This window comes from Ricinus communis, chromosome 1 (assembly GCF_019578655.1).
Source record: "Ricinus communis isolate WT05 ecotype wild-type chromosome 1, ASM1957865v1, whole genome shotgun sequence".
NCBI lineage: Eukaryota > Viridiplantae > Streptophyta > Magnoliopsida > Malpighiales > Euphorbiaceae > Ricinus > Ricinus communis.
The window spans coordinates 34,507,443-34,579,531 of NC_063256.1; the positions used below are offsets into that span (position 1 = coordinate 34,507,443).

At 31.5% G+C, this 72,089-nt stretch overlaps 4 protein-coding genes, 1 non-coding gene and 1 pseudogene across 10 annotated transcripts; 2 read left to right on the plus strand and 4 right to left on the minus strand.

Annotated features, from left to right (window-relative positions):
- Positions 1 to 3,115: 3,115 nt before the first annotated feature.
- On the plus strand, positions 3,116 to 14,682 carry LOC8268802 (stomatal closure-related actin-binding protein 1). Of its 6 annotated transcripts, none has more exons than XM_048375870.1 (14): positions 3,116 to 3,368; positions 3,459 to 3,533; positions 4,037 to 4,337; positions 4,750 to 4,878; positions 7,359 to 7,451; positions 8,198 to 8,338; positions 8,682 to 8,750; positions 10,258 to 10,341; positions 11,132 to 11,312; positions 12,765 to 12,881; positions 13,007 to 13,065; positions 13,784 to 13,918; positions 14,153 to 14,302; positions 14,413 to 14,682. In XM_048375870.1, exons 3-14 carry the CDS (start codon positions 4,056 to 4,058, stop codon positions 14,455 to 14,457), a joined length of 1,485 nt encoding a protein of 494 aa, XP_048231827.1. In that variant the 5' UTR covers positions 3,116 to 3,368; positions 3,459 to 3,533; positions 4,037 to 4,055; the 3' UTR covers positions 14,458 to 14,682. The 6 variants fall into 6 exon arrangements, with proteins under 6 accessions (XP_048231827.1, XP_015577323.2, XP_015577322.2 ...); XM_015721837.3 differs by having other exon boundaries at positions 3,474 to 3,533; XM_015721836.3 differs by having other exon boundaries at positions 3,116 to 3,541.
- Positions 14,683 to 26,980: 12,298 nt separating this feature from the next.
- Positions 26,981 to 28,930, minus strand: LOC8268801 (cytochrome P450 71B34). Its single transcript, XM_015721804.3, has 2 exons — positions 27,997 to 28,930; positions 26,981 to 27,717 (listed from the first exon to the last, which is right to left on the minus strand). The coding sequence occupies exons 1-2, from the start codon at positions 28,897 to 28,899 to the stop codon at positions 27,094 to 27,096; spliced, it is 1,527 nt and encodes a 508-aa protein (XP_015577290.2). The 5' UTR covers positions 28,900 to 28,930; the 3' UTR covers positions 26,981 to 27,093.
- A 14,598-nt stretch (positions 28,931 to 43,528) lies between these two features.
- LOC125368792 lies at positions 43,529 to 46,027 on the minus strand (annotated as a pseudogene).
- A 126-nt stretch (positions 46,028 to 46,153) lies between these two features.
- On the minus strand, positions 46,154 to 48,421 carry LOC8268800 (cytochrome P450 71B10-like). The gene is made up of 2 exons (XM_048370339.1): positions 47,479 to 48,421; positions 46,154 to 46,876 (listed from the first exon to the last, which is right to left on the minus strand). Exons 1-2 carry the CDS (start codon positions 48,418 to 48,420, stop codon positions 46,253 to 46,255), a joined length of 1,566 nt encoding a protein of 521 aa, XP_048226296.1. The 5' UTR covers position 48,421; the 3' UTR covers positions 46,154 to 46,252.
- Positions 48,422 to 57,884: 9,463 nt separating this feature from the next.
- Positions 57,885 to 57,992, plus strand: LOC125369073. The gene has a single exon (XR_007214566.1). It is a non-coding gene; the product is annotated as a small nucleolar RNA R71 (small nucleolar RNA).
- Positions 57,993 to 66,005: 8,013 nt separating this feature from the next.
- On the minus strand, positions 66,006 to 71,071 carry LOC107261584 (cytochrome P450 71B34). Its single transcript, XM_048373562.1, has 4 exons — positions 70,949 to 71,071; positions 68,101 to 68,339; positions 67,756 to 67,761; positions 66,006 to 66,384 (listed from the first exon to the last, which is right to left on the minus strand). The coding sequence occupies exons 1-4, from the start codon at positions 71,069 to 71,071 to the stop codon at positions 66,006 to 66,008; spliced, it is 747 nt and encodes a 248-aa protein (XP_048229519.1).
- Positions 71,072 to 72,089: the final 1,018 nt, after the last annotated feature.

The window sequence follows — 72,089 nt, forward strand, 5'->3', positions numbered from 1 at the left end:
TAAATTGCATGCTTCTTCTAAATTCAAATTCTTTATTTCGATATGTGTTTAATAATTTTGCTAGACCATGATTATTATTATATTTGTTGAATGTGATTTGGGATGAGGCTTTAGTAGAACATGCCACATGATGGGTTGCATCAGGACCGCGTGCGCACCGGTAATAATCAAAGATATGTAACAAGGTTATTATGGATTTGTTTGCCCTGATCGAGCATTGCTATTTGGGCTGAGTTCAGTTGATTGCCGGAGTTAAGGTCCCTGATCGAGCAACGCTCTCTGAGCGCTGGCTTAGTTTGGAATTCAAGTGTTCAGGCTGGAGGTAAGGACCCTGATCGAGCTTGCTCTCTGGGCGCCAGACCTGTTGGATTAAGAGAGCCGAAAGGCTACTAGAATTTGGAGTTAGGGTTCTACTGAGCCACTCGTTCCGTAAAAGTAAAAATATATTTTTATTTATTTATTTATTATGGTATGATGACATTATGATTTTTGTTTATGTTCAGGGTTTGATATATTGATTCGAATAACTAATATTTTCTATGAAGATTGCAATAGTCTCTAGATTATTTGATTTTAACTCACTCTCGAGACTGACAGTCTCATTTTCACTGTTTTTTAGATTCGTGACTGTTAGTCTTCTCGCGACTCTTATCTAGTAACCTGATTCCTTCATCATCGGATGGTGTATTTGATTTGGTATGTTAATCTGTAAAATCTTAGATTCTCCGCAGTAGTAATAGTAGATGTATCCGTTATAATGCTTTGTAGTTTCAGGTCTAGCCTAATTCTTCTGGTAGACCGAATTAATTGTAAATTTAATGGTTACGAAATTGTGGAATCAATAGTATTAAATGAGATGAGATTTGTTTAAGTCAGTGAGTGTCAGGCTTATTACGGGATTTGGTGGCTTTACGCCACCTATTCTCTAGTGCCGGTCATGGGCCCACAGATGGGGTCGTGACAGTTTTTTTTATCCCGAGTGGCAATATTAAAGCGTTCATACATTTTATAATAGGGTTAATTACATTCTTAATGTTAAAATTTATCAAGAAATGATAATTGAGTAGTTAATAATTAAGTGTAGCAATCCGTAAAAAAGTAACAAAATGGTGTCTTTAGCAGACGATTTTTAGATTTTTCTTAAATTCTTACAGATATAGATAAAAAAGCAAAAATTGTTGAACACATCAAAAACTAAAATAGATTCACTAGTGATATAATTTTAGGGTAAATTTTTATCTTATATAACTCTCTTTCTCTAATTTCTATTAATCCTCAATTTAGTAGTCTTGATTCTTAATCTCCAGTTCATGAATCTTAATATTTATTACGCTATAAAACTATAATAACTTAGTAAAAATACGTTTGTATAAGATGGACAAATTTATCATTTTATTGTTTTTATAATACATCTTTACCACATATTTCTTATTTTTCATCTCATTTAACATAAATAAAAAAAATCACGTCGGTATTTATGATGTATGACATGCTAAAGACACTATTTTGTTATTTTTATTTATAAGTTGTCATACTAAATTGTTAGTTTTAAAAATTCAAACACTTAATTGTTATTTTTTGACAAGTTTAGACACTAAAAATATGATTATCCCTTTTTATTATTTTTATCACTAATTATGCAATAGGTATTTATGTGTTTTTCTCAAACATATTATAAATTTAGAATTTGATAAAAATACTATTTATTGGAGAATAATGATACAATCTACTTTCATTTATTTCAATCTTTGCTCACTTGAGGCAAAATATAATATTTTTATAAAATTATTTTTTAATTTTAAAATATTAAAAGATGGTTTAGTAAAAATATTATATGATACATCGAGCGGGTAAGAATTATGACAAATAAATATGAAATGTTTAATATTTTTTTTATTGGAGGGCTTTCAAGCATAAATGTCAATAATGAACACTTGATGGATAGTAGAAAATGGGAAGAGAGAAAGGGATTGGTTGTATTTCCAATCAAAGGAAGTTGCCTTGGTTCCTCTTATTTGTCCACCTTTGCTACTACTTTGCTTGCTATTTACTAACTATTCCATGATGCTCCTAAGGAAAAAGACTAATGTGGACAGCTTTTGGTCAACTAACAGAAAGGAAAGGGGCATTCTCGTCAATACACACTCTAAGAATAACAACACAGCAACATCATCCCCACCGGCCACACGCCCACCCCACCACCCTTTCTTCATTTTCTTGTTGGGTTAAAATGGCCATTCTTCCATCCCAAGAGAACCATTTTTTGGTGGCCCCTTATTAGAAGTTTTCAATATTTTTAAAAGCTTTCCAAAAACATAATTACTTACTTTGAAATAATTCTTTAGGCATGCTCTCATTTGAATGTTAGTTTATTATATTTAATAAATTAATTGAGATTTTTATTCGAAATATTATCGAACATGCCGAATTACGTGTTGATATACTTATATATCAATAAATCTCACAATATAAATTATTAATTTGTCAATGTCTAACTCTACATTCGGTAAATTAATAAATGAAAAATTAAATTCAACACAATTAATGAGATTTTTTTAGTTATGACTTAACTTAAAATATTTATTAATTATTTGTTTGACTAAACTGAGTTAAAAACTATCTAATGAAAAAATTAATATTTTATTATATTGGACTAAACTGGATTAAATAAAAAAGTTTATAGCGATCTAATATAAAAAGAGTTTAGTTTTATATATATATATATATATATTATATTATATTTTAATAAATAGATTTAAATTTAAACTATTTATTTAATCGAGCTTGAATATAGAAATATTTATTAAAGCTTAAATAATATGATTAGAATCCGAACTTGTGAAAGAGTCTAACTCGAACTCATTTTATTTTTAAGTAGAAAAATATATTATTTAATGAGAAGCAGAAAATTGTGATTGGACCACAAGAATCATGAGACATATATAGTACTATTATGACTTGGTAGCTTAGCAATATAGAATCCAATCCAAGACGCATCGTTTTATTAAACAAAAAAATAAAAAAATAAAAGAAAAAACTCAAGTCATAAGGGCGGCTTTTGCCGTTGTTGCCCTTCTCTTTTTTATTATATTTCCTTTGGCCCTTTCTCTTTTGAAAAAGCAAGCTTAGCCTACTTTTGCATACTCTCTTTTTCTCTCGTCATCATCACCTGCTGCTGCTGCTGCTGCTGCTTCTTCTTCTTCTTCCAATTAAATTGCTAAGAAAAACATTATCATTCTGTCTCTCTGTCATCAATCTAGCAAGATTTCCCAATTCCCAGCTAACCCTTCCATCTGATCCCCGAGATTCTTGACATCCTCATTACTTTTTGCTTATTTTTTATTTTGGCTTCTTTCTTTTCCTTCTATGTAAGTTCTAGTTTCCCTTTTTGTCTCCATTATTAAAATTTCCTTCCGTTTTCTCTTTCTAACCAACCAAACAATAATTCAGTGTTAAAGATTTCATTTTTGTAGTTCTCTGTTTCTTAACTTTGGCTTTGCACTGTTGGGTTTTTGGACTTCTTTGCTTTTTATGTAAGTATGTGAGTTTTCTCTGATTGTATGTAATTACCCTCTTTTTTATTTTTTTTCCTTTTTCCATTCTGAGTTTTGATTTATGGGTTTCTAGAGATAATTTTCTGTTGTTGTGGTCAGTATCGTCACTGTTCTTTGATGGATGATTTGTTTCAAATTGATGGGTTTTTACTGGAAGCAAGTTCTGATTTTACCTCTTGTTTTTGCCTTGTTTAAAAATCTGTCTTTCTTTTTTTAATTGCAATTGGTTGTGAATTTATACAATTTGAATTCTCCGAGCTGATTGATATTCTAAATTTAAGTTCTTTTCTTTAGTTGCAATTTTCAAGTAATCAAAAAAGAAAGTTACTTTACTTTCCTTTATCTTTCTCTAATTGAGGTAATTTTCGGTAGGTAAAACACTGACCCACATTTTGCTTTTTATAGTTGATAAGTCTTGTTACAATGATTATGGTGTTAACTTCTTGTTTTGTTAATCTTACTCTTTTTTGGTTGTCAAACAGGATTAGTTAATTTGGAACAATGACACGGGCAACCCGGGATTTTGGAGATACTATGCGGAAAGATGCAGTCCCAGCTGTATCAGCTGATGTAATTTTTGCTTCAAGTCGTTTTCCTAATTACAGACTTGGAGCAAACAATCAAATTTTGGATGCAAAGGATGATCCAAAAGTAATGTCCATGAAGGAGGTTGTGGCACGCGAGACCGCAATGCTTTTAGAACAGCAGAAACGCCTCTCTGTTCGTGACCTTGCAAGCAAATTTGAGAAAGGTTTGGCTGCTGCTGCTAAGTTATCTGAAGAGGTGAAGTTTGTTTCAAATAGTATTATACTTTTTTGGATGCTTGAGTTTTAAGTGCTTTGTTGAATTTGGTTTTTGTTGTCTGAGATGTTGATTGATCTGTGAGAATTTAGCTGATCTAGGAACATAAATGTCAATTGATCTTTGGTTTGTGTTTTTCATTGGATAATATAAGATTTATCAATCTATGCGAATTGGTAGTTTTCAATTCAGCTGAGTGTAATGTGGTACTATATGCTTATTTTTGCCTAGTGATTATCTGCTGTCTTTTTTCCCCCCTTGTGCTCATCTCATTTTATTGGTACTTTTTCGCTTCTTTCCTCCTCCCTCAAGCTGAGGAGCGTTGGGAACATTAATTTCTCAGGAAATTGGAGACTTGAAAACTAAATATAAGCTAATCATCTGTGGGTGACAGGCTCGATTACGAGAAGCAGCTTCATTGGAGAAACATGTTCTTCTGAAGAAGCTTAGAGATGCATTAGAATCCTTAAAAGGACGTGTGGTGGGAAAAAATAAGGATGATGTGGAGGAAGCTATTGCTATGGTTAGTATTAGACTCTCTCTTAGTATTAAATAATCCTCTCTCTCTTATCAAGTTTCTTCCTTCATTCCAGAAATCTTAAGTTACATGTTACCTTTCAACTTACTTTCTTGCTACTGCCATATAACTAGTGGCATAAATTTGTAAATGATGGAATCTCAATGCAGTTTAGGCAACTCAGTAATGGACTGTGTGATTTTGACTAACCTATGGGAAATGTTGGAGTGACTATTATTACAAAGTTTGCAAGTTTGAGTGCTGTGCTATCAAATTGTACATATAGAAAAATCATACATGAATGATGCACATAGAAAGGTCTTTACTTTCTGATTTCAATCTTTTCAATTAATGGCACAGTGATCCAACTACCTTGTGATTTTGGAAACGACATGTAGCAGTTTGCCATCCATGTCAAAGGATTGTATACTTGCTTTGAGTAACTCCAACTCATCAATGCTTTCATCGATCTTTTATTTGACATGATGATTTTGTTACATCGTTTTATTACAATTATTTATGGTTATACTTACAACTTCTACTCATTGCCACTCCAACTGATTTTTAATGTTCTTACAAATTTACAAATGAGATGTTGCACAACTAAGATTAATGTCATGGGGTTAGACTTTTCATGCAGTGGCATTTTTTATCGGCAACCCAGTCTCACGCAATTCTGAGGTTAAGCTGTTACTATTGTGATACTATTGATTTTAGCCTCTCCATGGGCCTCATCAGGGGAGCGAAAACAACCCCCAAACCAGTTTAGCTCCTAGATAGCATTGCCCTCCATTGTGTTAAGTCCTAGACAAACGACAAGCACCCGAACTTAATTGGGTAGGCATGCCTGACTCAAGATAGGAGAGCACCTATGCTGCATTCTAAACCCTTTGGATTGCTCTGCATCCTAGGCCAAGTGCTACCAATAGCATTTTGCACTAGCCAACTTGTCATACGGCGACATTCTTCCCTATTCAATTCATGCACGTCCTCCTGCATGGAGTATTTCTATGCTCAGACTCGGCCCCTCAAGATCCTTGTGCAAGTTCCTTGCCCACTGCCTAGTTTTTGGCATGCAGAGCTTGGCGAACATCTGCTTAGCTTCCTGCCCACTTGTTGTCAGTTTTAGGCTGTTTAAAGGACCCATTCATGACACCCCTGCTATTAGGTGTAAGCTAACCCGTTGCTTGTCCATTTCCTTGGATCGCCAGTGTGGTAAAGAGTGCTTTGCAAACTCACAGTGGGTACATGATCCACTCTAATGCTGTGGAGTTAGAATTTTCATGTTGTGGCATTGCCTGTGCGACATTCCTATTTCCTGCATTTTCAAGGTTAAGCTGTTGTCCTTTCTGTGATGCTACTGGTTTTCACTCGTCCATGGCCTCATTAGGGGAGCGGGGACAGCCCCCAAACCAGTTTTGCGCGTATATAGCATCACCCTACATTGGAATCAAGTCCTAGATCAGCAACATGCTATCCAAACTTAATGAGTTTGGCATGGCCGACTCAAGATAGGCGAGCATCTTAATGCCTATTAAACCCTTTGGACTGCCTTGTATTCTTTGCTAACATGCTAACTGCTACCAGTACAGTATTGTGTTGTGGTTGGAATCTCTTGGTTTAGGACCATATTGAACTATATTACCTAGTGCTGCAATGGAATTTTTTTTTTCTTTCAAATTCACAAAATGTGAACTCAATATTAGAGAGAAATTTAATAGTGCTTAACTAAATATGCAACTCTGAACTAAGCATGCAACACTCCAGTAGATCCAATAAATCATGTTTTGAAACAACTTATATAAAAAAAAACAGCTGTACAAGACCAAAACAATAACTTATTCTGCATAAAATATTCGAAGCACCTCTTGTAATTGAGTAAATCAAGTGCTTTAACATCAAAGAAAGAAAATGAAGAAAGATAGGAGATTGAATGTCCAGCAGCTTTGTGGTTGGTGAGAATTAAGGTTGTCAGCTTGAAAATAACCTTTTGGGTCTTTATATCAGTAAGTTGTTACTGCCATTACATAGCCCATTGATTCATATTGCATTTTCATTTTATGCTGGACCTTTTTCTGAGACTTAAAATTCTGTGATGTAATTGCTGATATAAGACGTACCAGCCCTTCAATATCCTATGCTTGGAACTGCTGCTTTATTGCAATCACGTTTATTCTAGTGCCTTTTGTTTCATCATCTCCTATCCCTTGGATGCATTATTCAAGTATTCTTATTATTGCAATTTTTAACTGTAAGTGCTGAATCCCTAAAATATCCAGTGGAATTAAATGGTTAAGAAATATCTGTTTTTTTTTTTTTGAGAAAGTAACATTAGTGCTAACTGTTATTTGTCCTTTCCAATTTCCTTTCTCCCTAGATTGCTTCTTCTAGCATTTGCATAGGTTCTTGGTTCATATGGTATTGTCTCTGACATTTTCCATTTTTGGCAACTATTATATGTGACATATTATGGTCACTTTTTCCAGGTGGAAGCTTTAGCAGTTCAGCTGACTCAAAGGGAAGGAGAGTTGATTCAAGAAAAAGCAGAAGTGAAGAGGCTAGCTAATTTTCTTAAGCAGGTGATGTATCCCCTCGGTAGAAGCTAGGGACGTGTCTTACTTCTTGATTTTTACATGCTAATTATTTTTGTTTCAATTTAAATTGTGCATTAACTTTTCTTTCAGTTGTCAACTACTGCTTTAAGGAGATTTGACCCTGAGATATATTTTGTGGGACCAGCTAAATTATTAATAGGGGCAAAGTGTTAACTTTATTGTGCATGTTTCTTGATTTCTGCGCTCTCTTTGTTAAGTGTTTTTATGTGGGTTTTCAATAAAATTGACAGTAATTGATGTTTCCAGGTCTTACTATAGTTAATATGGAAATTAATTAATGAAGATCTGCTCTAGTTTGAAATTAAAAGGCAAGGATACAATTGCTTTGTCTGCTTTCTGAATTCTTGAATCATATTTTCATTAAATTTTTTAATGTTACATTATCTATTACTCTAGAAAACTTGTTAAATCATAATATTTAAGAACCTAAGAACCAGCTTTAAGTCCTCAAATATTCTAATTTTGGTTTCCTTATGTCGGGAGGTTTCTTTTTTCTTTTTCCACTGAGAGCTCAAGAACGGATGGCGAGAACATTGAACTTTTAATATAACTTCCAAGAAGCTTCAAGTCTCTCTCTCTCCCCCTGGTCCATTTATCAAATTATTTTCATGTTTTCTTCCTTACTCTCACTGCAGTAGCTGTTTCTCTCTCTGAAAGATAAGTAAAGAACGGTTTATTAAATCAATACTGAGTGATTAAGCCATTTTTAGGCATCAGAAGATGCCAAGAAACTTGTCGACGAGGAAAGAGCCTTTGCTCGTGCTGAAATTGAGAGTGCTAGAGCAGCAGTTCAGAGAGTGGAAGAAGCCCTTCAGGAACATGAACGTATGTCTCGGGCCTCAGGAAAGCAGGTTTGTTTTATTGTTATTTAGTCTAGGAGTGCCAATTGTCAATATTCCATTGTTTGTTTCCCAATTATTCTTCCATCCTGTGAGTTATTGTTTTAAAATTGTAATAACTACATGAGTCTTGTTTTATGAGGGTCATATTTTCTAATTCATTACTTATTGCAAATTCTTTTATTACCATTAAGTTGGTAAATTTTTTTTTGGTTCTGGAATGTATATAACATAGATGCACATCCCTTGTTCTCATTTGGGGTCTCGTGTATTATGCATCCTTTTGCAAGATGCTTATCACATATTTTTCTTCTTTTACTTCTTTTATTTACATATATTTTGTATGGGATATTAGGACCTGGAAGAATTAATGAAGGAGGTTCAAGAGGCTAGAAGGATCAAAATGCTGCATCAGCCAAGCAAGGTGTATATATGATCTTTGGTTTTACAGCTATTTCTTGCAAAAGTTTGCTAATATTCTATCTCATTTAACTATGGTAAAATCATTGTAGCGTAATTGACTCCTGCTCAGTGGTAAAAGAGGGTATTTCTGGGATTAACTTTACATTCACCTAGGCATCTATTTGATATTAAGAGTTCAATGTCATGAAACTAGGCCCCAGCTACCTTCTGTGACTTAATGTGCCCTTGACTGCTACAACTGTGTTCTTAGGGTTTTTTTTAAATATTTCTTTATCATCCTCTGTTTGTTGTTGCAATTCAGTAAGTTATACTAATAATGCTTATTTAGTTTGGTAGCTTCATGTAGTTGTCCATTCAGCATCATATAATTAATCAAGTTTATGTGGTTCAAAACTATTTATTTGCTAGAAAGTCGTCACAATTACATGCTTGTGTTCAGATATTTATTATACTTGCAATTCTTGGGGAAGGTTAATTTTTGATCTTACTCTTAATCAGTTGGTTTTACTTGTAGCTTTGGATGCTTGTACTAATACCTTAGTGATTTGGTTTTAATCATAAGATGGTGATGTCCATGTTAATAATGCAAGTACAATTGTGTGGAAGGACTTTACCAGGAATATCACAATTTATTTAGGTTTTAAAGTTGGCTTTCTTCATCCCTTTAACTTGAGAGTTTGGGAGCATTGGGAAAGACTAGTGGTTCTTGGTTGAGGTCATTCTATTAACAATTATAGATGTGGAAGAATTAATTTAAGGACATTAGTGAAGAAGTAGAAGCACTTATATGTATGTAAATGTTTTAAGTTATGCTTAGCGGTGATTAATATTTTTATTTATCAGTCTTGCACATGGCTTTTGTGAAGCTAATCTGGTTTGATGTTAGCTTGTCTCCTTGTGATATCCTATAGGGTTTATATTCAACTAGTTTCAATCTTATCTGCTTTGGCCTTATTAAATTGTTACCTTCTTTGCATGCAATTGTTATTACTTACAAATTGAAAATGTAAACAAAAAATTCACACGCACTTTAATAAAAATGTGCTTCACATCCCGTTTGCCATGAGACTTGGCCCCAGCTAACTTCTGTGATTCAATGTGGGCTTGACTACTACAACTGTGTTCTTAAATTTCGCTTGTGTGGAATTTTTGTTTGTTTTCCCTCTTTTCTTTGTTGTTGCAACTCAATAGTTTATGTTTATAACGCTTATTCAGTTTGATTTCTTCATGTGTTGTCCATTCAGCAGCATATGTCAATATCTGAGTTCTTACGAGGCGGATTGAGTTCTGTGGTTTAAACTATTTATTTGCTAGAAAGTAATCCCAATTATATGTATGTATTTGGGTTGAGATATTCATCATTCTACATGTAATTCTTGGGAAAGATTAATTTCAAGGACACTAGTGTCTGAAACCTCCCTTGTGGGGATTGTTAGCTTTCTGAATTTCCAAATTAACTTGAGACGAGTCCATTTGTTGATCATGCGTGGCTTGAACATAACTTGTAGGTTATGGACATGGAGCATGAGCTACGAGCATTGAGGATTCAACTAGCCGAGAAGTCTAAACGTTCTCTTCTACTTCAGAAAGAGGTTGGGTTTCTTATTGATGCTTTGTATCGGTTGTCTGCTACAGGCAGTAGTATTTCATTATTTTATGAGACTGTGTTTGGTAAAATATCCACTTACTACCCTTTTCTTAATGAACAAGATAATATTTAGATATAAACTCTTCAGTCTTTTTCAACTATAATTCTGCTTCTAGTAATGTGTATTCCAGAGAAATGCTATATGGATTTATTTCATAAGAATTAAGAAGTATAATAGAATGAAGAGAGTTCTTATAAACACCATTTACCGGCGTTCTCTTTACTGTGCTAACTACTCTTTCTGCTTCATCAATGGAGTAACTTTGTTTAGTTTGCAGTACTGTGAATTTTGACTTCTTGTGATTAATATGTCACTTAAAAGTCCTTGGATTGCCAAAATGGAATGCTAATGAAATCATTGGCCTGGGCGAGTTTCCTCTTCCCCTAGTTCCTAGGACTGCATTTCTTGCTTAGCACTGAAGTGCTGGCCTGCAGAAAAATATATGCGGTGCACAGCTGTGATTCTGTTGGAAGAAAAAGTGTGGAGACAGAATAGAGTCCTTAAAGGATGTCATGTTTACTTTCTTTTACTGGACCAAGGAGAAGACAAACTTGAGAACATGCTTTTAGCAAACGCATAACATTTTCACAAGTCTTTGAGACATTTCTCAGTTTTCTTCTAGATACTGATATTTTTTTGTTCTGTTTTATGTGAATATCATTTACGTATGTTAATGAAGTGATTTCTATCACCAGCTTCTTTAACTTTCTGCTTACCTTTTCACCTTTTCCAGCTGGCAAGGAGCAGGAGAGGAGAGCAGAACATATCCCAGTCATATGAGTTAAATGGTTCAGAAACTTTAGGTTCATATTTGCAGATCAATCCATGCTGTGACAATGTGCCAGTACTTTCTAAATGTTCCATTCAGTGGTATCGTGTGTCATCTGAAGGTGGAAAAAGGGAACTTATATCAGGTATCTACATTGGATTACTCTGCTTTACTTGATTCAGAAAATAGAACAGGGTACACTGCTTCATGGATGATTATGCTCTTAGAAAATATTGATGTCACGGTACTAGTGCTTAATCTTTTTACTTCTGTTTCTGTTTCTGCCTTTTGACTTTATTTAACCATGATGTTTCACTCTCTTGTTAGTAACTTTGTTGTTCCATCCACCAAAGAGTTCTATGAAAGCTGTTAAGAATATCCCACTGTTGATAAAATACAAAAATGTAAAAGGGCTTATAAGTGGTAAGGTCTAATCACCCAAGCAGCCAGCTCTAGTCATTTTTGGTTAATAGTTGAACCAAGCCCAATAAAACCTAATTCTTATTAACCTCAATTCTTGTTAATGGTCTTCACACACTACCCATTTTATTAGTCATCTCCCACTTTCATTATGCAAGCAAGCACTAGGATAGCATGCTGCTTTAAGTCCTGATGTGCAACTGCTGTTTGAAGCCTTTAGGCCTCTACAGGGACAGTTCCCTTCCTTTAAACATTTTCTTTTTTGTCCTGATACCCAGGCCTCTTCTTTCTCTCTGACCCACCTTCTTTTCTCTTCTTTTCATTAATAAATTCTTCTTGCACTCTTGTTTTGTGTTGTAAGTGAAGCGAACAGATGAAGTTTCAGCAATCTCAGTTATTTTTCTAGATAATGATATTGTAGTAAATTATTTTTGATAAAAAGGTAGGTCGTGGGAACTGAGTCTATATCAGAAAATTCTTGTTCGTTTATGCATTCATATGCTAGATTCTCCTTTTACGAAGGAATTGTTGATGATATATATGAGTGGGATGTAGAATACAGAGATTCGGTATCTATCTGATTTGGCTGAATCAATTCTGAGCTTGTTTTGTTTGACAACACAAATTGAGTTGAACATAACTTGGTTGTTTTATGGTAAAACAAGGCTGGGATAGTAAATAGGATGAATTTGTCAAAATAATTGTATTAAGTCCAAGAAATTCGCATGATGAGAAACAAATTCTACAGCTATCCCTTAAGCTCTTTGGGTCTTGGGTTCTCTAGGACTAAAGAACTGAGATTTTCTCAAATTTGACTATTTGTCTTCCTTTGCAAAGGTTTATAAGGTCAAAAGGATTTTTAATCACAATTGTACTACAAACAGGAATCCTAAACACTTTAGGAATACTATATTGCTTATATTCACCGTGGGATTTATAAAGTGGGCAGAGCATTTTTATGTTGCTTATATTGTTTTGTGATTTCTGCAAATGCAGATATAAGGCACACATAGTAGGGAAAGAGTTTTGGAGAAGAATCTTCACAAAACCATAGCTTAAATCAGAGTGCTGATACAGATGAAATAACTGCTAAAAATGTGATTGAGCTTCTGATGGTGAGATATTGTATGTTGTATTGTGACATTCAGCTAATTTCAGTCATTCAACTTCCTTACAGGAGCTACAAAATCGGTTTATGCTCCTGAACCTTTCGATGTTGGACGAGTCGTGCAAGTTGAAATTATTGCTGATGGCCAGCAAATCACATTGACTACTTCTGGTGCAATTGATCCTGGTCTGTTATTGTCCCGATTCTCTAATTTGGTTCTTCAGATATGATTTAAGCAAACATTTTTCCTTTGCTGTTTGCCTAAATCTTTTTGCGATGAAAATAAAGAACCGATGTAATGTTGTTATCAGCTGCTGGCCTGGGGAGCTACGTGGAGGCACTTGTGCGGAAACACGATGTTGAATTTAATGTAAGTTGTCTTTGTACTATTTAAACTTTTTCATTGATTGAGAATTACTTACATTTCTGGACATTGCATATAGAGCATCATTGAGAATTACCGCACTCTCTATCGTGTTGGGTGGGGCAAAAGTAAAAAAAAAAAAAGAGGAAAATATGATGGAAACTATTATCTTTAAAATCTAAAATTCTCTGTTTTCCTCTTCTCTTTTCGATATGATAGGAGAGCACTACACGGTCTGAACCTACGATCTCATTCCAACACTCCATTCCCCCTTTAAGACTTGAGCAAGACCCAGTTTGGCTAGCACTGAAATTACCAATTCCTTGAACAAATTTCTTAATATTTGTTTTTACATTCTTATCTGTCTATTGGTGGTGTATTTATGGTGCTTAAAGCATTTCTACTTTACCTAGAATGTACATGCAAGATCATGTTCCTTGTGGATTCACTTCTTAAATCTTGTATGAAAAGAATCAACTCTAGTACATTGGACTTAGAGACAACAAAGGGCATGAAGGGATGCTCAACAATCATGGAACTACTTAGATTGGTGAAAATAGTTTTATCTGGTGTAATCTTTGGATGTCATTAGTCTGGTGTTTGTATTATCAACTATTAGTTCATGGATTCACATTTGAGTGGAAAATGCCACAATCTTTTAGTGTTTTCTCTAGATGTATCTTTTGTACTTCATGTTCACTATAGTTTCATTTTCATTTTCTAGGTAGTTGTTACCCAGATGAATGGTGTCGATCACAAATCAGAATCTATACATGTACTCCATGTGGGCAAAATGAGGATGAAGCTTCGGAAAGGGAAGACAACAGTTGCCAAAGAATACTACTCTACTTTAATGCAGGTAATGTAATTTAATTTGTAATATAATCATCATTACAGAGGACAAATTAATATTAGAAATTTCGATTCCTCGTTTAAGCTGCGCCTTCATTTTTTCTTTTAAAATCCATTTTGACTTGCTTCCACTCTCTCTGTCACAAACATACATGTACATGCGTATGTACATGTGCAACACAATTTGTCATTTATATAAAAACAATGATCACCCCTTTTTAATGCTTTCCTCATGTTCTAGCTATGTGGAGTTAGAGGCGGCGGGAATGCTGCCGCACAGGCTATCTATTGGCAAGTGAATAAAGGGCTTTCCTTTGTATTAGCATTTGAATCAGAGAGGGAAAGGAATGCAGCCATTATGCTTGTGAGGAGGTTTGCCTTTGATTGCAATGTAAGTATTTCTTCCATTTCAGTTAATTTTAGTATATACAGATTCTTGGTATGATGTTTCTTTTCTTTTAATCTTCATTTTCTTGCATCATAAAATCTTCTATATATCAGATTATGCTTACTGGCCCTGACGACCGATCTCACCTAGGGACATAATCAACTCTCATGGTATTCCATTCACTAATTGTAATTATTATGTTGAGTTTCCTTTCACCCATGTATTATAGGTTTGTAATAGTAGGACTTGGCAAATTGTATTGTGTTATGGGCTCCCATCAATTATTTTCTTCTTTGTTTATTGTCCTGCCCCAACACCAAGGCATCATTTTTATTAGCCTTTTTTGTCTGAGTGTAATATATAAATGGAGAGATTTGATTGCAGCTGTATGTGATATCTGTTAAAAACATTACAGCAGGTGTGGCTGCATGATTTATCTATCACCACTAACACATGATTGATTTTGCTACAAGTCTGTTTGACTGCTTAATCCCTGTGAAATAGAAACTTGCACCACATGATACATTTGTGAATATCACAACTAACATTACAGCAGGTATGTACAGTGATCGGTTAGGTTAAAAATTAGGAAATCTCCAAGTAATTGAAACTTCTTGAATTCAACTAAACCAAAGAAGGGGTATTGATATCTGACCGGAACTGGGGCTCCACTCCAGTCATTAGGTCATCTGAGGTGACATACAGAGAAGTAGAAGGGAAGATCAGTTCTGATTTTTCTACTCCGATGGTTAAGTTAGTTTTGGCTCTTCCATAAAAGAAGAGAATCTGAGAGAGTATGGATTATGAGAAAAGTTAAATCTTGTTCGAAGATATCTTTGTTTATAAATTGTTTTATTCAGCAACTAGGATACTTCTACTGTGCACTGCTGACTTTGGCATAATTAGTTATATTTCCTTTCTTAGAATGTTCTTCACTAATTCCAATGCCACGTATTGAACTAGTAAAGTCTGTTCCTCCTTTCCTTCCATCTCTCGTCTAATTTTGATAGGTCATTTTTATTTATAAAAATTAAAAAGCTTAATTTTTTTAATTATTTTTTTATTAACATATTTTAATAGACTTTTTAATGCAATACAATAATTGAAACATTGATAGATTTATTATTCTATTTATATTTTTTAAAATTTAAATAAAAAGAATTTATATTAATTTTCTTTTAAAAAAACTTATATAGTAATTTGCAATTTTAAAATTCACAAAAATTAATTATAAATGTATAACTAATAAAAGGTATTCTAATAGCCTATATTTCTAATGGACTAAAATGAAAAGAAATGATCTATAAAAGTTGGATGGAGAAATTATATATATTTATTTTTATTCTTTAAGATTCTTTTCAAGTTTAAAATCTCTCTTCTCTAAATGCTTATGCGAATTTTTATTATCGAAGGAATTGGAAATGTGAAATGAAACTTTTCTCATTAAGAAGAAAGTCAATACAACAAAGTCAGGGAGGGTGACATCAACTCATAACTAATTACTCTAATGAATCAAAAACACTTAGGCTAAGCTGCTTAACAAATTAACTAACTGAAGAATAATAAATAATGCGTGTATTAGCCCTTTCAAGCTGTACTATACACATTGTGTGTACCCAACTTGGTAACAGAAAAACGAAATTGCCTAGGAGACAGACGACTTTGTAAGACAATTAGCTAGCTGATGATGTATATGAATAGGCAGTCAGCGAACAACACCAACAATTACTTTTTGTCGCATCATATGACAATCTATCTCAATGTGCTTTGTGTGCTCGTTGTGGGCGACGGTTTCGGACGTGTACTCAAGTGTTTTTAGCGACTATGGCATTATAAGACTTTTCAACCTAATCGAGAATACGTTAACTAGTTACTGAGACTAGCGTAGAGATGAGAGTCGCTATTCGGATAATTCCTGAGACATTTTTACTAATGAGTGACGTTTCTCAGATTCCATAAGGAAGCTTACGCCATAGAGTCTAGAGATGGATCAGGAAGCCCACTTCCTTATTTGTGTATATTAATCTTTAAATTATTGTTTAACAAAATATTTCCTATAAATGTAAGTATTTTACACACAGGCATTGCCAAAACAACACATAATACATGTAAGTTTAGTCCATTTTATTCAAACCCGGCCTATCACGACCCCACCCGAGGGCCCGTGATCGGCACTAGGGAATGGGTAGGCGTAAGGCCACCGAATCCCGTAGTAAGCCTGACACTCACAACTCAAACAAATCTCATATCAACTTTTACTATTATTAACGCCATAATTTACAGTAACATTAAATTTTATACAATTAAATCGGTCTGTCAGAAGAACTAGGCGAGACCCGAAACTCAGAAAATTTACAACTGATACATCTACTATTACTACTGTGGAGCATCTAAGATTTACCAATTTACATACCAAATCAAATACATCACTCGATGATGAAAGAGTCGGGTTACTGAAAAAGAGTCGTGGAAAGACTAACAGTCACGCATCTGAAAAAAAATAAATTGTGACTATCAGTCTTGAGAGTGAGTAAAATCAAATAATCTAGAGACTATTGTAGTCTTCACAGAAAATATTAATTATTCGAATCAATATATCAAACCATGCACGTAAATACAACTCATATTATGATTATACCAAATAAATAAATAAATAAATAAATAAAATATATTTTTACTTTTACGGGACGAGTGGCTCAGTAGAACCCTAACCCCAAATTCTAGTAGCCTTTTGGCTCTCTTAATCCAATAAGACTGGCGCCCAGAGAGCAATGCTCGACCAGAGACCTTACCTCCAGTTTGGTCACTTAAGTATCCAAATATGTTGGCGCCCAGAAAGCAATGCTCGACCAGGGACCTTTACTCCGGCATCTCATTCCAATAGGACTAGCGCCCAGAGAGCGAAGCTCGACCAGGGTCCTTAACTCCAGTCCGGTCACTTAATATTCACTATCTGCCTAAGCCTTTCAGCCCTCTTATTCTAATAAGACTGGCGCCCAGAGAGCAATGCTCGACCAGGGACCTAACCTCCAGTCTGGTCACCTAAGTATCCAAATAAGCCGGCGCCCAGAGAGCAATGCTTGACCATGGACCTTTACTCCGGCATCTCATTCCAATAGGACTAGCACCCAGAGAGCGAAGCTCGACCAGGGTCCTTTACTCCAGCATCTCACTTAAATCAGCCCAGAGAGCCATGCTCGACCAGGGCAAAACTCATAATAATCTTATTACCGCAATTTACTCAAATCAGCCCAGATAGCCATGCTCGACCAGGGTGAATTCATAAAAATCTTATTACCCGTCCATGATCATTACTGGTGCGCACACGGTCCTCATGTAACCCATCAGGTGGCATGTTCTACGAAGGCCACATTTCCCAAATCGCCATCAACACATTTAATAAATATCATTGTCTAATGAAATCATCCAACACATATCGAAGTAAAGTTTAAATATTTAGGGTAAAGCAACGTGCAAATTCGTGAGGGAAAATAATAACGTTTGTATTATTATAACGTTACTAATAATAATATTTATATTATTTCAATAATTAATAATCAAGTGAAATCATTTATTTTACGATACTAATAATCATATTAAGCACAAATTCTAAAATAGTATATTAAAATCAGACTTAGCAATAGTGCAATGATTAAATGACTTTAACTTACAGAATTGGGCGACCTCCTAGCTCTACTCCGGTGCCTCGGTTGGAGCGAGCCGAACAGACAGATCATCTAATCACAGAAAAATAATTTATCAATTATGCTGAAACAATCGATCATTAATCCTAGGTCTAGATTCCTAGGACTGACTGTCTAAGAATCTTGACTCGGGTAAATTCTACCAAAAATTCGGCAGAACCTCCCCTACAATATGGACATTTACCCCCCATAAAATGGGTCCAGGACCTGCCAGAAAAACACTTCAAAATACCCAATAATTTAAACAGCGGGAGTCGGGTCCCCAAACTTCACTATTTTCCCGAATCCACTACACAACACAAAACACGAGGCAGACAACTGACAGACAATTATTTTTGACTCACAAATATCATCAAATACTCAATATAATCCAATAGACACACAATTAAACCAAGAATTTCCAAAATTACAAGCCAGAGAAAATTATCGAGACACTCGGTTGCTCGGTCGACTCGCCTCCAAACTCGCCTCCAGCCGCCGGAGTCTGATCGACGATCCGAACTCACCATCGGACTCGAAACGACGCGCTGACAACGATCCCTGCTTCCGATTTTCTAATCTGACACCCGATCGTCCAGAGATTTACGGACGATCTCGGCCGTCGATTTGCAAACGGAGTCCGATCGCCACGAAACCGGTGCCATTGCGAAGCTTGAGCTGAGGAGAGTCGGGATACGTCCTCCGATCGTCCATCCTCCGCCAGAGCTTGCCGGAAAAGCTGTAAAACACGGCTGCCACCACTTCGCCGGAACTCCCTTCTCCGGCCACCAAAATTGACGCCGCTACCGCCAAAAGGAAGCTCTCTCCAAGAGGAGCCGATCGCACCGAGATTGGCCGCCGAAAACTACCGAACGGCGGGCCGCCACGCTTGGCGATTCGCGCCTCTTTCGATCTGCGCTCCGGCCAAACGACGCACTCGGCTCCTCCTTCTTCTTCACGCGGGACGCCCCCTCTCTCTCTCTCTCTCTCTCTCTTCTTCCCCGATTTTCTTTCCTTTCAATATCGACATTAAGCCCCCAAACTTTTCCTTATTACAATTTGGTCCCTTAACCTTCTTAATTACTTACAATTTCATCCTGCATAATTTCAATTTAACCCATAAACTTTCCTTTATCCTTTCAATTAAGCCCTTAACTAATTAATTTAGGCCAAATTAGAATTATTGAAAATACACAATTACATAAATATCCCTGACCGACATATTTATTTACAAAAATACCAAACTCACAAATTTTCATTAAAACCCCATATTAATAAAATTATACTTTTAATCCTTATTCCAAAATAAATTTCCAATTTAGTCCTAACACACAATTAAATTAAATAACCAATTTGCTAGATATTTTTCAACTTAAAATTAAATACCACTAGCTAATTAAAATACCAATTTCTCCAAATTTTTTTTATAAAAACATCCTTTACAATTTCTACCAAAATTTTTCAATATATATAATTTTATTTATACATATACATATACATTGGGAAAAAATTAGAATAACCAAAAATATAATCTACCCTTCAAATAATTTACTTAATTAATTCTTAAAATTTCAAATTAATTGGGTATAGAAAAATAATTCATTCAATTGACTAATATTAAAATTTCCATTAAATCATTTCAAATTAAACTAAATAAAAATAAAGCTAAAATTAAGTTAAATAAAAACTCATTATTAAATATATAAAAATTTTGGGTATTACACAGCCCATATTTAAGTTATTAATCTAATTTACTAAACCAATTATGTACAAGACCCATCTATTCTAGCCTAATTACATGTTGTGCTCTTTGTATTCCAACCTTTAAGCCTATTAGACAATCTGTTATGAGAAGACCCATTTATTGCCATCTTAAGCCTAACTAAGTTTCAAATCCTAACTAAATATGCCAAAGCCCGCTAGTCTAGCAGAATTTTATGGTTTAGACCCAGTTAAAGTGGATTAGCCTATTAGACTATCAAATTCATGTTGTTTGAGTTTTTAGCTTTAGGTCTACGTGGCCCATTTTTATTAATTAGTCACTTAACTATGTTGGGTTCACACACAATATATAAAAAAAATAAAGAAAACACAGCTGAAAGAAAAAAAATCCTAACTATTACAACTCTTTTACAACTACGATTGCAAAACAGGAAAGATAGAGGCCCAAAATATATTGAGATACGCCAAAAATGAAAAAACTAAAGTGTCCAGCTTGGTCAGCCGATCGGCTATGCATGAAGAGCTGATTGGCTCAGTATAGAGCCAACTGGCTCTATATTGAGCCGATCGATTCTAGAGTCCAAAGGCATATTCCTGTTAATTTTTCTTTGTTAATCAGTTCAATCTCACACTCCAAAGCCGATTTTCACATGTATATTATAAATTAATTAGAATGAGATAAAATAGATAAGAATAACAAAATAAAAGTTACAGAAACAAAAAAAACCTAAATTACTAAAAATCCTAAAATCTTATAATTTGACATAAGATTATCAAAGCAAAGAATCATATTTTATTTAAGCTTAATTACTAAATCATATTAACAAAAGACCTAAATATTAATCCTATAACATGTTTTTAATCAAATCTAAAATCCTAATTAGCAAAAGAATCAGATCTAAAAATAATCTAGTTTTTAATATCAGATTCAAAACCTTATTGTTATATATATTAATGAAAAACTAATCTAATCATATTTATCAAAGATAAAAACTCTAATCATACTTTTAAGAATAAATAATATAAAAATAACAAATAAAAGACAAAAAAAGAAATGAAAGAACCGGTTTTTATAATGGATGCATATGTATAGTGGAAGAAATAAAAGATAAATAAAAGACAAAAAAAAAAAAGAATGAAAGAACCAGTTTTTATGATGGATGCAGATGTATAGTGGAAGAGATCTTCAGGTTGTCACCATGTATGTTAGATCTGCGAGTCTCGGGTGAAGAGGAGGTAGGTGAATAAAAAACTGGGTAGGAATCCAGAGCTGGATCTGACTTTGGAAAATCTTCTACTGATTAAAAAAAAAAGTTTCCAAAAGTGCTCTTTCTAGAGTGGCTTATTTCCTAAAATTGCTCTTTCTTAAGTGGCTTGAGTCTTTGAATACTAATTACGAACGTCAGTGCAATTCTTTATGTTTTCTTTTGATTTTCTCTCTTTTGTTTCTTTCTCAATGTTTCTTTACTCTTGGTCTTACTTACGATCGAATTTCAATTCTTACCTCCCTCTTGAAACCCGAAACACCTCTTACTATTTATAAAAGTAGGATTTCGAAGGAAACCCTAGAGAAAGGGATAATTCTAGAAATTATCGATAAATATCCCATTTATTTATTCAAAATTTAAGTAATTATCGATTAAATAATGATTATTATCAATGAAACTTTTTAGAGTCTATATTTGAATGTAAAATCGGTCGAAAAACGACGGTGGGAAGTCAAAATCTAATCGGTTCTATAAAGAACTGATTGGCTTTATCATAGAGCTGATTAACTCTATAGAGAAAGTTTCAAAATTTGCAATTTAATCCCTGATTTTGTCAAAATTGCCATTTTGACCTTCAAACTTAATTTTTTTCTGACAATTAGGCTTAAATTGATTTCGAAAAGCTAATTCCAGTTGGATTAACCTCGATCCTAGTCTTAGATTCGCCTTTCCTTTGCTTTCTAAGACCCGAGGAAGTAGTACCTATCATCATAGAATTTTCCATTTTTTCGTCGATATCTGGATCTGGAAAAAGGGTGTTAATAGCTGCACCCCCCCCCCCCATTTGTTGAAATTTATGAGTATGCATATGTGTTAAATAAATTGGGATAAATTTTAGAGAAGGATATGGCAAAAGGATATTTGAGCTGTATAAGCCACGCTTCATAAGGTCGAACTTTGATTGATGATCCGATATGGGGCCACATCCACTTGGGTTGAGTACTTCATCTACTTAGGATTTTGCCTACTCAGGACTGCTCCATTGGAGAATTGTCAATTTCACTCCACTAGGGGTTTGAGGACTCCGCTTGCTTAGGACTTCGCTCCACTCGAAAATTGTCAATTTCACTCTATTAAGGGCTTGAGGACTTCACTTGCTTGAATTTGAGGACTTCACCTGCTTGAATTTGAGGACTTCGCCTGCTTTTTGGGAGTCACGTTTGTTTGAATTAGGAAGCATGAAAATGGAACTGGGGGCTATGCCCGTTGAATTAGTGATTGCTGAGATTTCCCTCTTGTTATTTTCCATTTTAGGAAACAATTTGCTGCTTCAGGTCAATTTGGTAATTTTCCACTTTTGGGTACTTAGGTTGAAGTTTCCTGCCTCGAGGCACAATTTGATTTGTTTTGATGCTTTCTGAAAGATATACTGGTGTTTAGAAACTATGTCCATTGACCTGGAAACCACGCCTGATGATCTGGGAATTATGCTCGTCTGATTTGGGAGCCACACCCGATGATTTGGGAACCACGTCTGTCTGTTTTGGGAACCACGCTCGTCTAATTCTGAAAATCACGTCCGTTGATTTAGGAACCATGTCCGTCTAATTCTAGGAACCATGCTAGTTGATTTACACTTATAGAGACTTTCCTCTAGCTTGTGGATAAAATTATGTTGTAATTTCTGCTTCAGATTGTGATTTGGCATGTACTTTATTCTCTTGGATAACTTCCGCTTCAAGAAGTGAATTGATGATCTTCTACTGATTGTATTCTATACTTGGATGATGATTATTCCGCTTTGGGATATAAATTGATGATCTTCAACTTCTAAAAGTAAGCTTGATAATCTCTGCTTTGAGAAGTACACTTGTTTTTTAAAACTCGAACTGGTTCTCTACTTCTAGGACTAGACTTGTGATCTTCCATTTTGGGATGTATGATGATATTCCGCTTCGGGAAGTAAACTGATTGTAGATCGAACTTCTCTTTATTTTCTTGTTACATGTTAGTGATACATATACAGATCTTATCAAGCAAAAGCAACGAAGGTATGTGATATACATGTTATGTTTGACATGTAGTGCATTTCTAAAAATAATCCTTTAGTTTGGAAAGAGGCATTCCGATACTCATCGATAAAAGATTGATGCTTTGACAAGTAGGTTGTCTACTACTCGGTCATATGGCATGGAGCCAAATGGTTGATAAAAAATAATGAAAACGATGATGCATACAAAAATCTGGAAGGCATGGTGACAATAGAAAGTGTAGATCTAGAGATAACTCAAGCATGCGATGACTAAATTATTTTGCCTTGGGGCTGTACTGATACTTGTGTAATGACAATTGGCTTCGCAACAATCTCGTGCAAATAACAACCAATTTTTTTTTTCTTTTATTACTTTTACGCCTTAATTTTTGCCTAAGCCACCCTTTTAGATTCTCAACTTAGTAGGCGTCTTAACTTTTGTCTAAGCTGCCATTTTGGGTTCAACTTAGCAGACTCTATTTTTGCCTAAACCGTCCTTTCAGGTTTTTAACTTAGCGTTTTCTTTTCTTTACACTTTTCTCTATTTTCTCTCTTTTTTTCTATTTTCTCTTCTTGCAAATTTGGTTGCTTGAGAAGTGTGAACTGAAGTACTCGCAGTCCCTTTTGTCAATGCTTGCAGATGATTCTACTGATTTTTAAGACGTCCCTTGAGACAAGACCTCTTTAAATGTATACTAAAATGCTCTGAAACTGCCAACTCATTGTGAATGATGTCAAGACTGATGGAGACTTGAGTGCTACCAGTTCTTGGATTTTTCTTACAGGAGACTTAAAGAAATTGATCTTGCTTTTATTCATATCTCATAGATTTCACTTCTTATTCCGTTTTATCCTTCTAGCAGTGCACAAACAATGAAAATTGATGTGCAAGTTTGAAAAAAATTCTAATCAAATTTTGTTCATTTAATAAGGGCACAAACGGGTACATTTTCCAATTTCACATAATACTACTCTTGTTATCAACTAGTCCTTTCAGATTTTTTAGTCGAATATTCTTCTTTTACTTTTTATTTCCTTAACTTTTGCCTGGCTAGCCTATACAAGTCCCCTAGTTAGCAGGATTTTTCTTTCTATTTTTTTCTATTTTTTAAAAGATAGTATGTGAAACAGTACAAATTGACTTGTGAACTTATTAGTTCTGAGGTTTAAACTCCTTTCAGCGTTTTCAAGCATGATTTTTCTTATTTGATATGGACATTTCTAGCTCGGTCTAAATTTCTTTTTGGAGTCAGATGTTATCGGTCTTGCATATTTCAGGATTAGAGCACTAATCTTTAATCTCTTCTAATCTTCGAGGGTCCCTACTTCAAAGTTATTATATGATGAGGGATGAATTTGGTCTTTTTTCTTTTCATTTTAAGTTTACCTAGATATGCACTTTTATTTTATTGCTTGATTATTTAACATAAGTTAAGATCTTTGTTAGTCTTTCTTTCTTCTTAGTTAATATTGTTTTATACCTTAAAATGGAAAGGAAAAGCTAATTAAATTATTTTATTCATTAAAAAATAAGGACTTCGAAGCTGATAGAAAAAACTAAAAGTACATTATTCAACATCACTTAGAGAGTTAATTTCTAAGTTATGAAATATTAGAAAGTTGTAAAGACATTTTTATTACTTTTAGATGTAATGCCTTTGAATTATGACAGTATGCCAATTACATTATATGCTGTTATTATTATGATTTTTAATTTTGTAACCAACTTTGGTTATATCTTATATATACAACTGCATAGTTTTTATCTCTTTTTAGTATTATTTAGAATAATACTATGAATACTGCGTGTAACACAAATATCGTTGATGAATAACTTGCAAAATTATTAAGATTTTTATAATATTAACATTATTTTAGGAGAGCATAACTAATTTTAGAAGTAACATTTTAAATATCGAAATTTTGGTAACGCTAATCTAAAGAGCATTGCCTATTTTAATATGCTTATTAAAGAGTATCAGTAACTTTAGGTACCCTCATTTTATTAAGTATCGCTAAATATGGATACAAATTGTAGTTAACGTCGCCAATATAATGATAAAAATTTTATATTTAATTTAGGAACATTTGTTCCAATTTAATTAGGAATGCAATTACTAATTAGTGTTAGTAAAATTTTACAAGAAAATTATACTTTTGCTATAGTGATAGAGCTATATAAACATTATTAGAGGATATAGATAACAATGAGTTATTTTCTCATGATAAGTGTAACATATGTTTTTATGTATATCTTGTAGATAAGGCAACCCTATTGCCTTTGTATATATGCATGTACTCTTATAAAACAATATAACAATGCATTCTATTCTAAACTCTTTTAAACATTAACAACGTAGTCAATAAAAGCAACATAACATCATTTTTACTGATACAAAATATTTGTGTAACGGTATTATTCGCGACGGTAAATTTAGCAACACAACTCCTGACTTGCATCAGTAAATATTATAATGACGCTTTAAAACGTCATTAAGTAAATTTTTCATCATCAATATATAATTTATTATTGGCTTATTGGTATAAGAATCCAAGCCTTATATCATTTTGATTATTATGTCCAATCTCTTAATTTTTGTAAATTTATTTAAAAACACAAATATTTTGACAATTTCCATCAATTTATTATGTCAGTCAAATTGGTTAATGTATTTCATATAATGTGATATGAAGCCTCATTGGTATTAGTATTTAAATGGGCGGGCACACACAATACCTCATCTACCATTAAATTAAAGCTAACCAAGTTGGGTTAGTTTTCTTAATCTAGATTAAATTGATCTTGATATGCAGATAGATATTGAATGGGTAAACTTTGATATTATTAATATTTGGCATTTGTGGTTTAAATTATTACTTTACTATTGTTAAATATAATAACTTTAGTTGTCCAAGTGACAAATAAAGTAGTACATACATCCCTTGCATTTTAAACACAAAACAAACATGTGTTTCATGTCATATTACATAAAACGCATCGTTTCGATTTATGTCAGCCTTGTAATTGACAAAAATTGTGAAAATATTTCCATTTTTCCATAAATCTGTCAAAGTTAGAGGAATTGGACATAATAGTTAAAATACCACAAGTTTGGATTTTTTTAAATCAATAAGGCTTTATAATTTTAGCTTATGTGAATTTATACTATTGATATTTTCTTTTATGTTAGGGTTAAATACTATTTACCTCATGTGATTTGTCTTAATATATGAATTGGTCCATACATTTTTTCTATTATATTAAAACCTTTTGAGTTTTAATAAAATTAAGTACTACCCCTTTTCGTGTTAGCCGAATGATTAAACTGGTAATTTAAGATTACAATACGAGCTTTAAACGTATTATCAGATATCAAATTCGTCCAAAATTAATTTCATTATCAAATTAGAGTAAAATCTTATTTTTAGCACAAATTAGTTCTATTTTCTAATTAAAATAATAAATATAATATTTTTTTACTCTATTTTTTTTATTTTTAATACAATCTAATTCAAACAAATTTAAACATTTTAAACTACTTATATTTACAATGATATTATCAAATTACTATATAATTTAATTTTACTTATTAATATAAAATAAACATTTATAGTTAAAAAGTATCATTCTATTGTTGACAAATAACATTCAATTTATTATTTTAATTAGATACTAAAATTAATTTCTGCTAAAAATAAAATTTTATTCTAATTTGATAATAAAATTAATTTTGAACGAGTTTGATATTTAATATTAAATCCAAGGATCAAATTGTAATCTTATATTACTAGTTTAGTCCTTTGACTAATACAAAAAGAGTAGCAGATACTTTTATTAAAACTTAAATTTTTTTTAATATAATAAAAAAATACAGAGATTGAGTTATATATTAGACCAAACCAAATGAATAAATAGTATTTACCCTTTTATATTAACTGTCCTAGCTAATTAAGGTGTGTATCTTATTTTTAACTAAACTCTCTTTTGTCTCTTTTATCTCTTTTATAGATTATTTTTCTTTAAATATTTAACATATATATTTATAAATGCATTTAGTAACAACATTTTTATAAATAAGATAAATCATTTATTGGTACAGTTTATCTACACTATTAGTGTATAAAGCAAAACTAATAGCTAGTATACAATTAATCTCTTGACACATGTTGATATGCAGTTGGCATAAGCAACAAAGGTTCTTTCTTATAAATAGCAAGACCGGGTGCTTCTTCCATGTTGATATCTTCCATCTTCATGTTACAAGGCAATCTCCAATTAAAACAAAACAAAAGATTTGCAAGTGCAAGTTCTACAATAGCTATTCCCATACTGATGCCAGGACAACCCCTTCTTCCACCACCAAATGGTAATAGTTCATAATGCATCCCTCTATAATCAACAGAACTGTCTATAAATCTCTCAGGATAAAATTCTTCAGGGTTTCTCCATTTTGTTGGATCTCTTCCTATTGCCCACACATTAACTTGAATTCGAGTTTTGGGATGAACATCATAGCCATTGATGGAAAATTGTGTCATAGTTTCTCTTGGAACTACTAGGGGGCCAGGTGGGTGTAATCTCAAAGTTTCTTTCAAAATCAGCTTTAAGTATTCGAACTTTTCAATCTTACTTTCACATACTTTTCTTTTATCTCCAATGCAATTTCTTATCTCTGTTTGTGCTTTCTCTATTACTCTTGGATTTCTAATTAGTTCTGACATAGCCCATACTAAGGTAGTTGCGGTACTGTGCACTCCAGCTAGAAAGATATTCTGATAAAAAACAAATATTTTACCATAATAAACTCAAAACTAAAAATTATGTGGATTATACTAAACATTGAGTATAGTTTTCCTGAAAAGTAGGAGTCCTATGCTACAATGACTTGAGTGGCGTCAGGTTGGTTTATAATCCAGTATAACATGACTTGAGTTCCATTCCATGGGAGTAAATTGTTTCTATAATGACATTTTTCTTAAAAAGAAAATGGATATATGTAAAACGAGTTATATTATAAATAAATAAGTAAATTGAAGAACCACTTGGCTTACCATGAGAATAGCCTTAATATTATCTTTAGAAAATTGAAAACCTCCAGACCGTTCACGGTGCGATTTCTCCAGTTCAAGCAAAACATCAATGATATCTTCTTCTTGTTGAGTCTCATCTCTTGTTCCTTTTTGGATGTGATCATCAATGACCTTCTGGTAGAAAGTATCAAATTCTTGAAAGCTTCTTTCAAGTCTTGCATGGAGACCAGTTATTCTATCAACAATCCAACCTACATAAGGAAAATAATCAGCTGCATAGAAACTCCCCAACAAAGCAACAGCTTCACGAATCACTTCCTGAAATCTTTCATGTCCAAATCCTCTTTCCTGAAAACTTTTGCCAAAAGCTACTCTACATATTATATTAGCAGTAAGGGTCATAGCTTTTTCACTGAGATCTACAGGAGAAGAAGAAGATTTTAAAACGGAATCAATTAGCAAAGACACCTCTTCTTCCCTAGCGAATTTGAAAGATTGCACTCTTTTAATACTAAAGAGTTCAAGAACACAAAGCTTTCTCATATCCCTCCAGTAATCTCCATACGGTGTAAAAGCTATATCAAGATAGCTGTAAGATAGCTTTCCAGCACCAGTTAAAAGAGGTCTGCTACAACTGCTGAGATCATGAGTTTTTAGGAGTTCTTTTGCTGCTTCTGAAGAAGAAATAATGACAGTCGGAACACGACCGAGTTTTACAAGCATGACAGGACCATATTTCTTAGAGTATTGCCATAAAGGTTGATGAGGCAATACTCCAAGTTGGTGAAGATTGCCTATGATTGGGAGGCAAGGAGGGCCTGGGGGATGATTCTTGGTATGTGTCTTAACTTGTAGTTTCTTTTTCAAGAAGAAAAGGCATAGAGGGAAGAGTAAAAGAAGAGAAAGTAGCCAAAGAGAAGCCATGGATTTGATGTTTTTCTTTCTGGTTTTAGTGTTAAAGTTTCATTTTAATTTATAGTAGCTATTAGCCGAGACTTCAAATTATACAAATAATTCAGTGGCATATTTGAGTGTGCCATGCTTTTAATATTATTTGATATTAATGGATACTTGTTTGTTGCGCGGATGGTTTCTATAATTATAATTATAAAATAATTTCAATTTTTAAAAAATTGGAGCTATTAAATTATAGGAGATTCTTAGTTAGGCTTGATTTATACACCATAACTAATACGAGAATGACACGTATAAGTGTTTTATATTTTGGTATTGAATGATTAACACATATTTTATCATGTAAAATAAATAAAAATGAGTCAATTATCTATCGATTTAGTGTATAAGTGGGAATATACACTAAGTCTAAATAAAAAATTTCTTAAAATATTTTATATATATATAATTTAATTAATATATATACATATAATAAATTTTTTAAAAATATATAATTCAGTGTCATAATTAAATATAATATTAGAAGATTACTTCCTTATAAGATTGCAATATCTTAGAATTCTTTCTCTTTTTTCTCCTATATTATCCATTAATAAATTAACTACATTTATATTACTAATAAAAATATAGCTAATATTGCTATTCTTTATAATTATAATAATTATGAAAAGTAATTTATTAATTAATGTATTAATTATATTTTATAAATTAATAATAAAATGAACATTAGCATTATATTTGCACGTCAAAATTATATCTGCATGTCAAAATTATTAAAATATATCAGAAATTTATTTAAAACCCAACATTTTTTTATAACAGATTACCACTCATCTATCAGTTAGACTCAGTAATTTGCAAATGCTTTATATCCGAAAAGCTAGAAAAACATTTCTTGTCCACTTCAATAATCTTAAAGATTAGTAAAACATTTCTTGTCCACTTCAACAAATCTTAAGAAGGTTTTGGTCAATTGATTTTTAGATTTTGTATTTGGTTTCTTTATGCATTTTTGGCTTCATGTGCACTTTTTCTCTTTTTATTAATGTTATTTTGGAGGGAAGGAAATGATGGGGATGCTATTAACACACCACCATCAGCTCCACAATCATAGCATGATTACAGCTCAATCACAATTAAAGGGCTAATTCTTGCTTGATTAAAGGGATTATGGTCTAAGTTTTTATATATTCTTTTTTTTTAGTATAAAATATGTACAAACCTTTCTTTGTTGCTCATGTTTAATAAAAAATACAAGTTTATATAATAGCAAATTTCTTCTTGGTACCAGAGCTGTTGTATTCTTTCCCACACAACACTAGCAACTTCATCACCCTCAAATTAGAACAAGACAATTACCCACTATGGTGAGAGTAAGTTCTGGCCCTTACGGAAAGTCAAGACTTGATCGGACACCTTAGCATTGGAATTGTGTGCGTGGACTGGATCATGGACGCGAGTCAGGAAGGCTCTTTTTTCTTAATCTGCCACGACCACATATGAGAGTACATTATAAAACTGCTGAACCAAAAATAGGCTCAACAACAACGGGTGACTATACATCGGCAACTGACAAAATCATAGCATGGAGAAAGTCAGATCGACTTTTTCGTGGATGGCTTATTAGCACTCTTTCTGAAGTACTTGGTGTTGTCATAGGCCAAGAATCATCCAAATGCTCTTAAAAAAACTTATGCTCAAGACTCCCATGAAAGAGAATTTACTCTTTGTCAACGACTGAAATACCTTTGCAAAGATGACAACGTCACCATTGGTGAATATATTCGCAAATTCAAAAGCATTTGTGACAACCTAGTAGCAATAGAAAGTCTGGTAACTGACAAAGTTAAGTTTTTTTCTCTTCTCATAAGCCTAGGATCAAAGTACGAGTCCTTTACCACAACCATATTAAAACCACACCCTTCTTTCCCTGCCAATAATCAACTCATCAACTTGCATTTATTGGACAAAAACAAAAATATGGTTTTTTATAATTTCAAGTTTTAAAACAGTTTTAATTCTAACATTGGCGACTTACAAGTAAATAATCAAATAACCAACAATTTTGGTGAATAAACAAATCACACTAACAACAAGCAAGACTCTAAGAATCGCAGACCACCTCCATCAGGACAACATCGAATGATATCCACAGAAAGAGAGATGTATCGAAATGAAACTTGTCAAATTTGAGGAGTTATAGGACATGTTGCAAAAATATATTAGCATTTGTCTAAGCATATACAAACTCAAGATGACGTTCCAAAGGCGTTAGCTGCATTCACTCTTGACAACATAACCCTTGACACCGAATGGGCATCTGACACAAGAGCCTCTCAACACATGACATGTAATGCTGGTATGTTAAAAAATATATATCCATATTTTAGTAATGATTCCGTGCTCATTGGAAAGGGCTCCTACTAGAAATTAGGTCCACTGGTGATGCTAGCATTAGAAGTCATAATCAAGTTCTACCCTTAAAGATGTTTTGCATGTACCAAATCTAGATAGAAATTTATTATTTGTTAGTCAGCTTACAGACTATTATCCTGTGAATTGTGAATTTTCTAATATGGATTTCTGTATCAAGTAAAGGGAGACATATCACAAGGTGAAGGCATGACAACGCAATGGTGATCTCTATGTTATTTCCAGTCCACATGAGTTATATTTCTCTCATAGGTTCAAATTCGGCATAGCTGAGTTGTGGCATTAGCGGCTGGGTATCCCAAACATCTACTCTTAGGTTGTGACAACAAAAGGGGTTGATTAATGTTCAAGGAAATTAGCTACAATCATGGCGTGGCATACGCTGCAACTGCGATTACATGCTTAACTTATCTTCTCAAAGATCTTGGTGTTCGCCTCCAGTTCTATTATGTGACAATATCCATGCTCTACATATGACTATCAATCCCATCTTCCATGCCTGAAGCAAGCATATCGAGCTTAATTATCACTTTGTGCATGAATGAGTCTCACTCGGTTTTCTTATCACCCGACATATCTCTACTTCTTCTCAAGTATCAGATATTTTCACTAAGCCAATGTCTAAAGCTACACTTGCTCTTCATCGTCTTAAACCTTGCCTCCAGCCTTGGCACAATTTGCAGGATGATATTAACACATCACCAGGTCCACTATCAGAGCAAGAAGAAAATTTTTTGGAATGATAAGGATGCACAAAATCCTCATATTAATTCTTCAGATATGTTCTTGGGTGACTTGATTGACTTAAGTACAGCTTAATCACAATCAAAGGGATAATTCTTACTTGATTAAAGGGATATGTTCATATATATATATATATATATATGTATATTGTACAAACATTTCTTTGTTGCTCGCGTTTAATAAAAGATATAAGTTTAGTTTATTTTTAATTTCTTCTAACCCTGCGAAAGTGCCAGCCTAGATGCTAAAAGCACATGCAAAAGCCGTCACCCATAGCAATTTATGGTGAATTGATAATAGATCATACGTTGCTAAACTAATCCTTGAAAAATGCTTTAGTTATCAATAATTATGTTCTTTGCCAAGATCGTGATGGACTTTACGACGGATAACATATTATTTTCCTAATGGAATGACATCATGATATTTAAAGATGGATGGCAGTTCTTGGTAATGGCAGCGACAAGATCAGTTTGCTAATTCAATTAACATATACTCATTGCTTACCATCTTAGCAATGAATTACCAATCCAAAGCTAAGTATAGCGAGCATCTTTCCCTCGTAAAGCATTCGCTTCTTTATCGACAGATAATGGTGTGATGTGTTTTAGTGACGACCTGTATAACAGATTTTCACAAATTGAGAGAAGAAAGGGGAATTTTCCCTTTTGGATTCATCAATATCAAAAATTATCTCTTACCTCCTATGTACATTGTTTCTCATATACACAGTAAATTAACACAAAAAATATCTTACTAGTTTTATACGTGTCTAGCTTCTATTGGTATCAATATATATTCTATTAGCCCCCCTCAAGTTAGAGCATACGGATTCTGGATGCCCAACATAGAAATTGAGGATTGGAACAGAGTTGTAGAAAGAGGCTGTGTAAAGGAATCAGTTAGTTGCTTTGATGAAGAAACATGCATAAGATTGATGACACCATGTTGAATCTTCTCTCAGATGAGGTGGTAATCAATTTTTATATGTTTGGTCCTCTCACGATATACTGGATTCTCAACAATTCTGATGGCAGACAAATTGTCACAATACAGATTTGCTGGAGAAAAGGGAAGCTACAAATCCTGAAGGAGAAAGTGAAGCCATTGTATCTCACATGTCATTACAGCTATAGCTCTATATTCTGCTTCACTTGAAGAACGTGAGACTGTTTGTTATTTTTTTTAATTTCTATGAGATCAATGCTGAACCCAGAAAAACACAGAACCCAGTGATAGACTTTATGGAATCAGGGCATGAAGCCCAATCAGAATCACTGAAAGCTTTAAGCTTGAGATCACCTTATGGTGGGAAAAATAAACCCTGTCCTGGAGTCCCTTTCAAGTATTTGAGAAGTCTATGAGTTACTGTCAAATGAACATCTATAGGGGCTTGAAGGCATTGAGATAATTGTTGCACTGCATATGCTATATTAGGCCTAGTATGGGTTAGATACAACAGCTTGCCAAATAAACTTATGTATGCTGTAATGTCTTGTAGAACCCGCCCCCGCCCCCGCCCCCCCATCCCCCACCCACGTTCTAGACAATTTCTCAGTAGATGCTATTGGTGTCAATACTGGCTTTGCTCCCAGAAAACCAGTCTCTTTCAGAATTCTAAAGTGTATTTTCTCTGGCATAGATTAATACCAGTTTTGGACTTGGCAACCTCAAATCCAAGAAATTTTTTTAGTTCTCCAAGATCCTTAATTTAGAAAGTATCATGAAAGAACCTTTTTATCTTTATAATTTCTGTCATGTTTGAACTTGCTAAGACAATATCATCGACATAAATAGATAAAGCAATAAAGTTTGATCCAGTATCTTTAGTAAAGAGAGAGGAGTCTGAAGCAGCATGTTTAAATTCTTGAGTATGCAATGCATCAGTCAACTTTTCATTCCATTTCTTGCTTGCTTATTTCAATTCATACAAGCTCTTCTTTAGTTTGCAAACCGTATTATTCTGTGTAGGTTGAAAACCAGGAGGCAAATCCATGTATATCTCCTCTTGTAAGTCACCATGCAAAAATGCATTAGTGATATCAAGCTGACAAAGATTCCAGTCCTTTGCAGCAACCACAACCATAAGAGTTCTGATTGTGGTGATCTTTGCTAGAGGACTAAATGTATCAAGAAAGTCAATTTCAGATCTTTGAGTATATCTTTTAGCCACTAGTCTTGCTTTGTATCTTTCTAGAGTTCCATATGCTTTAAGCTTTGTTTTATGCACCCATTTACAATCAATAGTCTGCTTATCCTTGGGTAAAGAAACTAATTCCTAGATATTATTTTCCTCTAAAGCGGCTATTTCTTCAGCCGTTGCTTGTTTTCAACAAGTATGTGAAATTGCCCGATTATAATGTTTTGGTTCAGGTATTATTGCTATATTACATATATAGGACTGATACTGGGTGAAATTTTTTTCATAAGATAGAACTTGAGAAATACTATGTGGTATGGTTCTAGGTTTTGGCAAAGAAACTTTAAAATCTTAAAATTTTGATGGTAAATGAATAGTTGTAGTAGGTCTGTAAGAGGGTTGAAAAAAAGTACCTGAATCAATTGGAAGAGACTGTATTTCAAAATGAATGAAGTGGATCAACTGTGTGAATTTGCCCTTTTAAAATCTTCAAGTGAACTTTCATTTTGATAAACAGGAATAATAACATCATTGGATGGTATTGTAGTAAAATTTTCTTTAAAGGGAAACTTGTTTTCTGTAAATGTTAAATCTCTAGAAATAAAAATACTTTTATCCTCTAAATTGTATAATCTGTAACCTTTAATGTTTTTAGGAAAACCAATAAAAACACACTTAATTACTTTAGGATGCATTTTTATTTTAGGATAAAGTAAAACAGAAGCAAATGCTAAACAATCAAAGACTTTGAGCTGATCATAAGAAGGTTTGACTTTAAAAAGGATCTCAAAAGGAGTTGACTGGTTTAAAACTGGTGTTAGAGTCCTATTAATTAAAAAAAAAAAAAGCATGCAGGATACAATTAATCCAAAAACAAAGAGGGAGATTGGCTTGAATCCTTAAACTCCGTGCGACAAAGAGAATATGTTATGTTTTCTCTCAACAATACTATTTTGTTGAGGCGTATAAGTCAAAGAACTTTGATGAACAATCCCTTTTGATTTGTAAAAATCGGTCATTTCAAGTTCTTTGCCATTATTGGCTCTAAAGCATTTAATCTTGAAAATTGAGTTTCAACAATATGGTAAAAATCAATGATCAAATTTCTAGTTTCTGACTTAAGCTTCATAGGATAAATTCATAGGAATCTGCTCTTGTCATCAACTATGGTTAAAAAATATGAATGACCATATATACTTTTGACAAGAAAGGATCCCTAAATGTCTAAATGTACAAGATCAAAGACTGAAGTAGAAAAAGAATTATTGACAGGAAAAACATGCCTTTTTTGTTTAGCCAAATGACAAACTTCACATTTAAAGTAATTATCATTAATCACAAGTATTATGAAATTTATCCAGAAATTTCATTACTTATTTAGAAGGGTGGCCTAGTCTGTTATGCCACAGAGTAAAAGCAACAACATTACAACTAACAGGAAAGGAATTTAAAAACTTCTCAATATCTTCTTATTGTAAAAGCTGATATAATCCATTCATTTGTCTAGCTATACCAGTCATCTTCTAAAGTTTCATGTTCTGAATATAACAAAAATTGGAAGAAAAATTGAGAGAATAAAGGTTATTTTTGGTTAACTGTGAAGTGGAGATGAGATTAAAGGCAAAATTTGGTATATAGAAAATCCTATGAAGAATCAAAGAAGGTGATAATTCAACATGCCTATATGTGTAACCTGAACTAATTCATTATTAGGCAACTTCACATATTTATCAAAAACTTTGTAATGCCTTTTGAAAAAGCTGAGAGAATTAGTAATGTGATCAGTAGCTCTTGAATCTACAATCTGTTTACTATTATGGAATTGCTTATAAAAACACAAAACAATACCTTTTTTAGTAATAGGATCGAAGACAGAAGATAAACCATTGATATGAGAAGTGGCTGCATTCTGAGAATCAATTGCCTTTTCTTGAATCATGGATATCAGACTATTATATTGATCCATTGTAAAAGTAATAGGACCATCATCACCAGATTTGTTAAAAGAGTTATGATTTTCATAATTCATTTGATAGATCATCTGTTCAGTAGTTGAAAAATTCTGACTGTCAGAAGGAAAAGATGTAACCTGGTTTATAGAACTCTGAAAATTCTTACTTGCTCCCTTGTATCCAGGTGTGAATCCATTCTTTCTATAACATTTATCAACAGGATGATCATATATTCCATAGAAAGTACAGGTAGGTCTCTTGGCCCCATTATTTGAAAAATTTCCAGAATTGCCAAAAAATCTCTTTTGACCATTAACAGGGTTAAACTACTGGTTTCCTATCTTTGGCCTAGAACCACTCATCATATTTTGAAAACCATTACTACCATTCATATTCTTCATATGTTGATTATGTCCAAGGTTAAATCCAGTTGTTCTATTTACAGCATTCATATTGAATTTCCCAGCAAGCAGTATATTTGAATCACTTGAAACTATAGCAGCACTTAAAGATCTTTCATGTTGAATCACAATAGCAAAGATTTCATTCATATAAGGTATTGATTTCATCATAAGAATCTGAGACTTTTGGATATAAAAGTTCTCATTTAACTTTTTAAGAAACTTTAGAATAAAATCTTATTTCCTATACTTATTAGCAGAACATTCACAAACATGTAGATGCCTTAAATTACATATCTCATTCCATAAGATCTTCAAATTGGGTATGATAAGCAGTAACAGAAATATTATCTTGTTGCAGAGAGAAGAATTCCTGTTGAAGATCAGAAATCCTTATAAGATCCTCTTGTAAAAAGCACTCATAAAGGTCTGCTCAAAGATCGTATGCATAGTCTAACCACATTATACTTTGCCCAATTTCTGTATTAAGAGACCTCTGTAACCAAGAAAGCACAAGATTGTTGCATTTCAACCAAGCATTGTAAGAAGGATCTTCTTCCCTGGGGACTTTAATTGAACCATCAACAAATCAAAATTTGTTCTTTGAAATCAAAGATATCTTCATAGAACATGGCCAGCTATGATAGTTGTTGCCAGTTAACTGGGAGGAGGTTGACAAGAGAGATGGATTTTCATTTGGGTGAATATAGTATTCACTATCCTGATCATCGATCTTGAAGATTTGTGTAGAATCAAATTCTTCAGTAACCATTGAAGAAATTGATAGGAAATCACAGATGTGATTGAAGAAGAAGAGAACAACACCGACTATAGCTACAAGGAAAAAAAAAACAATGGGAACAGTCTGTGATGGAGAACACCAGCTGCTCTAACACCCTGTGCTCATGTATCCGGACCACAACCCACTCAAAAAACAACAAAAATCTCACACAGCACAATCTTCCCCAAAAAAAAAATGTGAAACAAACTTATTACTTCTGTTTGCACTAACAATACCCAAAAATAAATTTCCGTCAGCTCAAGTAGCAAATCCTTCAGCACCAGACAAACACCGTCCTGCTCACCAACTGTTCAACTAAATTCCGAATAGAAACCTTGAAAGTTGAAAGAACCATAGGCAAGAAAGGAGGGACTAAAAAGCCACCATAAACGCCAACTCCAAGTCACACATCAATCTCCTTGAGACAAGAAACAAACGGCAGCCACACCGAGGCACCACTTTAAGCACCACCGATGAAGCCAACTATGTCCACCATCTTTGCTTATTTTCCAAAACAAATCGAAATGAAAAAGGACCAAAGAATCAGTCATCGCCGTCGCCCATATGACCTCAGTTCACTACCATCTTTACTTGTTGTCACTGTCGCCATCGCACATCCAACCTCTAGTTTGGGTAGAGAGCGAAATAAGGAAAAGAAAAGGGAGAAACAAAGGAAAAGGAGAACAAAGGAGAAATAAATCATAATTTCAATTGAATAGAAAGAAAGGAAGGAAAAAATAATGCTCTGATGCCATGACAGATTCTCACAAATTGAGAGAAAAAAGGGGAATTTTCCTTTTTGGATTCATCAATATTAAAAATTGTCTCTTACCTCCTATGTATACTATTTCTCATATGCACAAAAAGTTAACAAAAAGAATATCTTACTAGTTTTACACGTGTCTAGTTCCTATTGGTATTAATATATATTCTATTAAGCGTCTGTTGCTAAATTTAGTGAGAGACGAGCATTCCTTTGCTAAATTATATAATGGGCTTTTTGCTAGTAATTATTATTTTAGAAAATTAAAGTGGTCCATTGCACATCTATTGATAATTTTTTTTTTCTAAATATCTTTTTTTTAGTTATAAAATAATTGTGTTATAAAACAAGAATATTATAACATAAAACTCTCTTAACATACTAACATATTATAGAAAAATTAGATAATATTATAAAAATAGTTTACAACTAATAATATAGTACATGTAAATACATAAATAAAATAAAGTAAAACATCTAATCTTAATATGTCTGTTGTGTCATTCAGATGGAAATATAACGACGGAGGATGAACTGTGTCCACCATCTTTGCTTATTTTCCAAAACAAATCGAAATGAAAAAGGACCAAAGAATCAGTCATCGCCGTCGCCCATATGACCTCAGTTCACTACCATCTTTACTTGTTGTCACTGTCGCCATCGCACATACAACCTCTAGTTTGGATAGAGAGCGAAATAAGGAAAAGAAAAGGGAGAAACAAAGGAAAAGGAGAACAAAGGAGAAATAAATCATAATTTCAATTGAATAGAAAGAAAGGAAGGAAAAAATAATGCTCTGATGCCATGACAGATTCTCACAAATTGAGAGAAAAAAGGGGAATTTTCTCTTTTGGATTCATCAATATTAAAAATTGTCTCTTACCTCCTATGTATATTGTTTCTCATATACACAAAAAATTAACAAAAAGAATATCTTACTAGTTTTACACGTGTCTAGCTCCTATTGATATTAAAATATGTTCTATAAAGCGCCTGTTGCTAAATTTAGTGAAAGACGAGCACTCCTTTGCTAAATTATATAATGGGCTTTTTGCTAGTAATTATTATTTTAGAAAATTAAAGTGGTCCATTGCACATCTATTGATAAATTTTTTTTCTAAATACCTTTTTTTTTAGTTATAAAATAATTTTGTGTTATAGAACAAGAATATTATAACATAAAACTCACTTAACATACTAACATATTATAGAAAAATTAGATAATATTATAAAAATAGTTTACAACTAATAATATAGTACATGTAAATACATAAATAAAATAAAGTAAAACATCTAATCTTAATTTGTCTGTTGTGTCATTCAGATGGAAATATAACGACGGAGGATGAACTGAAGCTAAAAACTGGATGCCACATGCCATCTCTGAGTTATTAGCCCTCGCTTCTCTTCCTTCCTGCATCTGCCATTACATTGTTGCCCTCTACTACTATATCATTTCCTGCATCTCTTATAAAATAGTAGCCCGTATAAGCATTATGTTCATAATGCGAGATGTGGCAGTGGATGAAGAGACTTTTAAAATGCTGATGCTTCGGCACCCCGGCCGCATACTCAATGCTTCATCTTTTTGCCTGCAGCCTCTAAGACTAAATACTTCATATCCGATTCATGCGGCCCCATGGACCCCTCTTGCTGCCTTCTCACAAATGAATTTACAAAAATTATATTCATAAGTAGAACAATTGGTGCATCTTAGTTTACATTATTAATGTACAAAGAATAGCCTGTTAGTTAAAATTAACTAGCCATCTATCACATATTTACTTTTTAGACACAAGTTTGTATGTAGCTGGCACAAGCAATAGAGGTTCTTTCTTACAGATAGTAAGATTAGGTGCTTCTTCCATCACTATTAAACAAATTGCATTTAGCGACGGATGTTGCCATCGCTAAACAAAGGGGTGGCATTAGTAAAATGAAAAAGCCACGAACATATGTTACAAAAGTAATGATGTCGTGGGCTGGCTATTGCTAGATTTAGCCACGATACCACCGTCAGTTAAAATAAAAAATGACGATGCTAAAAGCGTAGTTAGAGTGGCACATAATTTCAAATTAGCGACGCATAAACTTGTCACAATGCCATCGGTAGATTTAGCAACGGAAATGTGCCTCCCGTAGAAGTTTTCCAGTTTTTTTTTTAAAAAAAATAAATAACGTTGCTAGTTCATCGCTAAATATAGAATCTTACTTTTTTTTACCGTTCCTAAATTTAGGAAATCATTTTAAAAAATTTAAAATTTTTTATAATTAATAATGAATATAATACTAATTATATTTTACTGATTTATTAATTAAAATTGAGGAATATGCATAATAAAATTAATTTTTAAATTAGTTACATAAAATATAATAAAACTAATCAACTAAAAATAAAATGGTATAGGACAATAATATTAAGCTTTAAAATATATAAAAACATAATAAAACTAATAATTTACAATAAATAATGTTCTAGGAAAATGAAAAATAGTTGGCTAATCGAAGGCAGTCTAAGAGTCGTCCTGATCAGCTATAATCGGATTCGACGTAAAGGTAGGAGAAGCACCGAGTGGTGGAACGATCCCAATATCAAACATTCGTATTATGTCTTCCTCGTTGGCTCATGCTCAACTATACGAGTTTTATGTATCTTAATTAAGTTGAATCACTCAATAATTATTTTTCCAAAACGACCCTGAACTCAATTCTGAAATTTGAATGACCAAATAATGATATGCTTTAATTTCTATATGCATGTTCATTTTCATATTATCTTTTCTTCTCAAGTAGGAGCACAATTTTTAAAAGTCTTAAAAGGGTGGTTGTTATTCTGTTTATTAGTGCACAGTCCAAGGGCAAACAGTTTTTGTTTGTTCTTGTCTTCTTCCTGTTCCAATTTGTCAAGAATAACTTTTCTTTCAGCATCTAATAATCAGATTATTACTTGTTAATTCCTCCTAAAAAGAATATTATTTTCGAAATTTACATACACAGAGATAGGAAAATGGTGAGGATATTAGGCTTTTATATCTTCTTCTCTCTTAAATTATATTTTTTCTAGAGCGATTCCATCAAAAACTTTTGACTAAAATAATTATTTTATTTCTTAAATCTTTTTTTTCGATTAGAATCTCGTAAGATTCTTCCTTATACGTCAAATTATATGACACTTGCACCTAAAAAATAACAATATTTTAATAATATTTTAGTCGGAATACCTAATATTATTTTATATTTATTTATGTAATTCAAGTAGAGTTTATGTCTTTTCTTAGAAAAAAGGAAATGAATTATCTATAATTAAATTTCAGGACTATTAGTCTTACATAATAATATATTAAGCAATTATACTTTTTAGGTTTATTTTTATTATAAATGATTAAGCAGTAGAATTTAATCTTGTCGGCTAGAATGGTTACCATGAATATTTTTAATTTTTTTTGAAGAAAAAATAATGCCTGCAATAAAATAGAAGGACTAATCATTTATTTCTTTTATCGCTCCAAACATGTCAAGATTAGCATTGATGGTATGTAAATATAACTCGTTGATCAAACAACTATTCAGAATTCCTAGAGCTCCTTGTCAGGCTTGTTGGAAAACCGTTGTCGGACTTGATTAATCGTTCTTTGTTGTTCAAAATGAATGGTTTCATTTTTCTAATTTTCTAATTGTTCCAAAGTCTTATAAGTTGAATTAATCAAATTCAACTTTTCTCGTTCTATCTCAGAGTATCCATTCATTCGAAACTTATCTACTTCTATTTCCACTTTCCGTAAGCGTGCCCGGGCTTTTTCCAACTGTTCAATAGCCCCCTCACGTAGTTCTTCTGAATTTCGAATAGTATCCAAAATTCTTTGTTTTCGATTATTTAATAAATCCATTAATGAAATTAGATTATCTTTCCATTCATTGCAAAACTTCCATGATCCCTTCCCGAACCAAACATGAGTCTTTCAATTCATTTGGCTCTCACGCTCAATTACTTATATATGGGGAAATTCCCATAGCTTTTTTGACTGAAATGAGCCTATCCTCTATTCTCTATTCATATCATAATAAATATTCCAAAATCAAAATATCGAAAAATATCAAAACAAATCACTAACCCAAGACTGGAATATTTATATTCGGAGGACTCTTCTGACCAAACAAGTAATTGTCAGTAAAGTTGTTTTTCTTTTTTCTCAAATCCAAAGAATTTACTTTAATGCATAGGTTATCAACTCAACATTGGATAAGAATGAGTGAAATACTCATTTTTCAAAAAAAGGGTTTAAATCTTTTTTTCGACATGCGTGTTTTATACCGAAAATAATTTCTAACTATTCATTTTGAACTTATTTTTGTATTAACATATGTATTAACATAGTAGTAAAAAGAATACCTTACTGCATTTAGACTTTAAACAGTTTAGCTTTAACCATATTAATGGTCATGCGTTATTGGTTGATAGAGAATCAAAGCATATTTACTTTACCCATGAATCACAAACTGCTATGGTTCTTAAAGATGATTTCTTAATATATTCAGAAGTAATTCACGACATCCTGCACCTTGTCTTTCCTAGATAAAACAAAAAAGGTGCAGCTGGTTCAATCCAGCCTATTCTTGAAATAAACAACTCGCACACACCCTATTTCAAAAAAAAAATCAATACACCTTAGATTTATTGGATTTGTTGCTAAAATATCAGTATTAAATCCGAAACTCCCGGCGGATGGCCAGTGACTCAAGAAAACGAAAGAATCGGTTACATTTTTCATAGGATCTCCTTTTTTCTTGTCGACTATAGATAGACTAATTATCTAATTATATATATTTTTTATTCTATTCCACATTTTATTTCTATATATTTATATATTATATATATATATTCATTTATTAATTTATTTCTATTATTTTTAATTTTTATATTTATAGTATATTATAGATTATAGAATTTCTATTATTTCTATTTATCTGATTTTATTTGAAATATTTAATAAGTACTGTTCTTAGTAAAATTCAGTTTAGAATTTGGTACCAGGTCTCATCCTCAAATGAGTCCTTCCCGTGCCAATAAAATTAAATAAGTAATTGTAGGAATGAGATCTTGATATAATTCAAAAAGCAACAAGCAAGCCTAAGACAATAAAAGAATAAGTATTTTTTTATAAGATTAAACAAAAGGATTCGCAAATAAAAGTGTTAATGCCATAACTAGTCCATAAATTGTTAAAGCTTCCATAAAAGTCAGACTAAGCAATAAAGTACCTCGTATTTTTTCCTCTGCCTCAGGTTGTCTTGCGATACCCTCTACAGCTTGGCCCGTGGAAATACCTTGACCAACCGCAGATCCAATAGAAGGAAGCCCAATTGCCAAACCCGCAACAATATTAGAAGTGGCAGAAATCAATGGATTCATGATAAGTTCCTCGCACAAAAATAAAATTAAAGCAATGGTTAATGATACAATCAATCAATAAATTAGGACTTAATTATTCATTCCATCAATAAGATTTTCATCGAGTTCGAAGTAACTAAGAACTCCGAATTGAAGTAATAATATTATTGAATCATCAGAACCACTTCGATATCTATTTTTGAGTTCCTATCCACAAAGTTTTTTTGAATTCATACAACTTTGTTGTTTTTCCATTTCCTTCTTTGTTCCAAATCATTCTTTGAATTCAAACTTTCATTCTTTTTCTTTATTTAATCTCTTCATTCAATATTCAATTCACAGTTACAAACAAAAAGAAAGAAAGAACTTTTCTTGGAATCTCTATCTAAATCTCCAATAGTAAGGCAGATTAGATATATCTTTTAACTCGTAGATAACTAGTTAATACTTAATATTCCATATACACATCCTTCTTATATAATGTAAACCAACTATTCATATCTTAAATTCAATCGGATTCTAAAATTATTTTTTGAAACATTCACAAAAAGAAAATTGGCTTATAGCCAATATATATATTATATACACCTTGTTTGATTCCACTCTCCCAACAACACATTTCGTTTTTTGTTAATCTCAGTTTTCGTAAATTCTTCTCTTCCTTATTATTATCCCACATGGATACAATCAATCTAAACGGAAGACTTCATGAGTCTGAATCATTGCATAGAAGTTTTTGGTTGATCTAAATTCATGTAATTTCTTATTTATTAATAGTTTCTTTTGGTCAATCGTTAAATTTTAAATTAATAAATTAAATAAAATCGACTGAAATGGAAATCGCTCTATAGAACCTCATTTTTTAATCACATATTGTAAACAAATAAAGAATTCTTATTCAAACTATGACTACTAAGAAGAGAATATTCATTGGAAGAAAATAGAAATGGTCAAAATGAATTCTAGGAAAAAGATCCTTTAGATCTCTTTCCTTTTTTTTTTTTTACAATGAATTTAATATCGTAATCTTTTTTTCCTTTAGTTTTTTACTATTCCTTTAGATTGTATAGACCTTTTTATTTTTGTCAATTTATGTGTATATTTATATTCACTAAGAGTAAGTAGATTATCTTGAACAAGGCATAGATTGCCTTACATTAAAGCTAAAAAAAGACTATTTTGAAGATTAGTCAATGATGCCCTTTCATGGATTCACCTATATAAGCAGCAGCTAAAGTTGCAAAAATAAGAGCTTGAATACCACTTATAAATAATCCAAGGAACATGACACGTATAGGAACCACTAAAGGTACTAAAGAAACAAGAACAACAACCACTAATTCATCCATTTCCGAAAAGTCAAAACTAAGCGATAAAGGTTTTGTGAAATCTTCTAAAATGTTAATGGGTAAAAGGATTGGAGTTGGTTGAATGTATCTACAAAATAACCTAATCCTTTTTTGCTAAGGCCCGTATAAAAATATGCTATTGACATAAGTAAAACTAAAGCAACGGTAGTATTTATATCATTCGCAGCTGCAACTAACTCCCCATGAGGTAATTCTATGATCTTCCAAGATAAAAGCACCCCCGCCCAATTAGAAACAAAAATAAATAGAAACATAGTTCTAATAAAGGGGACCCATGGACCGTATTCCTCTCCAATATGAGTTTTGCTCACATCTCGAATGAATTCAAGAACATATTCGAAGAAACTCTGACCGCCAGTCGGAATGTTTTGTGGGTTCCGAGCAGCTACAATGGCGGAACCTAATAAGATAGCAATTACAACCCAAGAAGTAATAAGTACTTAGGCATGGACTTGGAAACCTCCTATTTTCCAATAGAAATGCTAGCCTACTTCCATACCGGATACATCATATAACCCTTTTAGTGTGTTGATGGAAAATGATAGAACATGAACATTCATATTGCCCTTTGGAAAAAGAAAACTTTAAAAGGAATTATTTTGATTCAACCATCTTTTAATATCAAATTAATATTATTTAGTATTAAATAATAATATTAAAATAAAAATATTAATAATATTAAACAAAATTAATAAAAAAACTATGTTGTATAACTTCATTCGAAAAACTTTCTTGGAATCACTACGGAAATTATTACAAAATAAAAAAAAATTGGAACATTATTTCTATTTTGATAGTTTATTTTAGTTTATTTGTTTAGTATTTGTATATTTGTATCGTTTTTTACATTCTTAAAATGAAAACGACTCTCTATTTTTCTTTAATATACCTTTTCCTTTTTACTTTTCTTTTTTACTTTTTTCTAACTTATTAGATTTATTAGTTGATTCAGTCACATAATATACTAAATTTTCGTAACAAAATACACTATATTTTTATTTATAACTTATTAGTTACTAAATTTTAATTTTAATAACACCGGCGAATCTTTTTGCGCCCTAAACTAGTTGAAAAATTTGTTGTTATTATTAAATTTAAAGTGAGGTAAGAATTTAGTTACAAATAAGAAATTTGATCCTTTTTAATATAAATGTCCATATGATTTACCTTGCACTCCTAACTAATTAAGATATGTGTAGTTTTTTAACTAAACTCTTTTATCTATTTTTCTCTTTTATATATTCTTTTAATATTTAAAATGCATTTTTGTACATATATTTAGTAACAACATTTTCACAAATAAGATAAATCATCATTGGTATAATTTAGTCTACATTATTAATGTACAAAGCAAAACTTAATAGCAATAATTAACTTGCTACTATATAATTAATTTCTTAACACGGGTTCGTATGCAATTGGCAGAAGCAACAAAGGTTCTTTCTTATGAATAGACATACCGGCTGCTTCTTCCATGTTGATATCTTCCACCTTCATATTACAAGGCAAATCCCAATCAAAACAGAATAAAAGGTTCGCAAGTGCTAATTCTACAATGGCCATTCCCATGGTGATGCCAGGACAGCCCCTCCTTCCACTGCCAAAAGGTAATAATTCATAATTCATCCCTTTGTAATTAATAGGACTATCTATAAATCTCTCAGGATAAAAGTTTTCAGGATCTTTCCATATCCTTGGATCTCTTCCTATCGCCGATACATTGACTTGAATTCGAGTTTTGGGATAAATATCATAGCCATTGATACTGAATTGCGATGTAGTTTCTCTTGGAGCGAGCAGTGGGCCTGGTGGGTGTAATCTCAAGGCTTCTTTAAGGACCATTTTTAAATATTCAAGCTTTTCAATTTTATTTTCAGATACTCTTCTTTCACACCCAATGCAATTTCTTACTTCTTCTTGTGCTTTCTTCATCACTCTAGGATTTTTAATAAGTTCTGCCATAGTCCATTCCAAGACTGATGCTCCAGTTTCTACTCCAGCTAGAAAGATATTCTAATACAAAATAGAAAGATATTATTATACAAAATAGAACTTTTCTACGAAGGTAAATTCAAATCTAAGAATTATTATATGGAGTCTGGACTTCTATCTAGCATGAATCTCTATGTAATCATTATCTTTGCCAATAATATATAATTGAAAAATAATATATAAATAATATTTTAATAATTAATTAAATTTCCATAAAAATATAAAAAGAAATGATTTAAGTGATTATTTAATTTCACGAATAATAGTTATATAACTATATATTCATACAATGAATTCATTGTGTGTAGTTTTATCTTATATAATAATATTATCTCCTGCAAAAGGATTCCTACAATATAAATCCATTGTTAATTATGAGCTGAAAGACTTCTTTTATATGCAGTTAGTGGGGCTAAGTTGTGTTAACTCTTGTAGAAGAATTCCAGTAAAACATGGTTTAACTTCAGTTCCATGGGAGTAAACTATTTTTATAATGACATCTTTGTCTTTGGATTATGTAACTCATGCTTCGCTAAGCCTCTAAGAACGGAAAAAGAAAAAGCTAAATTATAAAAAATAAAATAAGAAAAAATGGAAAGAACCCGAAGAATCACTTGGCTTACCATGAGAATACCCTTAATATTATCTTTGGAAAATTGGAAAGCTCCAGACTGTTCACGGTGAGATGTCTCCAATTGAAGCAAAACATCAATTATATCTTGTTCTTGTTGAGTCTCATCTCTTCTTCCTTTTTGAATGTGATCATCAATGATCTTCTGATAGAAAGTATCAAATTCTTCAAAATTTCTTTCAAGTCTTGCATGGAGGCCAGTTATTCTATCAAGAATCCAACCTACACCTGGAAAATAATCAGCTGCAAAGAAACTTCCCATCAGAGCAATTCCTTCATAAATAACTTCCTGAAATCTTTCATGTCCAAGTCCTCCTTGATGGAAATTTTTGCCGAAAGCTGCTCTACATGTTATATTTGCAGTAAGGGTCATAATTTTCTCCTTCATATCTACTGGAGAAGAAGAAGATTTAGAAATGGAATCAATTAGCAAAGACACCTCTTCTTCTCTAATGAATTCAAAAGATTGCACTCTTTTAGCACTAAAGAGTTCAAGAACACAAAGCTTTCTCATATCTCTCCAGTAATCTCCATAAGGTGCAAAAGCTATATCAAGATGGTTGTAAGATAGCTTTCCAGTACTAGTCAAATAAGGTCTGCTACAACTGTTGAGATCATGAGTTTTGAGGAGTTCTTTTGCTGCTTCTGCAGAAGAGATGATAACAGTAGGAACACTACCAAATTTTACAAGCATGACAGGACCATATTTTTTAGAGTATTGCCATAAAGATTGATGAGGCAGTACTCCAAGTTGGTGAAAGTTGCCTATAAATGGAAGACTAGGAGGGCCTGGGGGATGATTCTTTGTATGTGTCTTAGCTCGTTTCTTTTTCAAGGAGAAGAAGAATAGAGGGAAGAGTAAAAGAAGAGAAAATAGCCAAAGAGAAGCCATGAATTTGATGTTTTCTTTCTGGCTTTGGTTTTGAAATTTCATTCATTTAATTTATAGGAGCCACTAGCCGACACTTCAAAGTTTGGGGCAATATTTGTTGCTGTAGGAGTATACGAGACACCGCGACAAATAATTCAGTGGCAAAGTGTATACAAGTGTATCATGCTTTAGCATTAGATGAAATTAGTCAGAAATGGTGAATTTACAGTGATTTTGTGACACCCATATCTAAAAGACCATAATAATAATAATAATAATAATAATAATAACAATAATAATAATAATAATAATAAGAATGATAATGATAATAATAATAATAATAATAATAATAATAGTAATAATAATAATAATAAGAATAAAGAAATTTTATTTTTAATTGGATGATTTATAAGAGATTATTAATGAAATCTTATTTTTAAAGAGGATTTGAAATTAGAAAAAAATATAAAATTAAAAGAATTTATCAAACTATATTTAATTCATTTAATTAAAAAAAATTGCTCACTACTCACCTCAATTATTCTCCACTAGTTTATGTAGAAAATTTAAGAGTCGGATCATGATTGAAGTAGTAGCAGTTAGAGATTTGGATTGCTAGACTCTACGGTCTGAAAAAATAGAAGACTTGGAAATTAGATAGTTAGGGCTAATTTGGGCAGGACCGTTACAAAGTTTTTATACCTTTATCGATTTTTTTAAAAAAACTTATAAAATTTAAAATCTATATTTAAAAAATAATTTCTTAAAATTAATTTTAATATATTTATAAATTCTATGATGCATTATTAGATGCCAGATTATTTATAAAATAATAATTTGATGATGATTCAAGTTAAAGATATACAAAACATAAATATATGTTTGAAAAATATTAAGAAAATAAACATATAGTAATCCTTTGATACAGAATAATATTTTCGTCCTTCAAATGAAAAAGATCCAAGGCTTTACCCTATAATTATTATTATCATTAAATATTGGCCCAATTCAAGACCATAATTGAAAGCTCCAAAAGGATGGTCCCTCTTAACATGTGGGTGTGAGGAGCATGGCATATATAAGGACGCGATCTTCCAAAGCACTCATGTTTCATGTGCAAATTGGAAGAGATATTCTAACTATAGTGCGTGGTTGAGAAAGAGATAAGGTGATGATCCAAAAATTGATTTTGAGGACATAAAAGAATGTAAAGTATTTCCAATATATGAAGGAAAATATGCATTATCAGAAAAGACAAATATAAATTTAGAAGTTATATATATATATATATATATATATATATATATATATATATATATATATATATATATATATAACTTCTAAATTTATATTTGTCTTTTTTCTTGATAATGCATATTTATATATATATTAACTGGAGTTCAACTTTAAAACTTTATACCAAAGAAATTGACTTTCATCTTTTTTTTTTTTATAAATTTATTTAGTAGTAATATCTTCAGAAATAAGATAAACAATTTATTGGTACAATTAGTCTACATAATTAGAATACAAGCAAAACTTAATAGCTATAAATAACAGGTCTAATTATAAATTAAATTCTGAATTTTACACTAAAATTTTAAAATAAATATTCATGTTTTTAATTTATTATTGAAAAGTGTTCTTCAAAATAAATTAAAAATATAGGTATTTATTTTAAAAATTTAAAACTAATTGAATAAAATTATTAAAAAAAAATATAGAGTTCATGATTTAATTAATAATTAGGCCTAAATAACTAGCTAGTATATAATTACTTTCTTGACACTCCCCGATATACAATTGGTATAAGTAACAAGGGGTTCTTTCTTATAAGGCCTAGTTACAAATTAAATCATAAATTTTATATTTTTTAACAATTGAAAGATCAAGTGCTTCTTCCATATTGATGTTTGTAATGCCCTTGCTCAAACTAGACCTAACTGTCTAATTCTCATTCTTCTCTTTTCTAGACTATAGAGTCTAGCAACACCAAACTCTAACCACAATGACTTTTATTCTGATCCAACTCTTAGGCATCCTACATAACATTGATGGGTGGAAATAGAGTAAGTAAAAATTCAATGAGAAAATAAATAAATAACAAGAGTGAGATGATAAGTAATTTAATATCATAATTCATACTATATAAATATAATCTGAAACTGATAACCAGCTGGACAAATGTCAGTTATAAAATCTGATAATTATTAATCGATCTCTACAACAAAATTATCAAAGCATCAACAATAAAAAATCCAATACATACTTATAGATGTACCTTGATAATCCCAGTAGCAAGAGTGCAAAGATGTCTTACTTGGGAGTCCAAAGTGCAAACTTCAATCATATACACGCAGACATATCCCAAAGGCTATAACCCAATATATGCCCAAAGGCATATGCATATTAAATGTTGTTCCAAAAATAATATATTATTTGTTTCTATTACTGAATCAATACCCAACATTCAAAATGTGATAGTTCATGCCTCATAAATTGGCGTATACCACTTATTTTGCTATATAAATCAAATTTATAAACATTACAAAAATTCAACTATCATTATCTATTTCTTAATTCTATAGAAACTATTTTAATCTTTCTAAATCAAATTTACTGAAAATAAGAGATTTCTCTTAAAATTATTTGAATAAAGATTATATATTTAATATAATTAAAAACACAATGTTATAAGCTTATTCACTCATCTAATATGCAGGGCTGAATTTGAACTATATCTTTTCACTTAATTTGCTGATTTTCCTCCGTTTGAACACATAACCGTATAATTCATATATAAGTAAAATTTAGAAATGATTTATTTTCTGATAATTCGCCTAATATCTAATGTCAAATCCTATTTGTGATAATCCTATCTAACGTCTAATATCTAATGTTGGTGAATCAAAGAAAATATTTGCATGACTTATTAAAAAAATAAAAAATGGACAATGCAAAATCATGCAATACACCGATGGCCACCTCTCCCGTATTGACAAAAGAATCAAGCTCTTTATTGGAAGATGGTGAGCAATATCGCCATGTTATTGGGGCTCTTCAATATGCCACTATGACACGCCTGTACATTTACATTGTCTCCTTTTTAAAATTCATTAGAAATAATTACAAAAATAGACACTTAAACTTATTAAGATTTGACAATTAAATATTGAAACTTTTAGAATTTACAATTTGATGTATGAATCTAGTAAATTTTTATAATTGAGCATATATAGCAGGTGAACAACAAATTACAGATTATCTATATCAGCTTTTTTTAATTAAAAATAATTATAAAATAGTGTGTCAATTTGTTAAAATTCAATAATCAAATGTTTAAACTTTTAAAAGTTACAATTAAATGTGTAAAATTAAAAATTATTAATATTTGAGTGTGTAAAACCAGTCACTATATATATAAAAAAATCTAAAGATTATCATTCTAAATAATAAAAATAACAAAAATAGATAAAAATATATAAATAAATACTTAAACAGATGTATTAATAATTAAGATTATAGTAAATATTATCATTCTAAATAATAACTGATTTTATTTTAGATATTTTATAGTGATAGATTAACCTATTATATATATTAAATTATAAATATTTATTAAGTTCACACCTTGTAACTTTAAAAGTTTAAACACTTGATTATAAAATTTTAATAAGTTTATACACCATTTTTTCAATTATTCAAATTCATTAAGCAAAGAACAGTTTTTTATATCACTAGTGCTACTTTCAAAGAGGTTGGATTTCTTATTGAAGCTGTGTACAGGTAGTGTGCTACTTCTACTCCATAGGAGCCACCAGAATCCATGACAGGACCATATTTCTTAGAGTATTGCCATAAAGGTTGATGAGGCAATACTCCAAGTTGGTGAAGGTTGCCTATAATTGGAAGGCAAGGAGGGCCTGGGGGATGATTCTTGGTATGTGTCTTAGCCTGTAGTTTCTTTTTCAAGAAGAAAAAGCATAGAGGGAAGAGTAAAAGAACAGAAAGTAGCCAAAGAGAAGCCATGGATTTGATGTTTTTCTTTCTGGGTTTAGTGTTAAAGTTTCATTATAATTTATAGTAGCTATTAGCCGAGACTTCAAATGATACAAATAATTCAGTGGCATATTTGATTGTGTCATGCTTTTAATTTTATTTGATATTAATCTGATACTTGTATGTTGCGTGGATGGTTTCTATTTTTAGATTAAATTATAAGAAATTATTAGCTATGCTTGATGTATACATCACAATTAATAGGAGAGTGATACGTATGTGTGAGTGTTTTATATTTTGGTATTGGACGATTGACACATATATTTCATAATTTAAAATAAATGAATATGTATCAGTTATCTATCAATTTGGTGTATAAGTAGGGACATTACCAAATCTAAATAAAAATTTTCAGAATATATATATATATATATATAACTTGTTGTCCACTTCAATAAATCTTAAGATTAGTGATGTGTCTTTTTTAGTACTCGCAAGTGCAGGAACCGTTCCTATAGCAAGAGTAAGTTTACCACGAGGTCGATCTCTCAAGGAACTATGATGCCACTTATTATAAAGACTAATTATCAATACAAAACAATAAAAGTAAATCTAAACACTCTAAATCGGTATTTTGAGAGGGTAATATTTCATAAAGTAAAGTAACTAAACAATAAATAAATATGCAATGCAAATGCAAATGTTTATGATCTAAAACTATATGCTAAAAATAATATTTAATCTAGTCATTTACTTAGTAATCTCCTTGTTTTACTTTAAGCCTAGAACTGATGAATGAGATGGCGATGTGCCTTTTTCCCTAAGTCACTCAAGTTAATGATGCAACCTAGATTTCTTATACCAACATAGATTAAAGTAAAGATGATGTTCTAATACTTTTAAACCTAAAGATTTTTATAACAATTACTATTGCTAAATTAACAAGATAGTTAACTAACAATAATAACTGAAATTAATAAAGATATAAAGGTAAAGAAATCATTCATTAAATAAATAAATAACAAGGTTTATACAAAAGTAAAAAGACTAAACTAAACACTTATGAAAACTAGCCTAACATATTTAACCCAATGATCGTGGTATTAAATAGAAAGATATAAAAAGGTAAAAACTCCCTCTAGATCAAGAATTTTTCAAGTAGGAAGAAGATTGGTTCTCAGACTCCACTTCTTGAAAAGCTCCTTAGATCCTAAAAAAAGTAATAAAAACTAAAACTAAATGTTTATGAAGAACTATAGAGAATTATGGGGAGAATAATGGTGGCAGGTGTAGAGAGCAGGTAGGAGAAAACTCCCCTCCTTCTTCCTTCCTTTCCTTCCTCCTATAGAGATATATATAGAGGAGAGTCCTCCTCTAAATAAATCTATCTAGAGATAAGTATACTAATATAAGTCTATCTAATAGATAAGACTTAAAGTGTCTTAATCTCCACTAAATACTATCCCATAAATAACTCTTAATATAAATCCTAATAATTATGTAAAATGACTAAAATATCTCTTAGGCCTTGTAATTAGCAATCCATGCGTCTTAATCTTATGCCTTAACACGAACTTATCCCATTAAGCTTCTTTTAGCTCCATATTTTTCTCTTTTTACTAATATTCCTGAAAATAGACAATTAAGCTTAAGTGAGGTAAAAACACATATTTTCACCATATTATATATAGAAATATATTATTAAAGCTTTAAAATACCCTTAAAGATCTACACATAATTTGGACCGACCAAATACCCCCACACTTAAACATTTACTTGTCCTCAAGTAAATAGCAACTCAGAATTAACTTTTGCAAAAATCATGAAAAGCATTCATACTCAGCTTAAAGATATTATTCAAAAGAATCTCACTAATGCAAAGATTATGTCAACCCAAGAACACTTGAATCATAATAATTTTCTTTAAAAATATAAACTTAATAATTGTTAATAAAAAAACTCAAGCATCCAATCATTCACACCTGTTTCACAATAAATAGTCTACCTCATCTTTAAAGGATACAACTATGATGCATAATCCAAATTATCATAATCTTATTAAAAAAGGCAAAGCCTTCATTTAAAAATAAGAGATCAATAGGCATTTATTACTTGCTTTTGAAGCTCTTATATTTTTTCTTTTTTTTTTTTTCTTTATACCCATTGGATTTTAAGTTTTGATACTTGGGGTATTTGTTTCTTTCTTGAGATGTTATGCCTTTTTATGTAAATACAAACATGGGTGATGAATGCACCTGGTTACTCAACAAAACATATATCAAGATGCTTTGCATACTCATAATCTCAATTTCCTTTTTACGCGAAAATCAACATTAGTCGTGAAGATCACCAGTTACTAAACAACTAAAATTAGCGGAGTAGAGTTATTAAACTTAGAGCTTTAAACTTGCCCATATCATATCTCACAAACTTAGGTAAGCCAATTTAGTAACAAGGAAATAATAACCTAAATCATACACTTCTAATCATACCCATGTAGAATGTTGCTAAACTATTCATCATGTCCATATGCAAAAGATGAACACTTGATTATTTAAGTGCAAATAACTCATGAGTTCACATTTATATATGTTAAAACTAATTCAAGAATTCAAGAATCTTAACATAATAGCATTTTTTCATAGACTCTTATATAGAATAATAAGACAAAGCTAAGTGAAAAAATATTTTGCAAAGATTCATCAAAGTTGCTAATTCTCATGTCATGGCATGTAAAGTTTAATCCAAGAAATATTCTATTTCCCTCCCCCACACTTAAATTTGACATTATCCTCAATGTCATTGGATATATAAAAATAAAGAACAAAAAGATAGAATACTCCCCTGGAATTTTACAATGCATAGTAAGCCATGAACTTGAATTCCAATCTCCATTATCCAAACCTTAGAAGCACACTTGAACACACATCATTGACAACTATAAAAGAAATAAAGAAATAAAGAATTAAAAATAATTAACTTTCCTAAATATACTAGAAAGATTAAATCCTAAAATAAATAAAAGTTAGATCCTAAAAATAAATAAATATAATTTTTAGAATAAAATTTAAAATAAAATCCTAAATCAATGATATGATTATTTATGTGGATGAGATGGATATATATTTAATCTTAAAAAAAAAAAAGTTTTTTTTTTCTAGCGGCCACCCCGCGGTCTATGTCGTTAAGTTGTTGCCACGTTTGCCTTCATTGCGAGCGGCCGATCTTTGCGGGCCGTTCGTATGCGCTACTTGCCTCTGCTGCGGGCCCAGCACGCGGGAGGTCACCGGCTGGCTTCCTCGCAGAGTGTTCCGCGATCCGTGGCTGGCCCTACCACTAGCTGCTACGGGCCTGTATCGTTCCTGCCGTGCCTCTGCTACGGGCCCATATCATCTCTGTCGTGCCTCTGCTATGGGCCCGTGTGAAAATTCGCTGCCGCAATGTGGCTCGCTCAATAATTTTTTTTTTGGAGCTTTAATTGCTTTTCATGGAGACATGTTACCTTTTGGAGATCAAACATAAGCCTACAAGATAAACATGAAACAAATAAAAAATAGAAAAATAATAAAATAAAAAAATAAAAAAAAAACTTAAATTCATAAAAATAAAAATAAAATCGCTAAGTTTATTGTCTATAGCTAGACATTCCTGATTATGCTCATGGTGGGCATTCATCCACGCACTCCACCTCTTCGTCATGAGCCATTCCTTTCAAGTATGGCTTCATACTTTTAATACGAATATCTAAAATGTCACTAAAGCTCTTGTCAATTAAAAATGGAATATCATCATATAATTGTTCATAAGCGAGAGATTCTAAATAATTATATGAACACTTATTGATAGTAGATTTAGGAGATAAAGTTAGAGAATCAAACACTTTAAGTTCCACAGTTTTTCCTAAAACTATCATGGTAAGTTTTCCATCATGCACATCAATCGCAGTTCTACTAGTTGCCATGTCAAGCACTACAAAATCAACAGGAATTATTAACTTACCTACTTGTACTAGCAAGTCTTCCACTATACCTCTAGGATATTTTATCGATCTATGAGCAAATTGTAGAGATATAGTGGCAGGCTTCAACTGTCTCAAGCCAAGTTGTTCATACACCGAATAAGGCATCAAGCTGATGCTTGCTCCTAAATCTAACATTGCTTTTGTATGCTTTTTGTCACTTATTGTAATATCAATGGTGAAACTACTGGGATCCTTCATCTTAAGGGGCAACTGATGTTGAAGTATTACACTTGCTACTTTTGCTTTTTTGTTGTTCACATTATCTCCTTTTGTTGGTATTCAACGCTTCAAAGAATTTTGCATAAGCTGGCTTATTCCTGATAACATCCAACAAAGGTAAATTAGTATTAACTTTAGAGAGCATCTCAATACTTTCAAAAAAAAACGTCATCTTTTTGGCTCTCTTTGGGTTGGTTTAGAAAAGGAATAGGGGGTCTATAAGGCTGAGCTGCCTTATGAAATTCAGGTCTACAAAATGCTTTCTTTTCTTTCTTCTCAAGCCTAAGATTAGGCTCTACTTTTTCTTTCTTTTGCATGCTCTCCTTATTGATTTGCACTAATCCATCATTTTCAGGTGTACCTGCATAAAAAGAAGAATTTCTTTTAGTTTCCATAGCAATATTATCGACAACCTCACCTCTTCTAATAGTAGTAATGGAATTGGCTTGTTCAGATTGACTTGATAGTTTCTCTTTATTGAGCTCTTCAATAATTTGTTTCATTTGAGCTTCTAAACGTTTCAGTGAAGCCTCAATTGAATCTGTCTTTTTCTCATTCCTCTCCATCCTATCATGAAAAACCATCATAAATGATTGAAGTATTTCTTACAAACTTGGCTTCCTTTGTTCATTAGATTGAAGAGTTTGTTCTTGATCTTGAAAGAAAGGATTTGAGTCCCTTTGGAATTGAGAATATTGGTTTTGATAATGAGGTTGATTTTGATTTCTCAATAATTGTGGTGGATTTTGGTCATTGTATTTCCAAGAAAAATTTGGATGACTTCTCAAACCTGTATTATATATGTTGGAATAAGGGTCATTCATAGGATACATGGGTTGGTAAAAATCCATCAAATTTGTTTGGTCATACATATTTCCTCTGTAATTATCAAAAGATAAACAAACATTAGCACTATAACCATAAATATCACAAATACCACATCACTATTACCATAAATACCACAAATACCACATCACTATGACCATAAATACCACAAATACCACATACCTCATTATTTGGTGATTTTTTTGTTGAAGTAAGCATATTAATTTACTTAGTCAATTCAACCAATTGCATTGTCATCTCACTACTAGCTACTACTTCATTTACTTCTACTCTCTTTGTCCTCACACTCTTTTGTTGAGAATTGGCTCCTAACATCTCAAAAATGTCATAAACCTCATAAGGTATCCTATCTAACATAGCACCCCCAGCTGCATTATCAACCATACATTGATATTGTTGTGTCAACCCATCATAAAATAATTGGTTGATTATTGGGAATAGAAACCCATGGTGTGGGCATTGCAATAGAAGTGATTTGAAGCGATCCCATACTTCATGAAAAGATTCAACATTCTCTTTATAAAAATTAGAAATTTCACCTCTTAATTCTTTAGTCTTTTGCTGTGAGTAAAATCTACTCATAAGCTTTTGATAAATTTCATCCCAATTTCTCAAAGAATTAGGAGGCAACATCATTAATCAAGCCTTTGCTCTATCTTTCAATGAATAAGAGAAACACCTCATTCTTAGTTGATCCTCATTTAATCCAGATAATGGGAAAGCATGAACTATAACATAAAATTCTCTAATGAATATTAATGCATCCTCACTAGGCAATACCATAAAATGGATGCTTTTAAGTTCATAATTCCTAGATGCATCACCTAGAACTATGCATGAAGTAGTGTTACCAATTGTAGGCAGTTAGACCTGCTCATGGGCCGAGCCTGACCGGGCTTGACTTTATTTTGAACAAGCCCGAGCCCGCCCAAGCCCGAGAATTTTTTTATATCTCTCATTGAGCCCGAATTTTTAAAAGCCCGGCATTTGGACCGGATTATTAAATCGTAAATAAGGGGTTCGGGTTGGTACGGGCTTGAGTTTAGTTTTATTTAAATATATTATTAATAACAATAAAATTATAGATAAAAATAATAGGTAGCTAAGTGGTATGTAGTACTTAATTATAAGTTGAAGGTCACAAGTTCAAATGCTAGGTATGACATTTTTTTTTCTAATTAAACTAAACATCGGGCCGGGCCAGGCTTGGATTTTCATGGAAATCCTAAGCCCGGCCCGAAAATTTCGAGCTTTTTATGGGTTCGGGCCGGGCTGGGCTTATACAACAAAATTCTTGTCCAAGCCCGGGCCGAAGAGTGCGGGCCTAGGCGGGCCGGGGGGGTACCCAGGCCCATAAACAGGTCTATAGGCAGTGCATAATCTTTCATAGTCATTCGCCTTTCAGCTCCTACTTCTCTTGGTGGGTTTGCCATGATATTAACTTCTTCTTTTGATTCTTCTTCAATCTTCTAAGTTGATGAATCACTTAATATAGTTTTTCTTCTTCGCATACAAAATAAAAGAAAATTTCAGATTTGAAAAAAAAAAATTATAAACAAAACAAAAACATATAAATAAAACAAATTACAAAACACAAAACACACAAACAAAATAAAAATATAGAAATAAAATAAATCATAAAATACAAAGCAAACTAACAAATACAAGACACTTTTGATAATCAATCAATAAAATAAATTTAGACACAATTCCCCGGCAACGGCGCCAAAAACTTGATGTGTCGTTTTTAGTACTCGCAAGTGCACGAACCGTTCCTATAGTAAGAGTAAGTTCACCACGAGGTCGATCTCTCAAGGAACTATGAGGCCAATTATTATAAAGACTAATTATCAACACAAAACAATAAAAGTAAATATAAGCACTCTAAATCAGTATTTTGAGAGGGTAATATTTCATAAAGTAAAGTAACTAAACAATAAATAAATATGCAATGCAAATGCAAATGTTTATGATCTAAAACTATATGCTAAAGATAGTATTTAATCTAGCCATTTACTAGTAATCTTCTTGTTTTACTTTAAGCCTAGATCTAATGAATGAGATGGTGATGTGCCTTTTTCTCTAAGTCATTCAAGTTAATGATGCAATCTAGGTTTCTTATACCAACATAAATTAAAGTAAATATGATGTTTCTAATACTTTTAAACCTAAAGATTCTTATAACAATTACTCTTGCTAAATTAATATGATGGTTAACTAACAATAATAACTGAAATTAATAAAGATATGAAGGTAAAGAAATCATTCATTAAACAAATAAATAACAAGGTTCATACAAAAGTAAAAAAACTAAACTAAACACTTATAAAAACTAGCCTAACATATTTAACCCAATGATCATGGTATTAAATAGAAAGACATAAAAAAAGTAAAATCTCCATCTAGATCAAGAATTTCTTCAAGTAGGAAGAAGATTGGTCCTCAGACTCCACTTCTTGAAAAGCTCCTTAGATCCTAAAAAGAGTAATGAAAATTAAAACTAAATGTTTATGAAGAACTGTAGAGAATTATGGGGAGAATAATGGTGGCAGGTGTAGAGAGCAGGTAGGATAAAATTCCCCTCCTTCTTTCTTCCTTTCCTTCCTCCTCTAAAGATATATATAGAGGAGAATCCTCCTCTAAATAAATCTATCTAGAGATAAGTATATAAATATAAGTCTATCTAATAGATAAGACTTAAAGTGTCTTGATCTCCACCAAATACTATCTCATAAATAACTCTTAATATAAATCCTAATAATTATATAAAATGACTAAAATATCCCTTGGGCCTTATAATTAGCAGTCCATGTATCTTAATTTTAGGCCTTGACACGAACTTGTTCCATTAAGCTTCTTTTAGCTCCATATTTTTTTTTTTTTACTAATATTCCTGAAAGTAGACAATTAACCTTAAATGGGGTAAAAACACATATTTTCACCATATTACATATTGAAATATATCATTAAAACTTTAAAATATCCTTAAATATCTATACATCATTTTGACCGATGAATTCAATAAATCTTAAGATTAGTAAAACATTTGTTGTCCACTTCAATAAATATTAAGATTGGTAAAATATTTATTGTCCGCTTTAATAAATCTTAAGAAGGTTTTGGTCAATTGATTTTTAGATTTTCTATTTGAGTTCTTTTTGCATTTTTAGCTTCATTTGTACTTTTTCTCTCAGCTCCACAATCATAGCATGATTACAGCTCAATCACAATTACAGGGCTAATTCTTACTTGATTAAAGAGATTATGGTCTAAGTTTTTTTTTATATATATATATATATATATAGTTTCTTTATTAAAGAGATTATGGTCAATTATCTATGCAACTGGTGCATTTTAGTTTACATTATTAAAGTACAAAGAATCCTGTTAGTTAAAATTAACTAGCCAGCTATCACATATTTACTTTTTAAAGTACAAAGAATCCTTGTTTATTCTTGTCCTCTTCCTGTTCCAAGTCGTCAAGAATAACTTTTCTTTCAGCATCTAATGAATTATCTATAATTAGAGGAAATGAATAATAATATATGTTTTTTCTTAGAGAAAAGGAAATGAATTATCTATAATTAGAGGAAATGAATAATAATATATGTTTTTTCTTAGAGAAAAGGAAATGAATTATCTATAGTTAAATTTCTGTAAAAATAATAAAAGATTAAATAAAAATAAATTAGTGTATATAAATATATAGATTTAATTTTAGGACTATTAGTCTTAAATAATAATATATTGAGCAATTATACCTTTTTAGGTTTATTTTTATTATAAATTATTAAGCAGTAGAATTTAATTTGAAATAAAAGGGACTTATGAGTACAATCAATTTAGGATCATGAGCAAAAACACAAGCTTTGGTATTCTTGTAAATAGTATAGTCGGTTAGGGTATTTTTAATCTTTTTGTCAATAGCAGTAAGGATGAGATGGATATTTGATTTCCTTAATAATTATAAATTTGGCCCTGAGACATTAAACTGGGGACCCATTTGAATTTGATTAAAAATGGTTTTAGGGTGAAAGTTAAAATAGTGAGACTTTAAAGGCAAAAGAAAAAGGAAAGAAAGAAAAGAGAAAAGAAGAGGGAAAGAAGAATCGATAATGGCTGGAGAATTTCTTCTCCTATCTTTCGGCTGAAGGTTACGAATTTGGTGGTAACTTTTTATGTTTTTCTTTATTTCAAAAAATATTGTCTGTTTCTTTTATTTTGATATCTAAAATTCTTTTTATTTAATTATATTTAAATTTATTAAAATTATTTATATAGTATTTCTGACCAATTTTACAGATTGGTTATATACTTATTTTAAATAATAAATTAATTTAAATATTTAATTTTAAAATATTTCATATTTTTTATTTATTTTTAATATTTTTATAAATTTATATCTATTTTTCAAACGTTAAAAATATAATAAAAGTATTTTCTTTTTCTTATTCATCCATATAAAAGTTTAAAGAAAGTTAAACGCTATTTTTTATATTTTTATTTTTTACATTAATCTCAATAAAAAAATTAATTAGCAAAAAATCCAATAAATCTAAGTGTAGTCCTTGGTGTATTGATTTTTTTTGGAAAGGGGGTGAGCCGGGTACTCAACTAACATTAAGAACATTTCATACCGGCGGAGTATTCACAGGGGGTACTGCAGAACATGTACGAGCCCAACAGTTCGAGATTGATTACAAAGAAACTTTCGGTCCAGTAGCAAAAGCAACTACGATCAGAACTGTTCTTGCTACTTCAAAAGGCTGGCATCTTAAACAACTAGACATCTCCAATACTTTCCTCCATGGGTTTCTTGATTATAAGGTCTATATGAGTCAACCTCAGGGCTTTATAGAAAGATCCAAACCAAATCATGTATGCTTGCCAAAGTGTTCTCTTTATGGATTGGAATAAGCACCTCTAGCATGGTTCACTAGGTTGAGTGAATATCTTCTTCTTTTTTGTTTCAAAGCCTCTAAAGCATATTCATCTATCTTTATTTTTCATCAAGGTCCAGATTGCATGTTTATTTTAGTTTATATTGATGACATCACAATCACTAGATCATCTTCAATTCTTATTGATAAATTCCTAGATGCATTGAGAATTGAGTTTCTAGTTTGTGATATTGCTCTATTACACTTCTTTCTTGGTATTGAAGTAATCCATAAACCAAATGGAATATTGGTGAATTAAAGAAAATATTTGCATGACTTATTGAAGAAATAAAAAATGGACAATGCAAAGTCATGCAATACACTGGTGGCCACCTCTCCTCCATTGACAAAAGAATCAGGCTCTTTATTGGAAGATGGTGAGCAATATCACCATGTTGTTGGGGCTCTTCAATATGCCACTATGACATGCCCATACATTATTTTCTCGGTAAATCGTCTCTGTCAATTCATGCATTCTTCTACCGATGTGCATAGGGTGGCTGTTAATTGGTTGCTTCGCTATATTAAACAGACTTTGGATGATTCTCTTTTCTTTGCATACAACTCACCATGCTATCTACAGTGTCTTTTGGATAGTGATTAGAGTGGCTGCTCAGTTGTTCCTCGCTCTACAAGTGGTTTTGCAATTTACTTAGGGAAGTCATTGATCTCATGGAATTCTAAAAAGCAATCCATCCTTGCTTGTTTATCCATTGAAAGTGAGTACAAGGCTCTTGCTAATACAATTGCTGAATTACTTTAGATTCAATATTTGTTAGTTTGAACTTGGCATATCTTGCTCTTCTTGTGCTACCTTATGGTGTGAAAATGTAGGTGTTATCTATCTCACATCCAATCTTGTACTTCATGCCCACACTAAACACATAGAATTGGATTATCATTTTGTTTGTGGGCAAATTGTTAAGGGAAATATTCAAATTAGGTTCATTAGTTCTTCAGATCAAATTGGTAATATCTTCACCAAAGATGGGTACTAGACAATTTCAATTTCTCAAATCCAAGCTTCGCCCATTGCCTATTGCCTATTGCCTATTGCCTACTACACCAATGGCTTGCAGGGGATGTCATAGGATAGAAAGCAAATGTATTTTACTTTTGTAATTATCCTTTAATTTTAGATTACTATATCATTAAATATTATGTTCTTGTATCTATTTTTACGCTCTCATAATATCTATATATTTGTACTTATTTATTCAGTATAAATAATATATTCTCTTCTCCTTCTTGCATTTACAAACTTAAATATTTATAATTTAGAATGTGAAATAGGAGCTGGTGAGTCGTAAAAGCTAATCTCGGAATTGAAATATATGTTAATGTGAAAATAAGGTTTAAATGGTTGTAATGCCTAGTTGAGAGTTGTTAAGGAGATCAAAGTACGGAAATTGAGTAATCATGACAAGAAGAGATCATGTGCATGTATATTTTGTATTTGTGAATAAAGAATTAATGTTGTTGAAATTGTAGCTCAATAACATGTGTAGTTTTGGAATAAATTATGTGATCGAAATAGTGATGTTTTTGTATAAAGGTCTTGTCACCAAAGATATGTTAGTAAGAAATAATTATACAAGCAAAAATAGTAGCAAGATTTGGACTCTACTTATTAGTAGACCTGTTCATGGGCCGGGCCTGGGCGGGCTCGAGCCGGGCCTGAATTTTTTTTTAACAAACCCGAGCCCGCCCAAGCCCGAACCCTAAATTTTTTAAAAAGCCCGGCCCTACCCGGCAGACTATTAAACTTGTAAATAGACTTGTTCATGGGCCGGGCTTGGGTAAATCATGCATCCAAATTTTCTCATATGCGTTCATTGTCCCAAATTTTAGGTAAATTTAGGATTTTCTATTTTTATTTATACATTATTAATAATAACAAAACTATAAGCAAAAATAATAGTTAACTAAGTGGTGTAAGGCAATTAATTATAAGAAGAAGGTTTCAGGTTCGAGTGCTGATTGTGATATATTTATTTTAAACTAATTTTTAGTAACTATACTAGACATCGAGCCGAACTGGGCCGGGCTTGGATTTCAATATAAAACCCAGGCCAATGAACAGGTATACTTGTTAGCGATCAGGAGTGGCAGTGGAAGCATGGTGTTTTTGCATGTGACTAATTTTCTCAAATCTAATCTTGAAATTTCAAGAATGAAATTTTTTAAAGGTGGTAGAGTTGTAATACCATATCTAAAGAATAAAAAATAATAATTAAATAATACTAATAATAAGATTATGTATTTATTATGTGATTAAAGTAATATTTTTATTCTAAATTGAATGATTTATAATCATATTATTATTGATTTTTTTTTTCAAAAGGAGGAATTTTCTTGCTAGATGAAGATAAAAAGATTGATTAAATTATATTGAATTAGTCTTGATCTTTAAATAAATACTAAGTGACTTATGTAAAGTGTGATAAGCTTTTTGTATATTTGAGATGTAAAATTCTAGATTTATTGGTTATGTTTTTCCTGATTGGTTGGAACATGAATTTATAGATTTCAGATTTGAAAATAGTGATTATCCTTTATTTAGTTTTGAGATATATGCACCAAAGTAATTTTCTATTTATTTAGTTTTATAAAATTTCATTTGACTAACTAAATTTATTGGATTAAATATATATATATATATATATATATATATATATATATATATATATTATATTAGTAGTATTTTTCCAATAGAAAAATATCTAATGATTATATATTGTATTGTATAAATTTTATCTAAATTCTTGTATGTTCTCTCTTCTTTTTTGTTTATTTTCTCATTAAAATTTATTTTTTTCCACCCACTAGTGTTATGCAAGATATTTAGAAGTTGAATTAGAATAGAAGGCATAGTAGATAGAGAGCTTCACATTGCCAAGCTTCATAGTGCAGGAAAAAGAAAAAAAAATTAAATAGTTAGACCGAGTCTGAACGTGGTTGTTACAATATATGGCAAAAACGTTATCAAGAAGAAAACAAATATAAATCCAGAAGTTAGATTCTAAATCAACATATAAAACAAATGATATATATATATGTAATTTTAAAACCTCGGAACCATAAAGACGAGCTAAAGCATATTAGTATAATTTATGATTTTAATTTATGTAAATTTTACTATAATCTTTTTATTATATTGACATTAATATGATAAATTATATGAGTATTTATCAAACTTTATATTTCGCAACAAAATATACTAAATTTTTTTATTTATAACTTAATAGTTACTAAGTTTTAATTTTGATAACACCGGTAAATCTTTTTGTGCCCTAAACTAGTTGAAAAATTTGTTGTTATTATTAAATTTAAAGTTAGATAAGAATTTAGTTGCAAATAAGAAATTTGATCCTTTTTAATATAAACGTCCATATGATTTACTTTGCACTTTTAACTAATTAAGATATGTGTAGTCTTTTAACTAAACTCTTTTATTTATTTTTCTCTTTTAGATATTCTTTTAATATCTAAAATATATTTTTGTACATATATTTGTAACAACATTTTCACAAATAAGATCAACCATTATTGGTATAATTTAGTCTAAATTATTGATGTACAAAGCAAAACTTAATAGCAATAATTAACTTGCTACTATATAATTAATTTCTTAACACGGGTTCGTATGCAGTTGGCACAAGCAACAAAGGTTCTTTCTTATGAATAGAAATACCGCCTGCTTCTTCCATGTTGATATCTTCCACCTTCATATTACAAGGCAAATCCCAATCAAAACAGAATAAAAGATTCGCAAGTGCTAATTCCACAATAGCCATTCCCGTAGTGATGGCAGAATAGCCCCTCCTTCCACTGCCAAAGGGTAATAATTCATAATTCATCCCTTTGTAATTAATAGGACCATCTATAAATCTCTCAGGATAAAAGTTTTCAGGATCTTTCCATATGCTTGGATCTCTTCCTGTCGCCCATACATTGACTTGAATTCGAGTTTTGGGATAAATATCATAGCCATTGATAGGGCTGAGCATGGATCTCGGTGATTCCCGCCCGAACCGAATAACCGTACCGAAAAGTACCAGAACCGAAAAGAACTGAAAGTTTTTATAATCGAATTGAACTGATCCGAATTTTTTACTATTACGGTATGGTAATCGGGTTCTTTAGTAAAATCCGCATCAGAATCACCAAAACCGATCCGCTCTGTGATCCGGACCAAACAGTGAGAACCGAATTTTTTACATATATTTATAAATATTATTTATATTATATAAATAATACATATATTAAAAAAATAATACATATACTCTATAAAAAATTATTTTATATTTATCATTTATATAATTCAAGCAATTGCTATCGAAATATAAAAAATAATACATATTAAAAATAACTATAAGATTATAATATATTTTATACTCTATAAAAAATATAAGTTATATATTAATATGTCACATAGTATATTGATACTAGTAATCTAGTATACATACTATAATACTAGATTTAAAATTTATTTACTATCTAGAAATTTTTGACAAGTTAATTAAAAAATTACTTAATTTAATAAAAAGTTATATAAATTAGTAAGATTTATAAAAAGATATTATTATATGAATATAATATTATTTACACTATATTTATTAATAAATTAATTTTTAATTATATAATATTTTTATTTTAAGAATAATAATATTAATTATACTAAAAGTATTAATTTATATAAATATTAAAATTAAGAAATAAATATTATAAAAATAATTTTTATATTATTATACTAATAAAACTTAAAAAATTAAATATTTAGAAATAATTAATTTATTAACTTTTAAAATATTATAAATTAATATTAAAATATAAAAAATATATTAAATTATATTTATAAATTTGATTTTATTTTTTGAAAATGATCAAACAAAACTTGAGAAAAAAATTGTCAGAACATCTTTTAACAATATAGAAGTTCTTTACTTCCTACAACAGCGGAGGTCCTCATTTGTTGTCACGATTGGCTTAGAAGTTCAAATAAACCTATCCAACTAGAAGAATCAATAAAGGATATTGAAAGCATAGAGTCAGGTAACATTTTTTTACTTCTTACATATATTTGTTTATTGTTGATGCTGTTAAGTCTTATTGACGTAATCTTTTACTTTTATTGTAGAATTATTCAAGATCTTGAGATTGGTGAGTCCCTTATGCCAAGATTAAATGTGGAGTGTTAATTTTGAGGGGAGATAATAACATTCCTTTGCTATATTTGGACATTTATTTTAGTGCTACATAAAGTTTGTAAATTTATTTATTTTAATGATTATCTGTAAAATATTTTTATGATAGCAGTAATATATATTTTAATGGTTTGTATTTGAATATTGAATGAATTATTGTATTTGCAAGTGACTGAATTGCGAAACAGGTTGTTCAAGAATGTGATTGTAATTTTGATTCAGATTTTCATGCTACTTTTTTTAGGTTGGTAATCATATTTTCTCTACATGTATTTAATTAAAGATGAGATTAAAGTTATATTTTTTAAATTTTTTAGAACCAAAAATAACACCGAGCCGAACTGTATTGAACCGTAAAATTGGTACAATACGGTATTGGATCCTTTTATGTTTGGTACGGTACCGGTACCTTCAATTTTAAAATAACCGAGGTTTGGTATGGTGCTGGTGATTTATAAATAACCGAATTGGACCAATCCGTGCTCAGCCCTAGCCATTGATACTGAATTGCGATATAGTTTCTCTTGGACCTAGCAGTGAGCATGATGGGTGTAATCTCAAGGCTTCTTTAAGGACCATTTTTAAATATTCAAGCTTTTCAATTTTATTTTCAGATACTCTTCTTTCACACCGAATGCAATTTCTTACTTCTTCTTGTGCTTTCTTCATCACTCTAGGATTTTTAATAAGTTCTGCCATAGTCCATTCCAAGACTGATGCTCCAGTTTCTACTCCAGCTAGAAAGATATTCTAATACAAAATAGAAAGATATTATTATACAAAATAGAACTTTTCTACGAAGGTAAATTCAAATCTAAGAATTATTATATGGAGTCTGGACTTCTATCTAGCATGAATCTCTATGTAATCATTATCTTTGCCAATAATATATAATTGAAAAATAATATATAAATAATATTTTAATAATTAATTAAATTTTCATAAAAATATAAAAAGAAATGATTTAAGTGATTATTTAATTTCATGAATAATAGTTATATAACTATATATTCATACAATGAATTCATTATGTGTAGTTTTATCTTATATAATAATATTATCTCCTGCAAAAGGATTCCTACAATATAAATCCATTGTTAATTATGAGCTGAAAGACTTCTTTTATATGCAATTAGTGGGGCTAAGTTGTGTTAACTCTTGTAGAAGAATTCCAGTAAAACATGGTTTAACTTCAGTTCCATGCGAGTAAACTATTTTTATAATGACACCGGTTTCGTGGCGATCAAACTTTGTTTACAAATCAATGGTTGAAAGTAGGAATTGTCATCAGCGCGTCATTTCGAGTCCGATGGTATGTTCGGATAGTCGATCAGACTCCGACGGCTGGAGGCGAGTCGATCGAGCGATCAAGCGTCTCGATAATTTTCTCTGGCCCGTTGATTTTGGAATTCCTTGATTTAATTTGTGCTTATTGATTGTGTTGAGTATTAGATAATAATTGTGAGTTAAAATATGTGTTTGTCGGGTTGTCTGCCATAGTCGCGTTTTGTGCTGTGTAGCGGAGTCAGAGAAAAATAGTGAAGTCTTGAGGACCCGACTCCCGTTATATTAAATTGTTGGATATTTGAAGTATTTTTCTGGCAGGTCCTAGATCCGTTTTACGAGGGGTAAATATCCATGTTATAGGAGAGGTTCTACCAAATTTTCAATAGAAATTACCCGAGTCGAGATTTTAGACAGTCAGTCCTAGGAATCTAGACCTAGGGTTAATTATCAATTGTTCAGCCTTTTTGATAAATTATTTGCCGTGATTAGATAATCCATTTGTTCGGCTCGCTCCAACCGAGGCACAGGAGCAGAGCTAGGAGGTCACCAAAGTTGTGAGTTAAAGTCATATATAGATTATGCACGTGTCATGCATGAATTTTTGATTTGTAATTATTCATTTAATTATTATTCATTTAATTATTATTCATTTAATTATTATTCATTTGTATCATGCTTTTGATTACTATTCATTTATATATCATTTCCTTTATCATTGATTTTATTATTGCATGATGACAAGGGATAGGATGGCAGTAGAACACATTAGTTTGATGAGTATACCGGTAAAGGTCCGAGAGTGACGGAAAAAGGGTAAATGAGTAATTTTTAAAAAAGAAAGTTTAGGACTTGCCCTCGTCGAGCATCACTCTCTAGGCTTAGTAGAGTTTGTTTGCCGGAGGTAAGGTCCCTGATCGAGCTTGCTCTCTGGGCGCCGGCTTAGTTGGAAATTAAGTGTTCAGGCTGGAGGTAAGGACCCTGATCGAGGTTGCTCTCTGGGCGCCAAACCTGTTGGATTAAGTGAGCCGAAAGGCTAAGACAAGTGACCGGACTGAAGGTAAGGTCCCTGATCGAGCTTCGCTCTCTGGGCGCCAATTCTGTTGGAATAAGAGAGTCGAGATGTTAGAGTTGAGGTTAGTCAAGATGTTAGCGCTAAGATTAATCAAATATTAGTGTTAGAATTAGGGTTCTACTGAAGTTTTCTATCTTGTTAGGTGTGTGAAAAATTATTTTATTTAAGCATGGCATGATACGTATGTTTTTACATGACTTGTGTTTATTTCAAATTAAATAAATGTATGATTGAAGTATATGTAAAGGTTTTTGGATATACGATTTTAACTCACTCTCGAGACTAACAGTCTTAATTTTACTGTTTTTCAGATCCGTGACTGTTAGTCTTCCCGCAACTCTTATCTAGTAACCGACTCCTTTATCATCGGGTGGTGTATTTGATTTGGTACGTTAATTTGGGAAAATCTTAGATTCTCCTTAGTAGTAATAGTAGATGTATCATATGAAATTTTCTGTAGTTTTAGGTCTCGCCTAATTTTTCTGGTAGACCGAATTAATTATGTAAAATTTAACTGTTAAGGCAATTGTAGCATCAATAATATTATATGAGATTTAATTGAGTTAGTGAGTATCAGGTTTACTACGGAATTTGGTGGCCTTACGCCTACCTATTCCCTAGTGCCGGTCACGGGCTCACGTATGGAATCGTGACAATTATTTTATTTTATTATTTATATATATTTTTCTAAATATTTCTTGGTATTACAGCAAAGCTCTAACCACGATGACTTTTATTCTGATCCAACTCTTAGACATCCTATATAATACTAATGGGTAGAAAAAAAAGTAAGTAAAAATTTAGTGAGAAAATAAATAAATAACAAGAGGGAGATGATAAGAAGCTTAATATCATAATTCGTACTATATAAATATAATATGAAAATTGATAACTAGTTGAACAAATATCGGTGATAAAATCTGATAATTATTAATTGATCTCTACAACAAAATTATCAAAACATCAACAATAAAAATTCAATACACATCAATAGATGTACCTCGATAATCTCGGTAGCAATGGGAGCAAAGATGTCTACCTGGGAGTTTAAAGTGCAAACTTTAGTCATATATGCGCAGACAATGTCCCCAAAGGCGATCACCCAGTATATGCCCAGAGGCATGTGCATATTGAATGTTGTCCAAAAGATAATATATTATTTGTTTCTATTACTAAATCAATACCCAACATTCAAGATGTGATAGTTCAAGCCATATAAATAAGTGTATATCATATATCTAGTTATATAAATCAGATTTATAAATATCACAAAAATCCAACTATCATTATCTATTTCTGAATTCTATAGATGAACCTGAATTATAGCTTTTCACTTAATTTACTAATTTTCCTCTGAATGGCTATTTGAGCACATAATCTATAATTCATATATAAACAAAATTTAAAAATAATTACAATCCTAATTCGCCTAATATCTAATGCCAAATCCTATTTATAATAATCTTATCCTATTTGTGATAATCCTATCTAATATCTAATTCTAATCTTATTTTTAATAATTCTATTAATTATCTTTTTATTTTAATTAATTAATTTTATCAAAAATTCAGCAGCGTTTTCTCTGTAAATCATATTAATTTCTCTCCATAGACATGTTTATTTCCTATTAAAAACACTTCCATAATCATAATTGCACATGTTTACAGTCAAATTGGATCCGAAAACTACACACTATTGCCAACTTAACACAATTCTTATAATATATTAATAATCAATTCAACTACAAATAAGTATTATTTAATTGTAAACTTCCGATAAAATCACTACACAAGTATTAATATAGCTATTTAAAACATCTCACTAACTCCACTATCTACTCACATGTCGGAAAGGAGACTTAGTGGACAACCCATAATGTTCTAATAGTTGCTACGATCTATTTCTGGTATGATCCAAAAGGGCTAACTCAGCTAATCAAGATACAGAAGAGCAGAAAGACCCCCCATGGCGAAGTGCCTCTTTGTGGTCTTAGCTTGAGGATCATCACATGCTTTGAGTTTACAGCATGAGGATTATACCATGAACAGTTCTCGGCCCCTGTTGGTATCAGAGCCTTGGTGACAGAAAAGAGAAACCCTAAACACTATGTCTACAGAAATTACTACCCATACTTCTACCTT

Coding starts and splice junctions, on each gene's coding strand:
- LOC8268802 (XM_015721836.3), top strand. CDS start 4,056: ATGACACGGGCAACCCGGGATTTTGGAGATACTATGCGGAAAGATGCA. Junction 10,342..11,131: donor CTCTTCTACTTCAGAAAGAG/GTTGGGTTTCTT, acceptor CACCTTTTCCAG/CTGGCAAGGAGCAGGAGAGG. Junction 12,882..13,006: donor TTCTGGTGCAATTGATCCTG/GTCTGTTATTGT, acceptor TGTTGTTATCAG/CTGCTGGCCTGGGGAGCTAC.
- LOC8268801 (XM_015721804.3), bottom strand. CDS start 28,899: ATGGCTTCTCTTTGGCTACTTTCTCTTCTTTTACTCTTCCCTCTATGC. Junction 27,718..27,996: donor ATATTAAGGCTATTCTCATG/GTAAGCCAAGTG, acceptor GTTTTTTATCAG/AATATCTTTCTAGCTGGAGT.
- LOC8268800 (XM_048370339.1), bottom strand. CDS start 48,420: ATGAAATTTCAAAACCAAAGCCAGAAAGAAAACATCAAATTCATGGCT. Junction 46,877..47,478: donor ATATTAAGGGTATTCTCATG/GTAAGCCAAGTG, acceptor ATTTTGTATTAG/AATATCTTTCTAGCTGGAGT.
- LOC107261584 (XM_048373562.1), bottom strand. CDS start 71,071: ATGCCTCTGGGCATATACTGGGTGATCGCCTTTGGGGACATTGTCTGC. Junction 68,340..70,948: donor TTGCTACCGAGATTATCGAG/GTACATCTATTG, acceptor ATTTTGTATTAG/AATATCTTTCTAGCTGGAGT.